This window comes from Coffea arabica, chromosome 4e, assembly GCF_036785885.1.
Source record: "Coffea arabica cultivar ET-39 chromosome 4e, Coffea Arabica ET-39 HiFi, whole genome shotgun sequence".
Taxonomy (NCBI): domain Eukaryota; kingdom Viridiplantae; phylum Streptophyta; class Magnoliopsida; order Gentianales; family Rubiaceae; genus Coffea; species Coffea arabica.
In genome coordinates, this window is record NC_092317.1 from 36,813,141 (window position 1) to 36,885,229 (window position 72,089).

The following is a 72,089-nucleotide window of genomic DNA, read 5'->3' on the forward strand; positions in this document are numbered from 1 at the left end:
GATTGCGGGGTGGAAGAAGAAGCAACTCTCTCCAGGTGGTTGGCTGCTTTTAATTAAACATGTACTATCCTCCATCCCTCTGCATGTAATGGCAATGCATCATGGCATATTTCTTTTGGGGGGAGTCCGAACTCGGTGCCAAATGTCATTGGTGTAGCTGGAATGAGTTATGTTTCCCTACGGTTGAGGACGACCTAGGGCTGAGAAGATTTGAAGACATACAGCGCACCTTTAGCTGCAAATTATGGTGGCGATATTGCAACTCATCCTCACTATGGGCCAATTTTTTGCACTCTAGATACGGGGTCATTAACGATGCTCGGCTCACGACCTCTAGGATTTGGCGACACATGATTTCTGTCCGTGAAACGGTGGACCTTTTTTCCAAGACTTTGGATGTCGAGGGAAGGAAGCAGCTAGTCAGAACCCTCACGCCATCAGGGGCTTTCACCATCTCCTCTGCCTGGAATGAGCTGCGTGCTAAGCGAGCAGGGCTAGGGTCAAGGAGATGTATATGAGACTGTCGAATCCCCTGCAAAGTATCGATATTCATGTGGAAGTTACTCAACCACTACCCGCCTTTTCCTAAGACTTTGAATGCCTTTGGGTTCCAACTTCCTTCTAAATGCCAATCCTATCTAAATGAGGAATCACAAGATCATGTTATGTCCTCCTGCAATTTTGTAACCACGGTGTGGGATTTCTTCTGCTGGGTTCTTTTGATTCCTTCCAACCCTTCACACGGTATTCTCAGTAGATTGCAGCTTTGGTGGTATCATGGCTCGACCACGTCAGCAAAGGGGGAGTTGTGTACGATATTGCCGTCAATCATTTGCTGGGAACTATGGAAGGCTTGCAACACATCAATGTATGAGGGGGTTAGACTTTCGTCCACGCAAGTCTGCTGGAACATACAAACCATGATTATGGGAATCTCTTAGGCTACCCTTTTTGTCCAAATAACCAAGGAAGACGAGACTTTGTTGCAATTTGGATTATTGGCTAAGCTGCACAAAAAGAGACCCAAAATCCCACGCTTGATCTATCGGACCATGCCAGCATATAGTTATGTTAAACTTAATGCGAATGGATCATCCTTGGGGAACCTCGGCTACTTGGGCGCGGGAGGGGTGTTTTGAGACTCGTATGGCAACATCTTGTGTGGATTTGCTTCGTTTCTGGGAACTAGGACCAATATGGAAGCTGAAGCTTTGGCATTGCTTGAGGGTATTTAGTTGTCCCTGGAGCAGGGCTTCCATTTTATGCAAGTAGAGATGGACTCCCAAGCGCTGCTGAATATGGTTGTTGGCAAATGGCAAGCACCTTGGAAGCTATGGCAAACCATCTCACGCATCAAATCTCTAACACATGACAAGCACATCACCTTCACTCATGTATTTAGAGAGGCAAATGTAGTCGCAAATGCTCTTGCAAATCTAGCTAGCTCCTCACACTGTCAAATCAGGTTCTCTGCAATTCAACTCCTGGAACATATCAAAAGTTTAGCTTGCCTGGACAGGATGCAAATGCCATATATAAGTTTGTGCTAGGGTTTCTCTTTTCGTTGTAAGGGAGTAGTACTCCTCATTTATAGCTTTCCACTATGTGTTTTGACAATTAATAAAAATAAATGAGTTTTCTCGAAAAAAATAAGTCATGGAGAATAAAATATATAATGGCATAGGACTCGTAACTTAAATTATTAGTAAATGCTAAATAATTATGAGTTGAGGTTTGGATATTGGTTATCTTAAACAACCTTGCATATATGTGGGTAGGTTTAGGTAATTGCGGTTCTTGAAAATTGAAAACCATACCCTAACCTAATTTTTCAAATAGGTTCAAGTAACTAACCATTTTAAAAATTAAGAGTTGATTAACCTATTTTTCGGTTTGGACCAATTCAATTTTCTTGGTTACCCGTTTTTTCAACTCTTTTTGAACACCCCTAGTCCATATGCATCCATGTGCCAATACATATTTCATGTTGAAGTACACCTAATATCTTTTTTTAAAGCGGGGCCTGCCAGAGAAAAGTAAACAGTATGGAATATTTTGGGCAGATCAATTTTATCTATGCAATCCAAACAGCTTAAAAGCTAAACTCCAAATAAAGACAAATGTTAGCTATCTAAATGCACTTGTTTTACTCATAATTTTGTGTTTGGATAGTGGATTATTTGCACAAATTTATTTGCTTGTATCATAAATATATTTTTTAATCGTCTTTTTTTTTCTCACATACGACACATAAAAAAAATGATAAAAATCGTTCAAAACGTCTCTCTGTGACGCCTCCACTTCTCCCAAGGGCGAATCCAAGGGTATCTGCGGAACGCTTGCCCAACTCTCGCCAAGACTCGAAACAAATCGATTCAAGCTTAACAATATACGACAATTGTAGTAGTCTAATAAGGAAAAGTCAATTCCATAATCGAATATCCAACTCTTGCACCACGAGTTCAAAATACATCAGTTACCCAAATATATACAACAACCAAAATGTCTAGTCGATTACATTTGAAACCCTAATACAAAAGTACATCCAAAGGAGTTCCATCGAGTTTCACTTCATCCATTCCTGTTAAGGAAAACAAATCCACGGGGTGAGCAATTGCTCGTGAGGCCAAGAAAACACACATGCAAGCACGTTGTCCAAGTAACAATCCCAATATTCAAGTAAATTACAATTCGAGCGAGAAAGTAAACAGAAACAATTCAAGGATATAGGAGCTCTCAGGAGCTATTTTTCACTTGTTTCGCTACGGCTCGATTCGATATCCCCTCGTGATAACACTCCGTCATCCGGGTAGGTATTATATCCGTAGAAACTTCACTTATTACTTCCTCCGACCAACATTCCACCCTCTCGGATCCGTAACCAAACATGCACGAAAAAGATGATACTCGCCGAGTATGCCGAACGAGATCTCAAGAGATCAAGTTTTGATTTTTAGAACACGCACGAAAAGGGCAATACTCCACGAGTATGCCGAACAAGATTTCAAAAGATCAAGTTGTGTTTTGTTATTCTCTTGGTTTATTAAACTTCTCGACCAAACCCATGCCGGCTCGAGTTGCAAGATTGGCTAAGAGAATTGGGCGTCCCCATAAGTCGAGGAGGTTCACTCCACCCAACAACACAACGCGCACGACACACATGACATGCACGACACACACGACAACACGACATGCACACGAAAACAAGTATATTTTAGTCGACGAGATTCACTCAAATCGACTTTGAAAACCAAGTTAATGCAAGTAAAGTTCGAGTAAATGAGAGCGAGTGCGATAAAGTACACACTCATCTCATCAAATGATATTCACGTATATAAACAGGTAAATCAAGTAAACATGACAAGTTATGCACTTGACACTCATCAATTCAAAGTAATTCGAGCGAGTAAAAATCTTTAGTTGTCCCCTTCGGGATTCTCTTCAAGACTCACTTGAGTACCTGAAGCAATTAACAAGCATTTTTCACTCATAATCACGCATTAATCAAGAAAGGAGTTACACTCATCTAAACTAGTCAATACCTCAAACCAAGAACCTTAGCCACTCAAAATAAAGGTTCAAAAGTGAGGTTTTATTAACACAAGGAAAACTGATTTCCTTCATGAAATCAAGTTTAAAGTGACCAATCATCATCAAGAAGGAATAACGAGTTCTCAAAATTTCATTTTCTAAGAAATCGGCAAATTTCAGCTTTGCGCGTCAAACTTAGAAAAATCAGATATTGCACTCAATAGGTCCAAAATTGGAAAACTTGGTACCGTTGGAAACTTCTTCCAAAGTACTAAAAGTTCCTAGAATACACTTTTCCATGATTCCAAACGAAAAGTATTCAAAATTTAGCTCAAAGTTACTGTTTTGGGGCACTTGAGACAGGATTAGGTCGGTTTTTGGCCAATTTTGAAAATTCGGCAAAATTCACTTGATTTGAACTAACCTCTGAAATTTGGAACTCTGTTAGGGTTGCAATCCAAGTTTAAGACAAAACAAACGGAACAAGAGTCGGAGTGTTGAGCACCAAGATATGATAGCTCAAGGTTGGTGAAAAACCGAAACTGTTAAACAAAATTCTAGATTTAAACTTCAAACTTTGGGACTTTGGTTAGGTATCGAAACGGACTCAGAATGGTACCAAAATTAGCAGTATTACACTACCATATAAGGGTAACTCCTCTGTAAAATTTCACAGAAAAATACACATGGGAAGTCGGTTAACAAAACCACTAAAGTCCCATGAAGTTCCAAGGCAAATCTGTCTCGGACTTCCGTTTTTCCGTTTTCAAGCATTTGGCCAAGGAAATTTCCTTAAACATGGTTCATTGGTGTAGACAAGGTCTAATAAACATTCTAAGATAGGTTTGGTAGGTGATTAACACCAAGAATCTCGAATTAACGAGTCTCAATCGAGTTTAGTAACAAGTCTGCCCAAAAGGAGGGTTTTCCTTCAAGAAGTCAGTTTCGAAATACGGCCATAAATCACTCAATTCAACTCAGAATTGGCCGTGGTTGGTGGCGTTGGAAACCACATTCATAAATCTACAATTTCTCAGAAGAAACCATTTTCAAAATCTATCCACAACTAGTCTACATTTGAGCCTCAAGTTGTAGTTCATGTTCTGCCTTCCAGGGAACTAACGAAACAGGGCAGCCAAGTTCAAATGGTTGGTACGGATTACTCATATGGAATCAGGACTTATATTTTATACCGTTGGAAAGATGGGAATGTCTGGTTTCCAGTGCCACAAACGGAACTCGATTTTGACATCGGAGTAAGAAGTTATGGCCGAAAGAAAAGGACTGCCTGGGCAATCCGGGAAAATTTTCCAGTTTTGCTAAACCTTTAAAATCACTACAATTGATCAAACAAATCATGTTATTTTTCAATGAAACTTTTTACACCATTCATATAACATGTATAAATCACAAAAAAGTCATTATAACCTCAAAATTTTCGCACCAAAGTGCACGAACATGGCAGGGGTAAAATGGTCACTTTTGTTAATTGCACCTTCCTTGAATTTCTACCAACAATCCAACATTATTCCACTAATTTAAGCACTAAACCAACATTAATAGCATCATCATTCATCAAATTAGTCCATCCAATCCAAGTGGGAGTTCATAGAGCCCACACAACAATTTTTCCAACATAAACAAGCTACCCACATGATTAAATGAACTTATAAGTGTAATAGAACTTCCATAAACCAAGATTTGAAGGCTTGATCATTGCTTACTTGTTTAGATGAACCAAGCAGAAATTTCGATCCAAAGATGCTCAAGAAAAACCGTGGAAAGCAGCCCCTTTTCCTAGCTTGATGCACTCTCCAAGTGATTAACTAAGTGTAGGTGAAATTTGAGGTGAATTGGAGGAAGTTTGATGAAGGAATTTGAAGAGCTTGGAGTTGTTTTTCTTGTCTTGATGGCCGGCTGTCTTAGTGAGGAGAGAGAGAGTGTTTGATCAAAAGTGAGGCTTCCTTGAGAAGCTTTAATGTGTGGCCCAAAATTAAGCAAAAATCAACTCTCTCCCCGCACGCGCACGCGCGCGTTTTGTGCTCGATTCCTCTCAGGTTTGTTGTACTAGTGCACTAAACCTCTAATGCACTTTCATTCATATTATTATTATTCACTCTTAGTAGTCCCAAAATAATGGTCTAAGGTCCCTCAATTAATCGCGTACGCGAAAACGTGTACTTCCGATTTGTGCGCGATAAAGTGGAATTTCTAAGAAATTCTTATAACAATAGTGTAACTAACTAATACTCGAACACTTAAACATGAAAATACTTATTTCAATACTAATGTACAAGTCTTCCAATTTTCCAAACTCATTGTACTCTCAATTCGGTTATTGCTTCCAAACGCGCATTCACTATTCTCACTTAACGAGCTTTCAAAAATTAAATTGTGAAACAAGTCACTTTAAAAATATAACTAAGCTATAGATCCATATAATTAGGTCTAAAAAGGTTAGAAAATAATATTTGGAGCAATTGGCCAAATAAATAATTAAATGAGCTCGAAATAAGAATTTAAATAAGAAAATTTGCGAGTCCTCACACTCTCACATTTTACAAGATGATTTTTTTCGTCCCTTACTTTTAAAAGTATAATTTTACATCCCTTACAAATTCACATTAACCAAATTTGGTCCCTACCTAGGTTTCCGACTAGTTTTTTGCCAAAATCCACCACGTGACTTGCATGTGATCATTTTTTAAGGGCAAAATTGTCAAATCAAATATTTACATAATATGATTCATAGTCCCTCATATTTCACAAAATGAATTTTTTCGTCCCTAATATTTTACAAAATGAATTGTTTTGTTCCTTACATTTCAAAAAATGAATTTTTTCATCTCTCACATTTTTCAAAATGAATTTTTTCATCCCTCATTGATCATGTGTATGAATAGCTTTCTTTCTATAAATCCACGTATATGTCTATTTGATTTTACCTGAACAGTACGAATAACATGTAATTTATCTCTATTGGATTTCATCTAAACATGCTAATCGTAGTTACACATGCTATTCAATAGATATATATATATAGGGGTTTTAACCTAATAATTTTGTTTGAAACCCATGTATATATTTATATGATTTCACCATTTGAACCTATTCAATATTTGTGACCTTTCTCTTTTGGTAATAATTTATTTATTGAGTTGTATAATAAGGTCATCTAATTAATGGGTTCTAACTTGAATTCTATAATTGTGCTAACAAATTTCAATTTAAATCTGAATTTCTACTTGACATTTTTAAGACCAACAATTGAATTACTTGCCTTGTGACTGTTTTAAAATTTGAAAGTGCCAATCACTTATTTCTTTTTGTCATATTTTTCTTTTGTTTATTTTTTCTGTCCAAATTTAATTCGATATAAACACTCGATAATATTTATGATTAAATGTCTTCTTTATTTTCAATTTTTGAGTAAAAGAAAATGAATATAAGTGAAAATCTAACAATTTTTTTAAACCCATGTATACATCTATTTGATTTCACTTGAACAGTACGAATAGTATGTAATATATCTCTATTTGATTTCACATGCTATCCGTACTGTTCAGGTGAAATCAAATAGATATATACATGGATTTAAAAAAAAAATTATTCATACAGATGATCAATAAAAGATGAAAAAATTCATTTTGAAAAATGTGAAGGATGAAAAAATTCATTTTGTAAAATGTAAGGGACGAAAAAATTTATTTTATGAAATGTGAGGGATTATGAATCGAATTATATCAAATTTGATTTAACAATTTTGCCCTTAAAATATGATCACGTGCAAGGCACGTTGTGAATTCCGACCAAAAATTAGTCGGAAATCTAAGTAAGGATCAAATTTGACTAATGCGAATTTGTAAGAGACGTAAAATTATATTTTTAAAAGTGAGGGACGAAAAAAGTTATTTTGCAAAATGTGAGAGACGTTTTGAACTATTTTTAGTGTCTTTTTCAAAAAATTATCTCAAATAATCTACTATCAAAACACATCAACTTCTTCATTAAGAAATTGGCAAGAGTAGGATTGAAAAAGATAAAAAGGTAAAAAATTTCAGACCCTTGACCCTTTTTACCTTTTCTATCCAATTGTAATTATTTGGTGGATTGCTAAATGAGTCTTAGTAAACACTCATTAATATCGGCCATACGTATTATTTTTTTCTAGAAAGTAAAATTGAATTAAGAAAGTATCTAAATGCATAGATAACTAAGAGATATTCAAGGTTTTTTTTTAATAATTAGCCGTTGATATTATACGACGCAATTTATGCACTAATTTTTACGAAGTACAAAATAATGAAACAAATAAAACAACAAATTTGGACATTCAATGAAATTTGTATGTGACATCTATCAATCATAGCTATCTAATTCCAAATTAAACCAAGTTACTATAATTAATGATACCCTACAATTTCAATTGTGAATCTAGACACCCTAATAACTATGAGTTTATATATTAGGTAAGCAAATATGGGTTTATACATTATCTAATTCCAATTTAAACCAAGTTACTATAATTAATCGTACCCTACAATTTAAATTGTGAATCTAGACACCCTAGTAAATATGTTTATATATTAGGTAAGTAAATATGGGATTATAATTTTAGTTGAATACTGAGTAATTATGAGAAACACCAATTAGTAAATTACAGGATCTATCTCTAATGCTTGGTTTGGGAGTTGGAGATTTGGGCAGAAAAGAGAGGAAAAGGAGAGAATACGAAGGAAAAAGAAAGAAAATCGATGAATTTCAATAGACACACAATAAAGCTATAGTGACCAAATTTTTCCCGCCCAAATTGGGTGAGAAATGGAAAGAAATTGTGGGAAGCTCATTAATTTTTTTTCTAATTATAGAACAAAAATTTAATAATTTTTATATTCAAAATCATTCCACTTATTCCAAAAACTCCCGAACAACGCGTAACAATTCTTTCACTTCTCTTCTTTTCCCTCATAACTTATTTCTCTTATTTTCTCATTTGGATTGCTACTTTTAGAAGTTTTTGTTAAAAAAAAAAAAAAATAGGGATAATTTCAGAAACCTCCTTTGAGGTTTTTGATAATTTCATTTGGCTCCCTTGAGGTTTCAATAATTACATAGACCTCCCTTGGTCCAATCAAATGACTAAAATGTCCTCCACTTAATAGTTAATTCATAAAGGGACATTTAAATCCGAAAAATACTTCTTATTATTCTACTTGTCATTTTCTAATCTCAAAAAACAATCTCCATCAATTTTCTAATTTTCATCTCTTCCTCTCTCTTTCATATTCTTTTCTCTTTTTCTCCTACAACCAGTACTCCCTCTTACCAAATATTGCGTTCCATTGTTACCAACCACACCACTATCAGTTTTTTACAATCTCTAAAATTTATTCGTATTTTTTGTCTTCTTGTCTTCTTCTTACTATAAAAATTTTAGACCATTTCTTTTTTTTTCCTAATAGTTTTACTTTTTACAAATGTTAGCCAATTGAAGTTACCAAATTAACAAGGTGCAAATTGTGGATTTTATTGTCAAACTAGGAGAAGATGAAAAAGGTGGCAGTGATATAGGGAAAAAAATGAAATTGAGAGTTGTAAAATAAAGAAGTGACTATTATGTTTGCTAAACAAAAAAGTCTAGCAATTATTCATTGATTCTCTCTTTTGTTTACCTATTGATTGTGGTTTTACCATAAAGGTAGAATTTTGTTTCTATTTCTAAGAGTGTTAGAACAATGATGAATTATAATCTTAGGGACATGGGGGCATTTCTTAGTTTAGTATTGGTAGTGGTGGTAGTGAGTTGTATTAGGCAAGAATTAGAAAGTAATAAATTTTGAGATTAGTTAGAGTCGCTGGATTTTGTTTGTTTTAATGAATATAAGACGTACAAGAAAATAAAGATTAAAACCTTGTTTTGTTTTGTCTTGTTCTTTGAAGAAGGGCATTTTAGAATATTTGTGAAAAATTATAGGCTATTGGGTATATATTGTTATATAAACCTTAAAAACAAGGGAGGTAGGTGTAATTTTTGAAACTTGAGAGGAGTTCTCTGTAATTGTCAAAAACTTCAAGGGATGTTTCTGAAATGATCCCAAAAAAATATTGCAACGATTTAAAAAAGTGATTAAAAAGTGTTCATGAAAAAATAAAAAATTTTCTACATAGTCACGATCCAAAGTTTTCTCACCTCAACTCCCAAACTAGCCTAATCATAAATTACTTGCCAAATTTACCGTTCGAAAAAAGCCCACTTACCCAAATTTCAAATCTACAATTCAAAAACCCGCCTTCTCTCCTTCTTCAATCATTTCTCTCTCTCCATCCTGCACCACCATTAATTACCACCGCACCCCACCGCACCAACACCCCACTCTTCACTTCACTTCACTTCCTCCGACAACTTCCCTGAGCCCTCACCTCTCTATTCTCTCCCTCAATTTCTCATTTATTGGATCATTTTTTTTCTCTATTTGTGTTTCCAATGGTGCAGGTTAGCAACAGGGGTGATGAAGATCAGCAGCAACTTCTCCCAGTCGACGGTGACGGCACATGCATGGCCTGCAAGAAAACGCCGGAGTTGGATCGGACGGTGACTTGTGGGACGTGCAATACGCCGTGGCACGTAGATTGTCTAGTTGAGGGTCCAACTACGTTGGTGGAAATTTTGAGTTTTATCTGCCCTGACTGTTCCGGAGGAGGTCTCACTGGAGCTCCAGCACCGGTGTCTTCATCCAACGGAGACCTTGTCACGAAGATTCGGGCTATCGAGGCAGATGGTTCTTTGACGGAGCGTGAGAAGGCGAAAAAAAGGCAGGCGCTTTTTGCTGGAAAAGGTGTTGATAAAGATGAGCAGAAAAGAAAGGGGAAAGAGAAAATGAATGAGGCTTTGGCTCTTCTTAGTCAGAGCATTAAATGCTCCTTTTGTATGCAGTTGCCTGAAAGGCCTGTCACGGTATAACCTTCACCTTTTATGAATTATTAGTGCACAATATGCTCGGTTTATTTGCAGTTTTTGTATGATTAATTGATCTTAACAGATTGAAAAATGTTTTCTTGGGTCATTTTTTTTGTTGTTCATAATCGAAAGACTAAATTTGTGGTTTTGTTTGTAGGGCTGAAAAGGATTTGTGGTGATCCTATTTATCTGCATTTTTGTTTGGTAATGGATTTTTGTTACGAGAAAGAAAATGTAGAACTGTTTGGTTTCCTTGATTTTAACTTCATTCTTTGTCCAGTGTGAGGGCTTTACTTGGGATTGTCTTAAACTTTTTCTGGTTGATCGGATTGGATACTATTTTCATGTTTCTATGCCTAAAACTTAAAACTAGTACTATAAGTTTATGATGAGGCAAATATTTGTTTCAGGTTTATCATACTTTTTGGGGGACGTTGCCCTTGCAAAATTTCATCTTTTGAAGAACAGGGGAGGATTCATTGGTTTTGATGCTATGTATTTCAGAAGATATTACTCAAACCCATATTGAATTTGATTACCATCATCTCCACAACTCCATACCTGCCCACTACCACTGAATCCACAACTCTACATTATCTGAACTCCTCCAATTATTCATAACTGACCCTATACCATTCTTAGACAATTGCATCACCCATTAAATAAATAGAAGGTCATTCTAAATAAACATCCATTCATACAAATGTATTTCAGTAGATTTTCTATATATTTCTAGCAAAAATAAAAATCAGTTTTCATAGTAAATAATTTCTAGAAATTTAATACTTTAATTTGGTGCACATTTTTCAGGTGTGTAAAATCAATAGTAGAAACAATTTGATGTAGGAAGATGCCTTATTCTTTGGATGGTACTGATAATGACTGACTTGAGTCGTTGCATGGCTACTCATGCTTTATGAACTTGAATTTAAAGGAAAACAGATATATGTAATTGGATGCTGCTAGTTATTAGCTACACGTCTGGAATTTTAGGTCGTTTCAGTGCAATTCATAAATGTTGAACTTTACATAAATGTAAATAGGAAAAAAATTAGAACCATGAAAATAAGGAATTCATTTGGAAGTTTCATGAATAAGGGTCACTGTTGAAACCATTTTAGTCTCCAGAAATTTGATGGATTTGGCAGTAGCATCTAAATACTAATTGCTTTATGACTGATCTTAATGCTTTAATGTTCCAGACACCATGCGGTCACAACTTCTGCCTGAAATGTTTCCAGAAGTGGATTGGCCAAGGTAAACGTACATGTGCAAAATGTCGCTCCAATATTCCTTCTCACATGGCAAGCCAGCCACGTATCAACTCTGCCCTAGTAGCTACCATTAGACGTGCAAGGATGTTGGGAACAACTGCTGTTGGAGCACCTGTGAAGGTTTATCACTCCTTGAAGGCTGAAGATCTACCTGATGAATCATATGTCACTGAACGAGCAAAGTATGGAGGGATCGCGAATGCTAAATGTGGCAGAATTTTTGTTAGTGTTCCTTCAGATCATTTTGGACCCATCTTAGCTGAGAATGATCCCGTGCTGAATCTGGGTGTCTTGGTTGGTCAGTGTTTTGCAAATCGGCATAAATCCAGACAGTGGGGTGTGCATCGGCCTCTTGTTTGTGGAATTTCTGGACAGGCAAATGTTGGTGCTCAGTCAGTGGTCCTTTCGGGAGGTTACGTGGATGATGAGGACCATGGTGAATGGTTCCTCTATACTGGAAGGTTAGGGTTGTTTATTGAATTATATTCCCTGTTAAATATACTCGTATTACCAAACTTAGTTTATGGCTCACCCTCCACATATTTTAGACTTAGATTTAAGTTGTCAGTTGCTGATTAGTTAACAAGCTTATATGTCAGCCCATTCTGTATGATCTGAAAAACCAGACTGTACTACATTAATCTGTCCTCAACTTGGGAGCACTCTGAAGAGTTATCAATAGCCCCCACTTGCTCTTTTCTAGTGTAACTTATATCTAAAAGAGCTTTAAACACTCTAAAGGCCCAAGTGATTGTTTTATTACACTTTGCCATCCTTTAAGGAGGTTCGGTTCTATTTACTCTGACCCATCTGAGGTGGTTGTCACCTGAAATTAACCATTTTCATCCTCCGTGTGTTCTTCATTGACTAAGCACAGATGGAGAAATTTAGTTCCTCATGTTACTTTTCTTTTATTGTTTCACCAATGCACATGCGTAGACTTTTGTTAATTTGCATGCAAATGCTTTATCTTCTTTCAGCTGATATCACTCATTTTTATATGTGAATATGGTAGCGGTGGGAGAGATCTAAGTGGAAACAAGCGAACAAATAAGGACCAATCATTTGATCAGGAGTTCAAAAACTTCAATGAGGCCTTGCGTGTTAGTTGCAAAAAAGGCTATCCAGTTCGTGTGATTAGGTAAACCTGTAGCTAATATCGCTTGTCTTGATTTCGTAGTATGGATATGCTTTTCATTACAATTTTCTTGGTTGCATGGAGCAGAGTTTCTATACTGGTGGCCTTGATATCATTTTAATTGTTGCATTTGATGAACTCTTATCACATCAAAATCTGAAGGTTATTTCCATTGACAGGTGCTTTTAAACTTGCAACTAGAAAATGGGTATTAACAAGTGTACTACACAGATAGACAATAATTTGATGGACTACCTGGGGGCATTTAATGGTTAATTTAGAGCAGTTAGCCTGTATGTGCCTTTACTTGACACACAAATGGAGTTTCCATTCCATTATTACCCGTGACTTTCTTTTTTATGTCTTTAGAGTTCTTACATGAATCTTTCTGGAGTATAATTTCAGTTTTATTTTGCTTATTTGAAGAAACCCTAGATTTTACTCAAGTAAAACAAAATCCTCTGTCGCCTAGGTGGTGCAAGTCCAAGTTTTGTTGTTGACATGGGCATCATTTTAGTCTGTGAAACTGTGAAGCTGTCTCATGATTTTGATAATTCCTAATAGTAAAATTGGAGCGACCTCATGTTTAAAAGCACAACTTGGGTACTCATGCTACTATCTCTTTCATCCCAAAAGTAATACAGAGTTTATCAGACCTTATATGGTCAGTCATGAGCCAGTACATCTGCAATAACTTTTTTTTTTGCTTCTTAACTTTGATTGACAGATCATACAAAGAAAAACGTTCTTCCTATGCCCCAGAGAAAGATTTGCGCTATGATGGGATCTACAGGATAGAAAAATGCTGGAGAAAAGTTGGGCAGCAGGTTCAGACATACAATTGTTTGAATTACTTTTTCTAGACAGTTTGTTTGTTGCTTAATAAGTTCGTATGACTACTGTTTTTTTCCAGGGATTTAAAGTCTGTAGATATTTATTTGTAAGATGTGATAACGAACCTGCACCATGGACAAGGTTTGTGCTGCATTGTGTGTATACCGCTTTATGCATTAACAAAATTACCTGCTTCTGATCCTCTCACATCATGCAGTGATGAGGACGGAGATTGTCCCCGTGCCCTTCCAGATGTTCCTGAGCTACAACAAGCAATTGACATTTTCGAGAGGAGCGAAAGCCCATCATGGGATTATGATGTGAGTGGGGTTTTCTCTCTGTGTTGCACTCTTTCCCATCTGCAATTTTCCATGAAAATTTTTATGGTCCTAGTAATTCAGGTAGCGAGCATTATTTTGAAAACTGCGGGTTGCTTTTCCCAGTTGCTCTCTATGGCTGGTGAAAGAATGCTAAGTACCTAAGTTTTTTCTCGTGTCCATCTAAGTACTTAAGCTATTGAAAGAGTAAAAAAAAAAAAAAAAATCCAAAATGCATTGCTTTTAGCATTTTACAAAAAAAATATCTTATTACTTCGAATAAGCCAATGTTCATAGTTGAATATATGGTAATATAGTTCTTAGCTTAAGAAAAGGCACTATTATCTTATTTATGCAAACCAGAGGTTAAGCCCTTGGGATAGTACCTTTTGACTCAAAGTTTTTCTATTTTCTGCTCAACAGCTTAACCTTAATATATGGCAAATGCACAAAAAGGTAAACCTAAAAGAGAAATTTATACATCAAATCCTGCAAAGCTATCTCATTAAGTGAACTCCATTTTTAGACCTTTCCATTAGACAGCACCGTCATTCGTGGTTAGTTTATACTTTTTATTTTGTCATTCTTTTGCTTTTCCTATTTGGCTTAAAGTTTAACACTTTTGATTACAATTGTCTGAGTTAAACTGTACTAATTTGCCTTTCTCCTGCACTTGTATGTACTTACTCCTATTTTGGTAGCAGGATGGAGAAACTTGCTGGAAGTGGAAAATGCCACCTCCTCCCAGCAAAGAAAAGGTGATTGAAGCAAAACCTGAGGATATAGAGAGGGCACGCAGGGCGTTTAAGAAATCACGACATGATTCCTTAAGAGAAAACCTTCTTAAAGGTTTGTACATTTTCCATTCTGAGTGACAAATCAGACAGAAAAGATTAAAAAAATAATAATAAAAGGTGCATATTGATTCTTCAGTTGTTTCCTTGGAAAAATGGCTCGGTTCTATGGCAGAGTATGCACTTCATTTTGCTAGTTGGTTTTTAAACTACTTTGTTTACAAAAACTGGATGGTGGGCACTGAATATTATTGTAATTTGTTTGGATTTGTTAATTTTCTGCCAAGTCTCTACTAACTCGATGGAAATCATTCTCAAACAGTCCATAAAAAATGCTCAGCTTTTTCATTCTCTGCACTCTTCCATGCTTGAGAACATATTACAAATTCTTTGTGCAGAATTCAGCTGCCTACTGTGCAAGAAGGTGATGAATCTCCCTGTCACGACACCTTGTGCTCATAACTTTTGCAAATCTTGTCTAGAAGACTGTTTTAGTGGCCAAGCATTCATAAGAGAAAGAACATGCAAGGGGGGACGCCAACTTCGTGCACAGAAGAACTGTATGAAATGCCCTGTATGCCCAAGTGACATATCAGAATTTCTTCAGAATATGCAGGTCAGGAAAACAGTACCATATTTTTTTAAAAGCTTGTTTAGGAGCTGCATCCTTGCTGTTGTTTGCATAGTTACTATCCCATTGTGAATTTATACCTACTAACCCAGAACACCATCACCATACCTGGATCATTATGTTTTTCCTGCACATTCACAAGTAGATGCTCCTTCTCTGTATGTTGGTAATTTGCTGAACTATTCTTGCTTCTGACATAGGTTAACAGAGAAGTCATGACTGCAATTGAGGATATTCAAGCTAAGCTTGAGGAGGATGAGAAAACCATGGAGGATTCTGGTGAACATGGAGTTGATGCTGAACAAGAGAGTCCTGGTGATCAGCCAAGTGACACAGAGATTGCATCGTTAAATGCCGAAGATGTAGGAAGCAATGGAAGTGCTTTAAAGAGGAAGAGTGTTGATGGCTGCCTTTCTACTGAGAACAAGAGGCAGAAAGCTGATAATGGGCATGGAATATCCGATGAGACTGAAAATGTCCATGCTGATGCAAATGGTTCACCTTCAAGCCCTCTCCATCTGCGTCCAAATGATGAAATCTTCTCCTAGTGAACTGCTAGAAGAACTAGTTTAATAATTTATACACATTTCTGAATCATGCTAAGACCAATTTTCCTTACTCTTGTCAGGTCTTTGAATGTGCAATTATACTTAGTTATTGCTCTTGAAGAATTGTTTGTAATTTAGGATAAATATGGAACCATTGAAAAAGTAAGCTCAATGTAAGAATCTACATTCATTCAATTTCTGAGCATGCTATACATTTATTGTTAAACTAATTAATGCCAATATTAGTTTTGGCTACTTGGCTTGAAGATGATTAGTCCTTTGACTGAAAAATGATATTTGCTTTGAATTGGTACTTTGCCATATCCATTTGCAATACATCTTTTAATTCCATTTTCAGCCTAAATCTCTGGCCCTATAGCTGAGTCAGTATTTGAAAAGCTCAGTTCATAGACATGGAGAAAGTAGATTGACTAATTGGGGTTAGAAGTTACAGAGATTCGAAGAAGGTAGATCATATGATAATGCTCTTGCTCTGATTGCTTATAGGTACTTTTTTATAATCCTCAAGGATAGTATGCACATCTTTGAACTACTTTTTGCAGGTTAATATTAGTACGATGTGTTAGTTAAGTATTTTTCATGCTTTTATCAAGAAATTCTTGGTAATTACTTTAAGAGACACGACATGACACATTTTTGTTTTTGAAGCTAATTTTTTTGCTTAGCTCCAAGCAGAATTTGTCAGAACCGCCTATTATTGGTACTGGTCTACCTTTGTGAATATCAAGGGCAGTAGTTGGGATCTGGTCTATTAAATGCAAAAGTCAAGAACAGCTGCTTATGGAAGTCAAGGACAGCCTGCTAGCAAAAGTAAAAGTCAAGAACAGCTGCTTATGGAAGTCATGGGCAGCAACTGATTATGAGATCTGATCTGCTAGCAAAAGACAAGAACAGCTGCTTATGGGATCTAGTCTACTAATTGCACTAATCAAGGAGAGCTGATTATGGTCTACTATATTAGATGTATATTAGCATATATGTAATTAATACATTAGGGAGGTAGATATTCTGACGGAGGAGAGAAGGTACAGAGTTTTTCTATTTAAATGGAAAAGATGCACAAAAGAGGCATTCGGTCTTTGATCTAGAAAACTTGTCATGGTATCAGAGCCAGTTATTTGAATTTCTCAGCCTTTCCAAACTTTCTGAGTTGTTATCCTTCTTGGGTTGATTATTTTGATCAATCATTTGGTTTCAAGATATCCTTTTGGGTCAATCATATTGTGGTTGGCAGCTTTTCTTGTAATTCAGATCTTTGTTTTTTTTGAAAGAATGTCTATGGAAAACTCTTTGGGAAAAATACATACGGAATCTTTGTCCATCAAGTTCACTGGAAAAAATTATGCGGCATGCGAATTTCAATTTAGGATGTTTCTAAAAGGCAAAGAGCTTTGGAGTCATATTGACGGGTCTTCTACAGCACCTAGAGATGGAAAGGAAATTAGTCAATGGGAGGCAAAGGATGCTAGAATTATTTCTTGGATTCTAGCATCTATTGAAGCTCATATGGTGAACAATTTACGCTCCTTTAATACAGCAAAGGAGATGTGGGATCATTTGAAGCGTGTATATCATCAAGATAATACAGCAAGAAGATTTCAGCTTGAATTGGAAATTAGTACATGTAGCCAAGGTAATCTCTCTATTGAGCAGTATTATTCTGGATTTCTTAATTTATGGAGTGAATACTCTGGTATAATCTATTCTAAGGTACCAAGCGAAGCCTTAGCCGGTATTCAAGCGGTTCACGAAGATAGTAAGCGTGACCAGTTTCTAATGAAACTGAGGCCTGAATTTGAGGCGATTAGAGCTGGATTGTTAAATAGAAACCCAGTTCCTTCTTTAGACGTATGTCTTGGTGACTTGTTGCGAGAAGAACAGAGAATGGCTACACAAACTATCATAGGTACATCAAAGGAGATATCTGAAGTTGTCAATATTGCCTATGCTGCTCAAGGGAAGAATCGCGGAAAGGGACAAGTACAGTGCTATAGTTGCAAGGAACTTGGGCATATTGCACGCAATTGTGGAAAGAAATTTTGCAATTATTGTAAGCAAACTGGACACATTATCAAGGACTGTCCTACACGCCCTGAGAATCGAAGAGTCCAAGCCTTTCAAGGTGCTGTCCAAGACTCTAACACTGTTGGTTCTACATCCACAGCCACAACACTTACTCCAGAAATGGTTCAACAAATGATTCTTTCAGCATTTTCTACTCTTGGACTTCAAGGTCAAGGTAAAATTGTTTCTACTCCTTGGTTAGTTGATTCTGGAGCATCAAATCATATGACTGGTTCATCTGCATCACTACATAATCTACGGCAATATACTGGTACACAAAATATTCAGATTGCTAACGGCAGTAATCTTCCAATTACAGCCATTGGTGATATTGGACCTTCTTTTCGTCATGTATTTGTCTCTCCAGGGTTGTCTACTAGTTTGATTTCTGTTGGTCAGATGGTGGATAATAACTGTGATGTACGGTTCTCTCGTGATGGTTGTCTTGTGCAGGACCAGGTGTCGGGGAAGGTGATCGCGAAGGGGCCTAAAGTGGGCAGACTATTTCCTTTGCAATTTTCAGTTCCAAGTAGTTTGTCTTTGGCTTCTATGGTTGTTGACAATAAAGTTGAAGTATGGCATCAACGATTGGGTCATCCAAATAATGTCATTTTATCTCATTTAATAAAGCATGATTTTCTGGGGAGCAAGGATCAGTGTTTTAATCATAAATTGTCTTTTGATTGTTCTACTTGTAGACTAGGGAAAAGTAAAATATTACCTTTTCCTAGTCATGGTGGTCATGCTAATACAAGTTTTGAGATCATTCATAGTGATGTTTGGGGTATTACTCCTGTTGTTTCACATGCACAATATAAATATTTTGTGACATTCATTGATGACTATAGTCGTTTCACATGGGTATATTTTTTGCGTACTAAAGCTGAAGTATTTGCTGTTTTTAAGAAATTTGTAGCTTATGTAGAAACACAATTTTCTACTTGCATTAAAGTTTTACGCTCTGACAATGGCGGGGAATATATGTCACATGCCTTTCAAGCATTTTTGCAACAGAGAGGTATTTTATCTCAACGATCATGTCCTTATACCCCTCAACAGAATGGGGTGGCTGAACGTAAGCATCGCCATTTGTTGGATATGGTACGAACCTTACTCTTGCAGTCTTCGGTTCCATCTAAATTTTGGGTGGAAGCTTTATCCACTGCAGTTTATTTAATCAATCGTCTACCTTCTCAACAATTGAATTTTGATTCTCCTTATTATCGTCTTTTTGGTGTACATCCTGATTATGGCAATCTACACACATTCGGATGTGTTTGCTTTGTTCACTTACCTCCTCATGAGCGTCACAAACTTACAGCTCAATCTGTAAAATGTGCTTTCATGGGTTATAGTACAACTCATAAAGGATTTTTGTGTTATGATGCTATTGCTAATCATCTACACATTTCTAGAAATGTGATTTTCTTTGAAAATGAGCACTACTTTCCATACCATGGTTCCTCGTCTGAAGGTGTTGTTCTTCCTAACTTTGATGATATTGCTCCACCAGTTGATCGATTTAAACCTGGGATTGTTTATCAGAGACGACAGGCTTCTTCATCACAACCTCTTCTTGACACTAATCCAGTCCTTGCTCCAACCACTCTTCGAAGGTCCCTACGTCTTAGTCGTCCGCCTGATCGGTATGGTTTTTCTGCCACTATAACTGACACTACAGTTCCTACATCCTATTTACAGGCAGCTAAACAAGCATGTTGGGTGAAAGCTATGAATGAGGAACTTCAAGCTCTTCAGGAGAATCATACTTGGGATCTTGTTCCTTGTCCCGATGGTGTTAAACCCATTGGTTGTAAATGGGTATTTTCTGTTAAATTGAGATCTGATGGCTCACTTGAAAGGTATAAGGCACGATTAGTAGCTCTTGGTAATCGGCAAAAGTATGGAGTACATTATGAGGAGACCTTTGCTCCTGTGGCAAAGATGACAACAGTTAGACTTGTTCTAGCTATTGCTGCTTCTACAGACTGGTCATTGCGACAGATGGATGTAAAGAATGCCTTTTTACATGGCGATCTTCAAGAAGATATTTATATGACTCCACCATCAGGGTTATTTTTTACATCTTCTTCTGATGTTTGTAAGCTAAAACGTTCACTCTATGGCTTAAAACAAGCTCCACGGGCTTGGTTTGATAAGTTCCGTTCTACCCTTATTAGCTTCTCATTTGTTCAGAGCCAGTATGACTCCTCTTTGTTTCTTCGCAAGACTGATAAGGGACTGGTTTTACTTCTGGTTTATGTTGATGATATTGTTATCACAGGAAATGACTCTGCATTAATCTCTCAACTTCAAGAGCATCTTCAACGTTCTTTTCATATGAAAGATTTAGGTCCTCTACAATATTTTTTGGGCCTAGAAGTGCACTCTACCTCAGCTGGTATTTTCTTACATCAACATAAATACATCCAGGAATTAATTGCTTTGGCAGGTCTTCAAGATGGTCGGTCTGTTGATACTCCCTTGGAAATAAATGTTAAATATCGCCGTGATGAGGGTGATTTTCTCTCAGATCCCTCTCTCTATCGGCAATTGGTGGGAAGTCTTAACTATTTAACTATTACTCGGCCTGATATTTCATTTGCTGTTCAACAAGTTAGTCAATTTATGCAGACGCCTAGGCATCTCCATCTAGCTGCTGTTCGTCGCATTATTCGCTATTTACTAGGCACTTCCTCTCGTGGTCTTTTCTTCTCCAAAAATTCTCCTATTCATTTGGTAGCCTATAGCGACGCTGACTGGGCAGGGTGTTCAGATACTAGACGATCAATTACTGGTTGGTGCATGTTTCTTGGAAATTCTCTTATTTCTTGGAAAAGCAAAAAGCAAGATAGGGTGTCTAAATCCTCTACTGAGTCAGAGTATCGTGCTATGTCCTCTGGATGTTCTGAGATCATTTGGCTTCGAGGCCTCTTAGGTGAGCTTGGGTTTCCCCAACTTGCACCTACTCCCCTTCATGCCGATAATACTAGCGCTATTCACATTGCTGCTAATCCTGTATTCCATGAGCGTACAAAACATATTGAAGTTGATTGTCACTCTATCCGTGAAGCATATGATGATCATGTTATTTCTCTTCCTCATATTACCACTGATCTCCAAACTGCTGATATATTTACTAAAGCTCTCTCCCGTCATAGACACAATTTTCTGGTTGACAAATTGATGCTTTTTGATCCACCAGCATCAATTTGAGGGGGGATATCAAGGGCAGTAGTTGGGATCTGGTCTACTAAATGCAAAAGTCAAGAACAGCTGCTTATGGAAGTCAAGGACAGCCTGCTAGCAAAAGTAAAAGTCAAGAACAGCTGCTTATGGAAGTCATGGGCAGCAACTGATTATGAGATCTGATCTGCTAGCAAAAGACAAGAACAGCTGCTTATGGGATCTAGTCTACTAATTGCACTAATGAAGGAGAGCTGATTATGGTCTACTATATTAGATGTATATTAGCATATATGTAATTAATACATTAGGGAGGTAGATATTCTGACGGAGGAGAGAAGGTACAAAGTTTTTCTATTTAAATGGAAAAGATGCACAAAAGAGGCATTCGATCTTTGATCTAGAAAACTTGTCAGTGAACACTTTTCCAGTTCTGGAAGCACTAATACATTTGAAAATAGCTCCATTTAGCTTCAAAAAGGTTCCTTATGTTCTCCTTGTTGCATACATTTGTGCCCCTTTCATTTGATGTCTTTTACAACCTCATTTCTTGTTTGCTCTTAGACGTTATTGATAAACATATAAAGAATGTGGAAAATATTTTAGACTGTTGCACTGAAAATCAACACTAGATTGTGGGAGTTCATTCCTTAAATATTTCAACTTGGTTTAACTTGTTGCAGGGAGCTAGGTCTTTTGCAAATCTAATGTTAATGGCACAGGACTACTGTCAAGTGCTTTGTTAAAGGCTTATTTTCAGGTTCTTGCAGCTTATCTTTTCCTTCATGTATTGTTACATCTTCATGTATGAAGTTCATATTATTAGTTAGAAATTAGAATATATATTCAACTAATAATTTTTCATCCTTTGCTCAGGAGTAAGTTTTTCCCGCTCATTTTTTCTGTATCAAATAGGTCAATGACCTATTAACAGTAATTTAGTATCTTCTCTTTGACAATGGTAGCTTTCAACTTGAGCGGTTCATGATGCGGGGGCTTGTCGCGTTGGACAGGAACTGGAGCAATAGAGGGGAGTGTAGTTGTTCTGGCAGAGCGCAATGGCTAGGAGTGGCGCCAAAAGTGCCTTCTGGCTTACTAGGACGGGATGTTGCATTCAAAGGCCATGATGAGGTTGATTGAGTGGACTGGAATTAAGAATTGGATAGTCTATTGCGACTGTAAAGCATACATGGTGTAAATGAACAGAATCTTGTTATATAACTGAGTATAGGAATTGTACAGTGGAATCCATTGATAATCTACTGATGCACTTTTTGAGCTTTATTAGGGCTGCATAAAACCCACAACATCAACATGCAATTGAAGCCATACTATATTATTGCGAGAGAAAACCTTTGGTGGAGTAGGGGAAGGTTTGTGAGGAAGTGGGCTGTGGTGGCTGATATATGGTGAGGAATATAAATGCCCCAGTATCCAATGAAAGAGGTTAAATTTTATTTTATATGTGAAGTAAGATAATTGGAAAGACAATTATGGGCTGTGGTGGCTGATATATAGCAAGGAATATAAATGCCCCAGGATCTGATGAAAGAGGTTAAATTTATTTTATCTATGAAGTAAGACTAACCAAAGGACAATTATACACTTTCCCATTTTCAAGGGCTTATTTGATAGTATTAGATACCAGAAATGAATTGTTAGTTAGATTTGCATATCAAGTATATAATATGGAGCATTGTTGATACATTTCCCTGTACATAAGAGTATTGCATATGATGCCCTGTGGAAAGACCTTTAGATACCATCTTTTTACTGCATCAAAAGTTGATGTTTGGTTGATTGAAAGTAGCTTGAAACTATTCATTAGGGTAATATTTTTCATTTTGTCACTTTACTTAATTAAATTCTTTGGTTTTCTTTGCTTGATATGGAGAGAGGTATGAGGTCTCATATATAATAATCATGCTATACATGAACAGACGTACTTTGGAAGTTTTGTATGGAAAACTTTATAGGTACTTGTCCCTGACTAATAACACGTGCCTCAGTGTTCCTTGAGAAGCAGCTCAGATTGTCAGAAGAATGGGTTAAACAATGACCAAGGCAGAAGCAAAGCAAATATTGATGTGGCAGAGAACTCATTGTAGCAAGACACCCTGCAGGTTGATATTCTGTTGATTCTGTTTTTCGTTATTTGCTGCTTTTGCATTTTAGCTTGAGTTTCTCCTCTTTCCACCTGCGGAAACATGATTTTTTTTTTCCCAGGTAAGAAATGCAACGAATGGGAGCTTCTATCTTTAGTCAAAGGTTCTCAAAGCCGAAAATTGTTAGAAATCTCGAGCAGATGAAGTGCAGAGGCCAAGTTTAAACAGTCATCTTTTTTAATTTTTTTTTTTGTTCATTTAAACAGTCATCTTGCTTTTGGGGAGCACGTACTGGTGCAATCTTTCAGCTGGAGATCTTGCTCATATTTGGTTATTATCTAGAGATTCTAGGGTTCATCTTTGTTATACATGCTGTAATCTTCACACCCCAGCTCTGGTTTCCTAACTGACTTTATCTGTTTAAGTTCAATATTTATTTCAAAGAATGAAACTGGTATTTGCATCCTGCACTCATCATGTGCTACCAGAACTTTAGTCTTTTAGTACATATTGAGCAAATACTCTCAACGTATATGTCCAGGCATTAACTATTTTGGTGCCTCAACCTAGGGCCATCATGTAGATATTGTGCCCCAGACTGTATATGTACATCAGTTGGCAGTCCCCATTTGCGTTATTGATTTGTTGTCAGCTAGTTCTTGACTTGTTTCCTTATTTCCAGAGAACATACTTACTTTGAAGCAAAAGAGGATGATCCCAAAACTTGCCAAGTGAATTTTACGGATGAAGTTGGGAATCTAATTTTCACTCGGTCATGAAGGACCCATGTTGAGATTGGAGCTCAGAAGGCACCTTCAAGGTATTCCAAAGACCTGTCCAATTGGCTATGGAAACAATTTTTTCGTGGAACAGCCTCGAGAAATCTAAATCAATCAGCGATTGATTTCTATACTGATTTTTAGTCTCCCGAAATTTGATTAATTTGGGAGTAGCATGTCAATTTATTAACTGATGTATAATTTACCTTAATGTTTCAATAATCTAGACAACATGCAGCCTCAACCTTGTTTAAATGTTTCCAGAAGTGTATTGGGCAAGGAAAACGTATTTCTGCAAAATATGGCTCAAATATTCCTTCTCACATGGCAAGCCAGCTACGTATCAACTCCGCCCTAAAAGTTACCATTAGACTTGTAAGAATGGTGGGAATAAGTGCTATTGGAGCGCCTATAAAGGTCTATCAATCTTTGAAGGCCGAAGATCTACCTGATGAGTCATATGTCACTGATCAAGCAAAGAAGGGTGGAAATGCTAATGCTAAATATGGAAAGTTTTTCATCAGCGTTCCTTCAGATCATTTGGGACCCATCTTAGCTGAGAATGATCCGGTGCTGAGTTTAGGTGTATTGGTTAGTCAGTGCTATACAAATCGGCATAATCCATGCAGTGGCAACAACCTGTATTCCAATAAGTAGTGCTTATTTCTGGACAACCTGTTGTTAACCTGTTGTTTGTGGAATTTCTGGACAGGCAAATGTGGTGCTCAATAAGTAGTGCTTTCAGGAGGTTATGTGGATGATAAGGACCACGGAGATAGGAGAATGGCTCTTGTACACTAGAAGATTGGGTTTGTATTGACTTATAATCCTTATTATATAGGCCTCATATTGCCAGAGTTCATTTATGGCTTGCCCTCGATATATTTTAGAGTTAAATCTTAAGCTGTTACTTCTTAGTGGCTTACTAAGCTTAACAAGCTAACAAGCTTATACATTACCCATTCCATACGGTCTGGTTAACCAGACTATATTCCATCCTTAGGTCCTCAAGTTTGGTGGCTCTCTGAATCGGTTAGTTATCTGTAGCTCCCAGTCTACTCTCTTCTAGTATAACTCAAAAACAAAAGTTACACTCTGATGTTCTTTACTTCGGATAAAGTATTGTCTCTAAGATCTGAAACCTTACAACTCGGTAAAGGCCCAAGTCATTGTTTTATTGTCCTTCAGCATGCTTAAAGGAGATCCATTTATTCACTCTTTGACCTGTTTTAAGCAAATTGTTACCAGAAATCAACTATTCTCATCCACCATGTGTTTTGCATACCCGAAGTATTGATCATGTTGTGGTAGAGATTGACTTGTACATTCTTTGTGAAAGATTGAATGGGGATAGTATTGTTCCGAGGAAAATTAATGTTGAGGTTAAACTAATTAGACAGATACTACAAGTCAACAAACTTTCTTTTATCCTCATGTTTACGGAGAAGCAAATCAGCTTTCGAGAATTTTTTGGACAATGAAGGTTGTACTTCAATGTGTAACCTTTATTTTATCCTCATGTTTTTGATCATGTAACCTTGCCCATATTAGCTAAGGGATCGTCTAGATTAAATAGGATTAATAGTTTCTCAATTAGCGTTAAAAGTTGACGTAATTATCAGAGGCAAGGTTTTATGCCCCCTCTTTGTTATTAATTCTCAATTAATAAATAAATAGGGGTTCATGCCAAAATCCCACCACTTAAGGTGGTTTTGATTAAAAATTTTAAAAAAATTTCATTAGCCATTCTTCTTCATTTTGGCTAAGAACCATTCTTCATGTTACTTTTCTCCTACTGTTTCTCCAATCCATATGCGCAAAACTCTTATTAAGGTGGATGCAAATAATTCTTTTATCTCACAATGCTTCATTTTTATATGTGAATATGGTAGGAGAGGGAGTACGAACAAAAAGGACCGATCATTTGATCAAAGATTTAAAAAACTTCAATGGGGCCTTTGTGTGTTAGTTGCAAGAAAGGCAATCCAGTTTGTGTGATTATGTAGAAACCGGAGCAATGTCACTTGGCTTAATTCCTAGTGTGGATATGCTCTTCATCACAGATATCATTTTTTTTTTCAGAAACGATCGAAATTTTATTTCTTATACTCCCTCCGTCCCATTTTGATAGTCCTGATTTTTTTTTTCACACAGTTTAATAAAAAGTAGTTAACTTTGTTGGAACAATCAATTTAGGTAACTATTTTCCTAAAATACCCTCACATTAATTAGAATATAACTTTATGGGAACTTGAATTGATGGTAAAAAAAGAATCAACTCTCATTAAATGGGGTAGGTTTATAGTAACAACAACTTACATTGAATAAAGGTGTTTTAGGAAAATTAAAATACAACTACATTTTTTAATTGGAAAGTGGACTACAATTTGGGACAGACGAAAAAGGAAAACAGAACTATCAAAGTGGAACGGAGGGAGTAATAAGGAAGTAACACTACATTGTATGAGCAAGGGCTCAAACTTAGACTTTACAAAAGTGGACTAGGCCACCGAGGAACTTTGAGTTCCTCATCAAAGTATATGCATAGCTAATCTACTCAGTTTTGCACTGAGTCTATTCATTGCAACAGGCAAGCTATCAAATGAGCATTTCCTAAACATTGAGCAAAGATCTTTTATATCCTCCAGGTGAGTTGCCAGCCTGAGGTTGCTAGAAGCTTGATACCTTATCATATTTAGGACCCGAGTGCATGGCGTTTGGATCTTGATATACTGCCACCCTTTCTCCTTTAGCTTACAGAGTGCCAGTTTGATGGCCATAAAATTGTCCAGCACTACTGATCCAGTGCTTCTCTCCTTCAGTATCCAAGCTGCACATTTCTGGCGCAAGTTGTTTTCTGCTGTTCATCACAAATATCGTGGACATACAAAAACAGTTTCTGTTTTGGTTGCCTTAATTGCATTTTTGGCACATGCTGTTAATTTTTACACTTAATGAACTGTCATCAAATCTAACTGCAAATCTCAATATCTAAAGGTTAGCAGTTCGTTTTTGTTTAACTACTAGAAGATGGGTATCAACAAGTATAATATACACTGAGGAGAATAACTGATTGACTACTTTGTGACCATAAACAATCAACTTTAGTACAGTTAGCTTGTATGCATCTTTGACTGCCACACCAATGATGGAGATTCATTTCCATTGGTACCAGTGACCTATTTTGTGTTGAGGTCTTCTATGAACCTTGCTTGAGTACAATTCCAGTTTTGTTTTCCTGAATTCAAGAATTTGTAGTTTGTACTCAAAAACCTGTGTCCCGTCAGTGGAGCTTAAGTCCATGGTTTGTTGTTGAAATGGACACCATTGTGGTCTGTGGAGTAATGAAGGGGTCTCTTGATTGCAATTCCCAACATTTCATTTGAGCCATCTTGTGTTCAAATGAAAAACTTGGCTCATTGTGATATGATCTCCTTCAATCCCAAAAGTAATACTAGAGTTTATTTGAGCTTGTAGTCAATCATCAGGCAAAATGTCTGTGCAACTGTGTCTGCTTGCTCCCTAACTCTGATTGACAGGTCACATCAATAAAAACCTTCTTGTATGCCCCTGAGAAAAATTTGTGCTATGATGGGATTTACTGGATAAATAAATGCTGGAAAAAAATTGGGCAGCAGGTCTAGACATCCGATAGTTCATTTTAGATATTCCGGAAAAATATATTGATGTTGCTCAGTAAGTTTGTGTTACTAGTGTTTATTCTCCTGGGATTTCAAGCCAGCAGATAGTTTCCGAAGATTGCTTCTAAGAATGGCGAAGTTCACAAGCTATCGAAAGAGGAATTAAGAAAACTGTCCCAAAAAGCATTTCGTCAAGTATTTTGCACCAACACCTCTCCCCTGGCCTCCCAAGAATATACATACATACATATATATATATATATATATTATGTGTGTGTGTACACTAATAAAATGCACGTGCTTCACATGTGTATGAAATGAATAATGTTGCTTAAATATATGATATTAGACTTAATCAAAATTATTGTCATTGTATGCAAGAAAAATCAAATGTCAAAGAATCTATTGATGTTTAAAGTTGAATTGGTCCTATGTTATAGTTCTTAGAGCAAATCAAAAAAGAAAAGAATTCAGTGTCAAGTGCAAAACCATGGCTCCAGCTTTATAAAGAGATGCAGTTGATTAAGTTGAAAAATATATATTACACCATCAAATTTTAAATTCTACGCAAAAAGATTGAACAAAATTCTACAAACTCTTATATGACTAATAACAAAATTGGTAAAAATAGTGAAGAGTTGTATGGTGTATAAGCTTTATAGACTTTCTTTTTTCATCCATTCTTTAGTTTTTTTGTTTACTTTAGTGTGCAACACATGAAGTGATTTCCTTCTCAAAATTAACAAAAAGGTTGTTTCTTTTTTCTGAGAATACTTAATATAACATTATAAGATAACTTTTTTTTTTTTTTACATTATGAGTTTTTACTTTGTGTCGTAACCGAAAACTGTTGTCTTTGTGTTAAAATATATAACTAAAACAAACTCATGTTACTTACAGATTTCAATATTATTTAGCTATAACTTTTATTGCAATATGAACACAGTTCAATACAATTTATGAAATATAGGTACAAAATCTTAAGAGTTACAACCATGATTCTTATTATCTAAATAAAGTTGTTGAAAAGGACTCAAAAAGATAAAACAATAAGATATCTAATATAACATAAGCCCAACAGTAAACCTTAAATTTATTATTTCATTTTTAATTGTCATATTGAGATAGTTAGCATGAAAGAATTTGTGTTTTAAGAACTCGTTTATTCTTTAATTTTTTATTTCAGTTCCATAAAGACAACACTACTAATTCTTTTTTTGCCTTTTTATACTTATCAACTATTTACTTTAGTATTTTCTCTCTTTTATGGCCAATAATTGTTGAAGATAATGTCTTGGATATATACATTTTCAATCATATTGCATAATTTTTCATATTTTAGTTACCATGACTCTCCATTTTAAAATATTTTTTATTAATTAACGGTTGGTTTAACCCTCACTTTAAAGAAATCCATATTCCTTATACATATTTGACTAGTTTGGCATACACTATACATACTGAAGATTTAAAATTATTGGCTTTACTTATTATAGAAGATATTAATAAAATTGTATTAACTATACAATTAAAAGCATTTATTTAGACTCATAGATATTTTACTTTGACTCTTTAGAAATCCTATTTTTTTTCCATTTACATTTTGAGTATGTATGTTTTTACATTTTCTTTAAATTTTAGTTGGGAAGAAGTTCAAATCCTTTCTACTTTTTATTTTTGTGATACAAAATATGAAAAACGTCTGATAGAAAATTGTTTTTACACAGCTAATTTTATTTGTCCATGTAGCCCTTTTTTCTGAATAGTTTCTTATTGATATTTGTAGTTTTACTAGTTTATTTCCTGTATTTTGTTCAACTATTTGGTCATTATATAATTTATCAAAACTTTTTTGAATAAATTTATTATTTACTACTAAAAGTTATCATATATTATTTTATTACCTTCAAATCACATTCCCAACAATGTACTCAAATATTCACATATTTAATAAAATCACATAATTCTTTCATTAATATATCATTAAAATATCTTACAACTTTTCATTCTTTCATTAATATATTATTAAAATATCTCACAAATTTTAATCAAAGTAGAGATTCTTCCTTTCTATTTTTTCTATATAGTTTTATTACTTTCTTTTATAAAATTTTGCTTCAAAGAGAAATGCCTGACAAAAAAATAACATACTACATCAACCAAAATGCCAAACTAACTAAACTAAAAAAATGGCAAATTGTATTGATTAATCACCCAAAAGATTGATAAAGAAAATCTAACTCGGTTAAATTTGAATAATAGTGAGAGTGTGAGAGAGAGAAGCCAATTTGCAAGTTAAGTCAATTCTGTTACTATTTTCAACCAAGAAAGTCACTTTTGGTTCTTAGAAAATAGAGATTTATTTACCAACTAAAACGAAGTCTTGAGTCATTCCTGCATGTCTTATGGATAAGACTTTTAGCCACTCATTTTCACTTTTTTACTATATATACAAATTATGATCACAAAATTGATAAGCCAACTGAATGTTTAGAGATACTAGTTCTATACTCCAATATTGTGTCCCACGATAAAAATGATGAGAGGTTGACCTTAATATTTGACTAAAATTATGTATCCTCATCTGTAACCAATCAACTTTATGGAGTTTAACGGGTTAATTGTGAGGACCGTAAATTTCCCTTATTTTATTTTCTCTCATGCATTTTCGTCATTATATCCTATTATATTGCTTTTCCCGAGACTTTTATAAGTAAATATAGTTTTTAAATTATTTTTCTAGTATAAGTTAGTTCATGAGATATTAGAAGGGTATATGGGACGTGGGACCCGCTAGTGGCGTTAAGTGCGATAAATTCGACCAATTAAGTTACGTTTTGTGTACCGGGATTAATTTACTAGGTGTTAAGAGATAATTAGAGGTTACTTAGATGGTTTAATCTTGGAGAGACAAAAGGATAAGCTTTAAGCCAAAAGGTGACAAGTGTCACCATTCAATTCACTCTTGGACTTTGACCTTGTTTACTTTACCTTTACTTTATCTTTCTTAAAGACTAAAATTGTCCAAAAATCATCACCATACTCCAACCCCTTGGCCGAGAGCTCTTGGAGAGAAAAGAAAAAGAAAACCTCCAACTAGTTCAAGCTATTTCTTGCTCAAATCTTGTGATCAAACCCTAGAATCTCAAATTCACTCCGTAGAAATCCTTTGTTAGGTGGTAATGACTAAGTTGGTGGAGTGGTTTGGAAAGAGGAGGTGCTAAGTTGCTTGTTTTCTTGAGGTTACAAGGTGAGTTGTTAAGAACTTTTCCCTTTAGCTTTGATAATGTTCAATTGGTGGCTTTGGTGGCTTAATATGATGACATATGGTGTGATTATGGTTTGTTTATGGTTGGAAGTGAAGTTATGATGGATTTTGATTTATTATTGTTATTTTTCTATTTTGTATGATAATAATGGTTTGGTCATGGATTGAGGGCTTATTATAGTGTAATCTGGAGCTAATATATGTTGGATATGATTGGTTGCGGAAAATTTCTGGTTTGGTGCGGAAATTCCAGTTTAGGGTTTCAATTTTCCCTGTTCTGTCCGGTTTTATTTGAGCATGTTAGAGGCTGAATCAGTCTTAGGTTAAAACATCAAAGTTGTAGGAAATGATGTTTTATAGTTGCCTGTAAAATTTCAGCCCAATCCAACCTCCGTAGCCTGTGAAAAGACAGAATTACCCCCTACTTCCCTGTTTCTGTCAAAAATGATAATCAGCCTCTGTAAGTGGTTAGTTTGACCAGGAATATTACTGAATTGATTGTCAATGTCTTCTAAAGAATTATAGCCTTGTATCTTAGATTTCAAATGGCTTTGGAATTACCTGAATCGGAGTTGTGTGTGCTGAGATATGCTTGAATGAATCAGGACTGCTAGTTGAATTGCACAGTGAACTTCGAACTGAAAAATCTGGGGTTTTTTGGGTAAATTTGACCTAGTTAGGGTGAGAACTGGACTAAGTAGTGTTCATCAAAGTTATAGCCCTATGTCTTAGCTTCGAAACGGTATAACTTTCACTTCAATCCAATAAGCGTGGTTTCGGTTATGTCTGATACGCTAAGTAGCGGTGAATCTGCCTTTTTGGTTTCCTAGCTTAAAGCTCATTTCCGGTCATTTTCCTAGCTAAATCTTGTATTTAAATGCTTTGAGCCTATTGAACGGCTGTTGTGATGAATTTATATTGTGTATGACTTTGGGATTGATTGACGAAAATAATGAAGCCATAAGTGGCTGGGAAAATAGGTAAATACAGAGGGCATGCTGCCCAAAATTTTAGGGCTACGCGATTCCTTCAATTGAGTTGATCTTATTAAAAATGAAGGGTTTTGAGGGTCGTTTGTAACCGTAGGACCAACTGTTTTCTTTTTACTCAAAAGTAATATTTTTATTCTTCTGTACTAGTACTTAACTTGGAAAGGCGTACGACATGTAGTCGAGCCTCATTTATGCATTCCATTTACTGGGTTTGTAGATGTGCGAACTATAATTGTTTTATCTTTATTATTTTAGGGTTTATTGGCGATTAAAGCCACTTTGGGTAAAAACTTTTGAAGTATCTGTACTGGAACCGGTGAGTGTATCACTTCCCTCATTTGCTGCTTAACTTGGTTTCTGCCCTTGAAATCTGCGATTTAAATGACTGCACTATCTGTTTATTCTGTTTGAGACGAGGGTGTACTTTATCACACTCGTTCTCTTGTCTGTCCATATGCCTATTTACTGTGTATAATCTGTTAACTGTATCTGAGTCTGTTCGGACGTCGTTTGGAGGCTGGTATCCAACGACCTTTCTGTGGCCACTGAGCTCGACACCTGTGGCTAGTTACTCAAGTCGGGCCGGCAAGGGCCTGGTCGATTAGATAACGAACCACGGTAGTCTGTTCTGGAAATCTTTGGGTATTGAGACTCTTGATTCCGGTATACTCGAGTATTACCATTACTGTTCCTGTTCGGCGTTCGGGCCCGGTAGGGGTATGTTTGGTGGACGAATATTGGTGTAAAGTGGGGTCTACGGATATGTTGGCTCTATTTACGTTGACGGAGAGTCAATGGGTTCGGATCAAGTACTGCAAATGGGAATCTAGCTCCTGAGAGCCACCTGTATCCTTTCCCTTTGAATAATTGTGTCTAATTGCTTTCCTTTATATCTGGTATATGTATCTGATTGGTTAAACGTGAAAAGTCATGATTTTACCCCTATATGTTTGGTACCTCATTGAGCGTAAGATCACCCCTTTCTGTTACCTTTATTTTCCTTACAGGAGACAAACTTGGAAATCACGGTTTTGGAAGAAAAGGGTCAAGCTAGTATACATGTCATGTTGTTAAGCTCCTTTGAAAATGAAGCCCTAATTGTATTTTGTGTAGTATGAATACCTTGGATTGCACTGTATGTTAAGACTCCAATGTAAATATTTGTGTAAATGTTTAACTTTGTCTATTAAATGTATTCTATTGAAACTAATTTTTTTGGTTTGGTAAGCATGTTCTCACCTTAGGAGTTTCCGATTGTTCATTTTTTTTGGGTCCTATCACGCGTACTATATTGGGTTTGTGTGAATCGACTCCGTAGTCCTGACGAGAACCGGGTAGGCGGTCCGCCGAACCCTTTGGTTCGCCTTAGGGGGAGGTGGTGTGAGGACTCATATTTTAATTATTGCAAAATATTCTTAAATTGGTCATTTAAAAGTATTTTTGCATGTGAATTACTCAAGTTTTCCCAAATTTCATGAATTTCTCGAAAATGAGTCTAAACAATTGATTCTTTAAACAATTATTATTATAATGACCAAATTTATTCGAGTTGAATTATTTATGGTGCTTTTGATTGTTATATATACTTGTCGCATTTGCATCTTTGACTTTTAATAAATTTTATTATTGTTGGTTCTTAGATAAGTATGTAAAAATAAATTTAAAGTTGCAAATAAGTTAATTGTGCAAAATATTGGGTTATTTGAATTTTTGCCAAGTTAAGTTAATATTTCTTGACGTAGAGTGTGTTATTGCTTTAATATTAATTCCCTGAATTTCAATAGCTAATTTTAAGTATTATTAATGTTAGGTGTTAACGGGAACCTAGAATTAAGACGAAATCGTTTTAGGTCAAAACTCTTTATAATTACACTTAGGACGTTGAATCTCGATAATTTAATTTTTGCGAGACTAGTATGCTAGTAGAGTATCAAATTTCATTTGGGGTGAAATCTGGGAGTTAGTTTACGAATGAGAGCTTAAGTGGAAGGGCGAACAAGTTGTTAAAAGACCAAATTGGCCCTCCACCATCTCGGATTTACCATGCAACCACCAAAGCCTTATTGGCCAACTCTAAACACAAACATTTTCATCTCTGCCGGATTGCATTTCATTCTCCACCCACACACTCCACTATATCATTTACAATTTATCACAACACATCACTTCTATTATTCCCTGCTGCCGTGAGTTGAGAGTAGAGAGCAAGTGAGGAAGAACCGAGCCTTTTGTTTTCTGTCCTTTCTGTCCGTAAACTAGAGAGGGAAGAGAGAGACTTGCGGTTCATTCTTCCTTCCATCCGTAAGCTAGTGAAGAGGCTGAGGCTAAATTTCCTCCATTCTAGTCGTAAGCTTGAGCAAGGGAAAGAGAGAGCTGACGGACTGCATTTCTGGTCTGGCCGAGAAGAAAGAAAAAGTTGCAGCCGTTAGCCGTGTGAGTTGAGCTCCAAGCTGAGGTAATTTCTGGACCTAGACTAGTTGTTTAGAGGTAGGTGATGTTGTTTATAAGCATGCATGTGATGGTTGTGCAGCTGGATGATGAATTAAGTCACACGAAAATCTGATGGTGCAAGAATTGAAGTTGCCGAGAACTTGAGCTGGAAATTTGCAGTTTTAGTTGGCCAATTTGTGATAATCTGAGCCTAGATGTGTATTTAACTAATTAAAAACAGGATGATCAAGCTTTGCATGAGGTTAATTAACCTTGATTAAGCAAGAAAATTAAAGGAATACAAAATCTGGTTGCATGCATGTTAACCGAGAGAATTTGGATGAATTTCTGGCTAGATGGTGACTTTTGATGACATTCGTACCTGATTTTGGATTCAATCTAATAGATAGCTCGTTATTTGTTGTTGCATGTGAACTTTATGGCCAGAAATTCGGTTGTATGGCTGGAAATTTTTATTGGAAGTTGTTTGACTGCTAAACCAATTTTCCAGCTTAGCCGATGGAGTTATTTTGGGAGTTGTATGGATATTTTGGTATGAAATTTGCTGGAAAGTGTTTGATTCTCACTTGGTTGTGTGTTTAGCTAATTAAACACTGGATGATTAAGCCCTGCATGAGTTGATTTAGCTGTGTGTAAGTCAGAAAATTGAAGGAAAATAAAATCTGCTTACATGCAAGCTAACCAAGTAGGATCGAATAAATTTCTGGTTGGGTGGTATCTTGTGATGTTGTTTGAACTTAATTTTGGATCAACACTGATAAATAGCTAACCATTTTGATCATGCATGAAGCTGATGTGAGTTGTGGATTAAAAAAAAAAAGAGAGAAAAGAAATCTGGAATTTGCGGCCGAGAGAGAGAGAAGGCTGTAACTTTCTTGTTAATTTCGAAAACTCCATGGTAATTGGCTCTAATCCTAAGTAAGACGTCTTATAACATCTTGTTCTAGTTTTCATGGTTATTTTATTGATTTTAACACTTGAAAAGCTGGTGAATTGGAGCATGAACTGAAGCAATTATTGAAGGAAAATATTTTTCCAGCATGGCCGAGAGAAAGGAGTTGAGCACTTGACTAGTTTTCCTTCGAATTTTAGCTAAGATTCTTGTATTGGATGTTTAAGACTAGTTTGTGGCTTACTAATCACCTTTTGCATGTTGAGTTGAAATAAAACTTGAAGAAAATTATGGACAAAGCTCTATAATTAAACTGTTATATTGCTGGATATTGTTCAAGGTTGCTGGCCGATTTGGTTGGGACTTTTGGTGAGTTGATTTGCTGGATTTGTGTATTATTTACTTTAGCTTGGTTTGGACAGATTATAAGCTATACGTTTAGTGTTTCTAGCAAGTAAAAGTTGGAGATCTAATGGACATCTTGGATTGAAATTTGCTGGAATTTTCTTGACGACCAAAACAAGAAAAGAAAATCTGAATTTTAGAATTATTTGGGGGTCAAGTTGGCTGTGGTTTTTCTTCTTGTTTTGGATTGAAATCCTGGTTGAATTGTGATTGAAAGTAATTGTTTGATGTCAAGAGCTAATGATTGATGAAGCTCTTGGCCATTTGAGTAATTTTTGCGAAAGTTTAATTTTTGGTGAATTTATTCAAGTGGTTGGCTGAAACGTATTTGGAAGGTCCATGGGTTGTGATTTGGGTTTGTTTTGATACCTTGGACTTTCTTTATTGAATTTTGTTTGGAACTGAATTTGTTGAGACCTAGGGCTAATGATTGATGAAGCCCTAGTGAAATTGATGTTTGAATTGTGTTTTGGCTATTTTGGCAACCGGAAATACGATGTGCAAATGATTTGAAATCGTGAAATCCGTTTTGGTCTGTTGAATTTGAGTACTTTTAAATCAAGCTTTGTGGAATTATTTTATCTTACTATCAAGTCATAGAGATTGAGAATAGCACGTTAATATTAAAATTTAAATGACAGGACTTTTAAAACCTTGCTAACTAGTTAATTCTTTTCTTTGCTTAAACTAGTTTTATTACTTTTAGGAAATAATCGTATTAACTTCTAAATTTTAAGTTTTTCATAAAAATTATTCCTGGTTAGTTGTTTTGAGGAAAAATTGTTAAAAACATGAGATTTTAATAATTTTTTTTAAAAAAGAAAAGGCTTAGAAAACTTGTTCGGCAAGAAAACTTGTTTGAATTAAATTGATTTTAGTTACCCTCTGGAAAGAAAAGTATCTTTAAAGAGATCATACGAAATATTTTATTTGCCTTAATCAAGCATCTAGGTAATTTGTGATTGTGATTAATCTCAGGTGATTCAGAGGACACCGAGAAGCTCTTTTAATTTCCTGCTTTTGCTCTTGCTTTGCTCCGGATTACGGTGAGGGATTCCAAACTGTTTTGCACAAAATTGCTTCTCGAACTTTTATAACCACTGTTTGTATAATTGCTTATATATATATATATATATATATATATATATATACGTGATGTGACTTGATGAGTGCTTCTTTCATGCCTAAGTGGTCAAATACTTGATGAATCTTGTTCACTTGAATGAAAAGTACTTATTTCTAGGCGAGTGTGTACTTATCGCACTCGACCTAACTGTTGCTGTATCGCTTAACTGTTCAATATTTCATTGTTTATATGTTATTTGCGTATGCTGTAGGCCATGTGTACTTTATCACATTGGTTGAACAAGGCCTTTTCGCCTTCGTTATCACCTATTCGAGCCAGAAGCGGACTCGGTCGGATAGGTTGATAACCCTGGGCACTGTATTTTGGTATACTCGAGTATTACCACTGGAGGGATAAGGTGATGGCCAGTCAACCGAAGGAGTTACCGGTGGGAGTTATAAGGACGGAAAGTGGACCAAGTACTGTATCCTTTTGTGTTTGTTTTTTTTATTAATACTGTTATTGCTCTCCTAGTTGACATTTCTCGGGTAAGACTCCTCATGAGCATTAATCTCTGAGACGAAGAAATCCTTGTAATGTTCTTCTAGTCGGACGAGCCACTGTTTGTTTGACTGAAATTCGTGAAAATATATTTATATGGTCATTCATTCCAAATGTACGTTAGTGATTTTTAAATGATTTATGAGTTGTACTCATAATAAAGTTGCCAACAAAAGTATTACTTCTACATGTGTTTCCAAAGTAACACTTACGCACTGGTTTATAAATACTTGATTTTCCCTTTTGAAACCTCATTGAGCTTTAGCTCACCCCCAAAAACATTTAGTTCTATGCAGGGCTCGAGAAGGATAGTTACTCAAGCACAAGGATTTGGAGTATCGTGGATGATCCTTTATCTGGGTTGTGATTGATTTTCTTTGTGGAATGTAATGGTTATTTTGAAAGATTTGTGAACTTTATGGTATGATGTACTTGTGGTTGAAGTGAATGTAAATCTCATGATATTTTGAGGATTATACTTTTGTAAGAATGATTTGAATTGCGAACATAAGGATTGTACTTAAGTTATTAGTATGAAAATTTAGATGAAGTATTGGACTTGTACTTTGGTATGTTGGACTGGTGGATATATTATACTCCGTTTGAGCTTTTAAGAACCATCGATTATATTCATGCTTGAGTTTTGTAGTGAGTCCCGGCGAGAGCTGGGCAGGCGGCCCGCCAAACCCTTTGGTTCGTCTTAGGGGGAAGTGGGGTCGTCACAGGTGGGGCCGTCACATTAATACCACTTTGTCCCCCCAAACTTTGGACGATTACCCACTTCAGTCCCTAAACTTCAAAATAGGACACTTAAGTCCCTAAACTTATAAGGGAAAATGATCGGTTTCATCCTTCACATTTCACAAAAATTTTCTTTTCGTCCCTCACTTTTAAAATGAAACAATTTCGTCATTGACATTTAAAAACTAAGGTAAAATACATAAAACCCCCCTGTGGTTAAGGAAATTGACACGCAATTTCCTCATTGTTTAAAAACTCCCACATAACCTCCTTGTGCTTTGGACTAATTTGGAAAATGGACGGAAATCATCCAAATTGACGGCGTTTGAGATGCACTCGTGTATTAAGGGAGCTTCAATTTAGTATTTTGCAGTGTTTTGTCATTTTCTTTTTTTTTGTTTATTTTCCTTCTCTATTTCTTCCCTACTCGCAACCAAACTGGTCAATAACACCAAAATGGTCAACGACACTGGTGAACACCAATCATCATCAGTACCGCCACTGATCACCAGTAGCTCCACCATCACCAACAATCACCAGCAACTCTACCACCAATCATCACTGTGAGAACCCTGAAAATATATTCAAATATCATTTCGTATTTCACTTGCATTTTTAATTCATTAGTAATTTTAGCATTACTTTCACTTGGTTGCAGATAAGCATTTAAAAACACTTTTCATGTGTGAACTAATATAATTTTTCTAAGTTATGAAATTTCTTGGTTTGCTTAAACATATTATTACATTTGGATTTGGAATAATTTATCACCTTAACATAAAACGTTAGAACGTTTAATCGCCACTACGCTAGATCAACGTTACTTGAGCTGATTAATCTTACTACCTTAGAATAAATTATTTAAAGTCCAATAATTAATTCTACTTAGTGAATAACGTTAAAAATATAAAGCCGACAAATTTTAGATAAGAATAATACAAAGTATACTAATTACGCGTGGGACGTAAATGTTTCGAGAATAGAAGCCTCGCAAGATTAGTACATCATTAGGAATTTAAATTATGTTTGGAACAATTTTTGGAGTTAAATTGCAATTAGGACTCTAAGTGGTCATTAGTAGGACAACGTGAAATGTCCAAATTACCCTCTACAATATCACACAATTACCATGCAAACCCAAACTAATATCCGGACATCATAATAACCCACCTCCCATTCGGCCAACCCGCAGCTTCACCATTCCTACACTTAATCACTTCCGACACTCAACCACCCTCAAAACCGCAGCACCACTCCACAATTCCATTTCATATCCTCTGCACACTTCCTACCCCAGATAACACTCTACCCTCACTTTGTTATCATCGCCAAAGATAGAGAGGGAGAGGCCGAGCTGCAATATCTTCCATTTCTGTTCGTGAGCTAGAGGAAGGAAAGGGGAGAGCTAGTGGAAGTCGTAGGAGCTGCTGATCATCATCATCTTCGTCAACTTCAGACCAACATCCACCAGCTGCAACCAAAATCTGCTGCGTGCGTGAGAGCCGAGAGGGAGGAAAATTTTTCAAACTTTCTGTCCGAGAACTTAGCTTGCTGTGAGGTGATTTCTGAGCTTCATTTAAACTGATTAGAGATTGATTAAGCTGTGCATTTGACGTTTGAGCAAGGATAAGTTAGAAAATTTTAATGGAATAAAAACTTGGCCACATTCAAGCCACCTGGGATGATCGATCAAACTCTGGAAATTTTTGGGTGAAAGATGTTGTTAATTGAACTCGAGAAACTAAAAAATGTTAACCAGTGGCTAAGCTTATGCATGTTGAACTTGAGCATCTAAATCCACGTATAATCCAAGGAAAATCCGGAAAAACTAAGATCAAAGCTGCTGGAAATCTGGATTATGCGAACTGCCGAGAGTTGATTTTGTAATTTTAATTAACTGGAGTAATCTGAGCATACTGTGGTGACTAACTAACTGAATCTTGGATGATTATTATGATCAGGGCCATGCATGATAATTTATATCATTGGATGATGAACTAAGGAGCTTAGAAAATTCTGTTTTGAATGAATATGATTCTGCCGAGAGAATGGTTTGGAAATGCAACTGTAATTCTATTTTTCCGTGACAATTTGAGCATTCAAGTGTAATTAGCCGGGTGAAAGCTTGATGATTAATATGGTTAGAGTCTTGCATGATAGCTTTATACATTCGGATGATGTATTAAGAAGCTTAGGAAAATTCTGTTTTGATGAAGAAAATTTCTGCCGTGACTGGTTAAAGAAATGATTTGCTTAATTTGCCTAATTTTGACAAGCTGTGGCTATAATCCTAACTATCCAAGTGAAGATAAAATGCTTAAGGGCCTGCATGTTGAGTTACACGATTGGACAAGGAAACTAGGAACTTGGAAAATTCTGGTTTTGTGAATTGGAATTCTTGTGAACTGAAAATTTCCGAAATCTTGAATTTTGAAATATAATTTTCAATCTGTCTTATGGTGATGATTTGAGTTGATAAAGGCGAATAGCCAGTTAACAACATGTTAATTAAAGCTTGCATGAGGTCAAGTAGCTCGGCTAACCAAGAGAATAAAATGGAAGCAGAAAATTAGTTCATGAATGATCATCCGAGACTAGTTGTTATAATTTCTGGATTTGTGTTAGATGTGTGTAATTGTAGTTTGAATTTGGAAACCTTTACTAGCTAACTACGTGTTTGCATGTCCTAATAGAGTACCAAAAATTCTGTTTTAACCAAAGAAAATTCTGTTTAGAACCATTGTTATTGCTGGAATTTCTTTGTGAAACGCTGTGAACTTGAACTTGGAATTTTTTTAAGTGGTTCCTGGAATTTTTTTCCTTGGGATGTTAGGATCTCGAAATGCATGACAAAATGTACATGTAATCTGTGAAAGCTATTTGGCAATGAGTCATTCGATATTTTGAAAGATTTAACCAAAAACATGGATATACAACTGCTGGAAATTTTCCTTGTGATCGCCAAAGTTTGAGTTAAAAATTCCAGCTTGATTGTGAAACTTTCTTTGAATTTATAATGGTTGAAATTGTCTAGAAAATGTGGTGCTAAAATTCTACTAGAGTCGTATGGATGGTTAGACTAAAAGCCTTGTGGTTTTAAAAAGAGAAAAAGGAGCTTTTCCACATGTGATCAAGAGCTTCCAGATTTTCGGAACTTCTGACCAGTCTAGGCAAAATGCATATATCTTGGTGTAGGAAAATCCGATTGAGGTGCCGTCAGTGGCATATGAAAATAGACTCATGGGCCTTTGTTCTGTAGAAATTTTATATTTTTCCGCCATGTATACTGCTATTCGTGACTCCTCAAAGTAGACTGCCTGGTATGAATGTCTGATTTCCTTGTGAAACTAAAGTTGGATTTGGACTGAGATTTTAGCTTACTTGTGGTTTAAATTCTTGGCTAAATTGTGGTTGGGAGTGATTGATGTTGTCCAGGGCTAATGATTGATGAAGCCCTTGGCCATTGAAATGATTTTATAAAGTATTATTGAATGATGGAAGTTAATTGCTGGAATGTCTTGGGGCTTTACTTTTATTTCTATTTGCTTATGATGGGTTTGCTGAAACCAAGTGCTAATGATTGATGAAGCCTTGGTTGATCACTTTATTTTATTCAGAAATGCACTTGTTGAAATCTAGGGCTAATGATTGACGAAGCTCTAGTAATTTGCTATGTGAATATTTGTCATATTTTGATCCATAATATGACTTCAAAACGGAGTCGGAGCTGTGGAAGTCGTTTCGACCTTGCGAACTCGAGTAGCTGCGATCAAAATTTATCAAAAATATTTTCCAGCTAGTATTAAATTATAAAAACTTCATATCTAGGGTTTTGCCTAAAACTTTCCAACTCGATAAATTCCTTTAGCTCAAATTAGCCTTGATAGCTATAGTAAATAAGTTAAATAGTTTTTGGAAATTCTAAGTATTATTTTAATTCTTTTCTTTCCTTAAGCTTTGCACTTGGATTGTTAACTATAGGAAAAGTTCCAAAATACGAGCTTTACCAATTTTAGTGAAAAGCTTGGGAGACTTGCTCGGCAAGAAACCCTATTGTAGGAAAAATAGTTTCTAAGGATAATTTTTGCAAAAGCCGTAACTTTAGAGAAATGTTCAAAGTAACTTTCTAACATTATTGTTTAGAGATTTGTCAACTTATTTTAAGAAAAGGATACTAGTTACCCTTCTCTAAGGATAAAAATAAGGAACATTTCTACTACTTTTGTCAAGCTTCAATCTAAATAGATTTTTGAAATCTCTTGAGAAAGTAAACTAGTATTATATTAAATAAATTCTTATACGAATAAGTTTAAAAACTGAATGGAAACTTATAGTTCAAAATCTGGTTTTTAGGATATCGCGAGGACGCGGAATTCGATTCCCAACCTGATATCTGAACTCCACTCTTGGTGAGTGTCCCTGCCTGTTCTTTTTCTACTTGGATTAAGTGCTTTCTTGACTCGATATGTGATAAATTGCAAAATGAGTTTTTGATCCATCGAAGTGAGCAGTGTGTACTTTATCGCACTAGCCGTTCGAGTGGTGACTTGCGTGAATCATTTTTCTCGTGAATCCTTGAATCTAAAAGTAGTTACGTCGTTGGGTGAATCCCTCGGCACTTCAATCGAACTACAAAAACGTCGTTGGGTGAATCCCTCGACAAATTATTTACGGGTATATCTCGAGTATACTGCGTCCTTAGTCGACGTTCGGGCCCGGGACAGGGGTATGAATGGTGACGGGTTAGGATTAAAATGAGTGGATCTACATGGATTATAGGTAGTGAGAGTTGACGGAGGGTCAACTACGATAAATGGTGATCAAGCGAGGAAAATGGCTCCTGAGAGCCCCTGTATCCTACCTTGTGCTGTTACACGCTTTCTTAATTGTTTAACTTGTTTAAGTTATTACTCGCTGTTTGAATTACGTGACTGCATGTTTTGGGGCACCACTGAGCTTTAGCTCACCCCATGTTTATTTGTTTTCCTTACAGGATGGGAGGTTTGAAAGTACTTGAGCCGCTTATATTTCCTATGGTTGTACTTGAACTATTTGAATGTAATTTTCGGTCTGTAATGATTTCTAAGCTAAGCATTGTACTTTTCATTTTGGATTGCCACTTGAAGCTGGAAAAGTGTAATCTCTAATTCTAATACTCAATTTGTATGTTTGTATTAGTATAGTATATCCTTATCTTTTGCGAGCGTCGCTGGAAGTATTTAAGAACCGTCGATTGGCTAAGTTATATACTGATATCTCTGAAGTTAATGTGGTGGTAGAAATCGTTTTGTTTCAGAAGAATCCTTTTGTAATAGCTTAGGTTAATCATCGGAAGGTTTTGGGTTTGAATGCTTGCGTGAGTCCTGGCGAGAGTTGGGTAGACGGCCCGCCAACCCTTTGGTTCGCCTTAGGGGGAAGTGGGGTCGCCACAATCACTCCGCCGTGGTATTCCCTCCGCCGTGGGAATCTCAGGGCCAACCACTGGCAGGAGGTCGCTGACTATGTCGCTTCTAGATGCCCTATCGGCAACGCCAAAACGGTCGTTCAGTGTAGGCACAAGATAGAGAAGCTGAGGAAACATTACCGTGCCGAGATCCAACGTGCCGCCCCCTACGGCGGATCTAAGAACCACAGGTATTGCTCCGCCTGGGTCCACTTTAAATGCATGGACGCCATGTAAAAAGGTCCCAATTCCTCCGCTGTGGCGGAAGCCGATGAGGATGAAGAAGATCAGGAAGATTCACATGTTAAGCCCATTGGAGATATATATAACACCAATAGCTTGAATCATACGGGAAGTTATATCAGTAATAATAGTAGCAACCGGAGTAGTTTTCATAGGGGTATGGTGAACGGAGGCACTGGGTTTCGAGTAGGATCCCGGGAAGGGGGATTTGATGAAGTGGATTTGATGAAGTGGGTGGGCAAAACCCTAACCCTAACCCTAACGCTGGTGTAAATTATGGGTCTACTAAAGCTTTGAGAGATGGGTTTAGCGGGAGAAGTGATATCGGGAAAAGGGTTGTCGGAGGTGATGTGAAAAGGGGAGACCCGTTAGCAGAAATGGTGTCGGCCATACGGGTTCTGGGAGATGGGTTCATGAGGATGGAGAGGATGAAGATGGACATGACAAGGGAAGTGGAGGAAATGAGGATGGAGATGGAGATGGAGATGAAGAGGACTGAAATGATTCTTGAGTCGCAACAGAGGAAAACAAAAGCCCAGAACGTTCTGGCATTTCCTTGAAGAAGATGATATATTTTATAAAATTTCAAATGAGCCCCTTAGTTCTACCTTTGTTTCAAATGAAGCAAGAAAGTTTTTAAAACTTTAATTGAGCCTTGAGCTGAACTTCGATTCAGTTTGTAAATAGGGTTAATATAGGAAATTTACATCTTTTCGTCAATTTGGATGATTTCCGTCCATTTTCCAAATTAGTCCAAAGCACAAGGAGGTTATGTGGGAGTTTTTAAACAATGAGGAAGTTTCGTGTCAATTTCCTTAACCACAGGGGGGTTTTATGTATTTTACCCTAAAAACTAAAATTATTACATCCCTGAACCCAAATTTCAATCTGAATCAAACCATCAATCAACCTGATTACAAATTTTGGGGGTGTAATTGGTAGATCACTTGGTTAACTCAACTTGATATTCATGTAAAATTTAATGAACCTAAAAAGAAAAAAAAATATAATATAAAAAAGAAAGATTGATCTTTTCTACATTATCATTGTATATACTGACGGTTTTATGTACCGCCATATCATTTTAATTTAAATTTAAACACCAAATTTTATATTTATGATACATATCTAGATTCGCAAGCGGATATACTAACGGTGCATGAAAAGATTTATAAAAAAAAAACTCTACTATTCCAAGACAAAGAATGGCCTTTTATGTTATAATTTTTATTTTTTTGGTTTAATAAATGCCATGTGAATACGATGAAGTTGACCGAATGATCTATTTTCAAAATTTATTACTGGGTTATTGGATGGTTTGATTCAGATTGAAAATTAGGTTCAGGGATGTAATAGCTTTAATTTTTAAATGTCAAGGACGAATTTGCTTCATTTTAAAAGTGAGGGACGAAAAGAATATTTTTACGAAATGTGAGGGATGAAACATGTCATTTTCCCAACTTATAAATACCTCCCACTTAAGAAAAATTGTTAACAAATCCTGAATGCCGTTGGTGGTCGAAGTGTCCCATTTTATAAGGGTTTAGGGATTTAAGTGTCCTATTTTATAAATTTAGGGACTTAAGTGGGATGTATTTATAAGTTTAGGGACTTAAGTGTCCCATTTTGAAGTTTAGGGACTGAAGTGGGTAATCGTCCAAAGTTTGGAGGGACAAAGTGGAATTAACCCGGAGTTTAACATATCTATGCCACATTTTCAAATGGCAACTTTAAGAATCTTTACTATTAGAAAAGCAAATGTCTAAACTAATCCATTTTCTTGTGGCTATGTCATTTTAGTCTTGAGACAACCAAATCATTTAACATTTTAAACTTTTCACTTATAAATTATACTAATTGTCATAAAGATTACATGTTCGTGTTTTTTTTTAATATGAAAAATAAGCATTTGACTCTAAATGTAACTTAGATTTACATTCTCACCATCGCCATGGTTTTTTTCCTTTCCTTCTATTGCTTAAAAAAATTAGAAAGGATTAAAATTGAGAATTTACCAAGAAACAAATAGCATAAAAATATATCCTTATACTATATAAGAACGAGTTTAGACAAAGACGGTTTTTGGATTTCAACCGCAAAGGTGGGGCTATTTTGGGAATATGAGAGTGTTTGAAGTGCAATTGGACCATTGAATACAAGTCATTATAGCTTTAATTTCTCTATAATTACTTAAATAACCTTTCAGACATTTATTGTGACGCCTCCACCTCTCCCTAGAGCGAACCCTAGGGTATCAGCGGGACGCTTGCTCAATTCTCATCAGGACTCACACACTCATTCTAGCTTAATAGAGAACCACAAGTCAACCATAGACTTAGGATTAAAGGAAAACTTCAAATATACAAACCAAATTCTTCTAAGGCCACCATTTACAATTACAATCCAAAAACCCAAGTATAGCAAAATTTACACTTCAAATGTCTCCAATATCATACAAGAGATTTACTAGCTTGAACCAAAAATCGCTAGTCTAGATTCTCCAACTTCCACTTCCAAAACCTGTTAAGAAATAACAACTTAGGATGACCTAACGCTCAGTGAGACCAAAAAAATCAAGCAAGCAAGCAAGTAGTACAAATTATATCAAATATCACACTTAAAAGTGACTTAATATGAAATTTCACTTAAGAAATAAAACACAAGTAGAAAGGATACTGGAGCTCTCAGGAGCTATTCCCACGTCTCGACCGGTTCAAACCATCTTTGGTTGACCCTCCGTCAACTCAAGTAGCATCACGTCCGTAGAGCTCCACTTACTTCCTCCATCCACCATAACACCCTCTTGGATCTGGAACCAAACAAGCACGAGGTGGCAATATTTATTTGAGTATGCTAAGCGAGATCTCAAAAGATCAATCTATATAATTTTTCCAAGGTTCACCAAATTTCTCGACCAAGCCCGAGTTACGAGGTTAGCCAATGGGTTGGGGCGTCCCCACAAATATAATTGGTCATTGAGACAACGCTCCAATCGACTTAGAATTGATCATAGCACTGAGTCGGGATGAGAGACATCTCCCACCCGAATAGGGTGTGGTACATGCTGCCGCTCATTGCTCACAAGTTAAAAGCATATTCGAGTACAAGTGCAAGTCATACAAATTCATATTTCAAGTAGCAAGTGACGTGCGCAGGGTATACATATCAATTTTGCCTCATTCTAATCAAGTTTTACATTTATAAACTCCAAAATACCCCACACGCGATTTATCGCAAGTATACGAATCGTGAGCGAGTATAGGGTATTAAGGGTCGATCCCACAAGGAAGATTGCAATTACCGGTATTACTAAAGCTTCTCTATTATTTAGACTATCAATGAATGATAAGAAATTTAACCTACTGCACTTATACAAGAAATTAACAAATAAAAGCTCCTTAGGTTGTGGTATCCCTAACTACTCATGCAAGTGTTATATTTGGATCATTGAGTACTACATCTAGGCTAATTATGGTGTAATTTCCTTATGCATTTGAATCCTACTTTCGTAGTGAATCAATTATACTTATAACTAATCCATACCTATTCTCATGGTTATGAAATTAGCTACAAGTTCATTTCTTCAGTGAAATTACATGAAATGAATCACTAAAAACCACATAGGTGCACCTCTACTTTCGTGAGTGTACTCCCTATGTTTAGCACTTCTTGAACTAATGTTAAATCTCAATTTTCATTGCAGAAATAACACCTTAGATAATCAGAATTAATGGTACCAGATTAATCATGATTTCAAGAGCCAAAGTGCTAAATAACTTGCTCAAATACTAGCAATCAAATAGCCAAATAATAAACACTAACAATCATAGGAAGTTCAACCAAACCCAAGGTATAAACTTTAAAAACACATATTAAATATAAAATTCAGAACTTGTATATTAGCTAAACTTGGAATCAAATACAAAAGATAAAGAGTTGGAAAGGAATGTAACCCATGTCACTTGAGCTCATCACCTTGCCTTCTTCATCTCCATTTTCATCCTAATCTAGATAATGTACAAGAGTGGATGAACTAACTAGCTAAACTATACTACACTAATCTAATACTAAGAGAATGGAAAAACTACATTTCTGCACTTCCAAGCTTCTCCCGTATCCTCCCGTATCCTCTGCATGTCCTGGTTGCTCCCTATATAAACTGCTCCAAAAGCTCCTTTTCCATTGGTCCAAACTTGCTGCATTTGATTTCCAAATCTGAAATTGTTAAGATAGTCAATAGCCATTGTTTTTGACTTGAAAATATGCCAACTTTCTTGCCCTTTTGTCTTCTAAAGCATGTGCACCGAATTCTCTTGCAGATTGTAGCTGGAAAGTAGTCAGAACACAAGAGAATTGACTGAGCAAAATTGCAGAATTGCGGCCAGAAAACGCGCCTACACAAAACGCGGTTACAAGTCACGTTTTGTGTACTCGCGTATTCACTTTGTCCTTACTTCAGCTGCGATTTTATCTATCATAAAGGCTGAACTGGATTTTTTGTAAAACACCAAAGTTGTAGCCCTTTGAGTTAGCTTTCCAATGCTTCAAGAATCATCCAAATCTGAGCTTTGTAGCCTGAGATATGATCGAAATACTAAACACTGGTCAGAGCTCTGTTTTCCACTTTGGACAGCTGAGTTGAATTTCGGTATTTCAACTTTTGGACTATGAAAACGGCTGAACTGGACTTTGATGTCTTCATACCAAATGTAGATATATCTCTTAGCTTCAAAATGGTACCAAGATCACCTTGATCCGATCTGTGTAGCTCCAGATATAGTCAAAATACCAAAACGTGTCAGAGTTGTCAAAACCTGACTTTTCTTGATTCAAATTGCATTTTTCCTTTTTACACTTCATATTTTATTTTCACCACTTTAATCCATCTTCAATCATCCAAATATCTTCTCAATGCACTTCATTTGATGATTGAATCATTAAACCTACAAAATATGAAGTTTTTACCATAAAAATCCATAAAATGCAATGTTTAGCCATTTTAACATAAAATGTAGTTTTTTACCAAAACCTTAGTTATTTTAGTTATAATACTAAATAATCAAACCAAAATTAACTAATAAAACACACTAAAAATACGTAAAATAAACTCTTATCAAATACCCCCACACTTGAACCATTGCTTGTCCTCAAGCAATAAGAAATACAAACCAACAATGATTTGAAAATAAACATATGTAGCATTTCAACTTCATTTCCTCAAAACAAAGTAAATAACCATTATGCAATTATTCAATTAAGTTCAAGTACTCATAATATCAAGTAAAGGAGAGCCAATTATACCGTCATTATAACAAATTTAAATCAATTTTTCATCCTTACCCAATCTTACAAGTAAGTAACTCATATGGTCAATAAAATGCTTCCTAAACTCATGATAATCTTTTTATTCTACTTAAACAGATATTTATTCATATAATGTAGCTAAATATTACTTAAGTTGTGAAAGTGTCTTTTGACGCGAGAATCGACATTTTTAGATGAAGATCACCGGTTACTCAACACTTCACATACTCAAGTTGCTTTGCATACTCTTAATTCAAGTACCGTTTTACGCGAAAGTCGACATTTGTAGATGAAGACTCCCGGTTACTAAGTACGAGAATCATTGGAGTAGAATAAATCTTTTTTTCTTTTTTTTTTTCTTTTTTTTTTCTTTCCACTTTTTTTTTCTTTTTACAGCATAGATAATAATAAATTCCTCAAAAGAATAATCATGAGAAAAGTATTGCACTTATTGACCATATTTATCACTTAACTTATAAAATCCAATAAAGAAAAGAAATTTCATCAAATATGCAAAAAAATATAGGTATAATTTTCTCCACTTTACACGATATACTTTCCTACAAATGCAAAAATTATAATCACATAATAGTCATTTCCAAGTTAAATGAGAAAAGAAGTTTCCAAATCACATATATTTATCTCAAATGTAGGAGAAATTTGAACTACTAATGGTATGGAACTTGTTACCCCTTGGATAAAATTGAAAAAATATGAAACTTTTTGGGGCAAGTTTGCAATTTTGGACAAGATTTTAGAAAAATTTTGAATTTTAACACAAGTCCAATATTTGCAACTAATAATTCAATCACATACAATATATATAATCTCAATTCTCCCCCCACACTTAACATACACATTGTCCTCAATGTGTAAAAAGGAAAATCAAGATAAAGAAAGTAATACTCCCCTATGATGTGATTGAATATGAAGCTTCAAAATCCATTGTCCGTTTATCTCCAACGCTTCATGAGTTCCATTGGATAACCATTAGTGATGTAAACCTAAAAATGGAAAATGAGAAACAAAAGTGAAAACAAAGGTTTAATAAACAAAATGATGATCCGTAACTTCAATCCTTTGTTTTCGTGATGTACCTAAAAAAAATACACAATAAGCAACTCAAGGTACAAGAAAATATATGAGGAAAAGAAGAAAAAGAGAATCAAGGAAGCTGCATTTTTTTTTTTTTTTAAAAAAAAAAAAAGGGTGCTCAGAAAACGCGACTCATCAAAACGCGCCATCAAGCCGCGTTTTATGAAGTCGCGTTTCTTCACATATCTTGCAGAATCGAAAACGCGACTACGTGAGAAAACGCGACTTTAAGTCGCGTATTTGAAGGCGCGTTTTTGGTTTCTGAACAGGCTGTAAAACGCGACTTTGTAGAAAACGCGACTTCCTGTCGCGTTTTGAAGGCGCGTTTTCTTCATTATAGGCACAGAATTGAAAACGCGATTCAATGAAAACGCGATTCAGAGGCGCGTTTTCTTGAGAAACGCGTTTTCTGCTGCGAATTTTAGCAGAAATTCAACTTTTGCAAAATTACAAAAGGTACCCTAATTACTCAAAATGCATCATAGATCATTTGTTTGCTAAAATATTCAATGCATGCACATGTAAAATGATCAAAACATGCATTTTAACCCCTTGTAACGAATCAAAAACAACAATTACTCAAATTAAGGGGTTGAGTTCCTTGATCAAATTTCGCTTTTTTCACCTCATTTGGTCACTTTTGCTTCCATTTCCAATACCTACAAATGAAAAATAACAAAATAACTCAAACATATACTTTAAACATAAAATCACCCCAAAATAACATAAACTTAAACAAACATTGGGTTGCCTCCCAATAAGCGCTTCTTTAAAGTCAATAGCTTGACTATTTCACCTCATTTTTCAAGGAGGCTTAGTTAACGAATAATCCACCATTTTTGGTCGTGGTGGATCATTAAATGGTGACTTTATAGCAAAAGTCACATGATCTAATGATAGGAGAAATGAAATTGACTTACCTATCCCAAGTGTTTCATAAATATTACCTTGAATATGCACCACTTGAGAACTTACCAACGGGAATGCCATGAGAGTATCTTGGGCAGCAATACCCTTAGAACCTACACTTTCAATGCACTCCTCAAGAGGGGTGAAAAATGAGTCATTAAAACTCACCTCTTGAGGTTCAAAGTTAGTTCCAAAGATATTATCATGTGAAATAGACATTTGCTCATTGAAACACAATTGAGATTCATCATTTTCATCAAAATGCAATCCATTTTCACATACAACATTCCTACCATTCATGCTAGGATCATTTTGCAATTTATTAGAAGAAATAACCTCACACAATGCATTCAATTGCTCATTTATTCTGCCAAAGTGAGAAGTTAATTCATCTATTCTTTCCTCAATCCTATCAAAACGGTCAGAAGTCAGATTAGCTAATTTTTCTAAAGCTAACTCCCAAGATGGTTTAAAATCATTAGCTACTCTTTCTATTGCTAACTCCCAAGATGGTTTTGATTCATATTGGACACATTCAGGTTGGTAATCGTAAAAATATGAAGAATTACTATAAGTACATTGATTATCCCAACCATAAGCAGGAGAATTGATCCAATTAGCACTATATTGATCAAAACAGGGATTGTAATGCTCTAATTCATAATAATAATCCACATTTTGTGCTTGCATACATGTATTAGTAGCATGATAACCTCCACACAAGTCACAAATCACATGATAAGAATTAAAAGTATTAACATTCCTCCCTTGCTCAATTTCATGCATAATTGTGTCCATCATAACATCAAATTTTGCCTTTAAGCACCTTAAACCATCTTCAAAAGACATACCTTCAGTAATTTCTTGGTTACCTCTGTTGAAGGAGCTTTGCACTAGGTAACCATCCATTGCCAATCTTTCATTTCTCAAGCTTTGTCCTCCAAATTGATCTATCCTCCTCATCACCTAAAATTGCTTTTAAACAACTTAAGAGCAAAATTAGTAAGAAGAATAGGTGATAAAATGCATACACACAGAAAATACTAAAATGACAGAAAATAACATTCACACAATAACTAATAAAATGTCTAAACTAATAAAGTTACTCTTCACACCGATATTGCCAAATCTTCCCCGTCAACGGCGCCAAAAACTTGACGTGCGCAGGGTATACATATCAATTTTGCCTCATTCTAATCAAGTTTTACATTTATAAACTCCTAAATACCCCACACGCGATTTATCGCAAGTATACGAATCGTGAGCGAGTATAGGGTATTAAGGGTCGATCCCACAAGGAAGATTGCAATTACCGGTATTACTAAAGCTTCTCTATTATTTAGACTATCAATGAATGATAAGAAATTTAACCTACTGCACTTATACAAGAAATTAACAAATAAAAGCTCCTTAGGTTGTGGTATCCCTAACTACTCATGCAAGTGTTATATTTGGATCATTGAGTACTACATCTAGGCTAATTATGGTGTAATTTCCTTATGCATTTGAATCCTACTTTCGTAGTGAATCAATTATACTTATAACTAATCCATACCTATTCTCATGGTTATGAAATTAGCTACAAGTTCATTTCTTCAGTGAAATTACATGAAATGAATCACTAAAAACCACATAGGTGCACCTATACTTTCGTGAGTGTACTCCCTATGTTTAGCACTTCTTGAACTAATGTTAAATCTCAATTTTCATTGCAGAAATAACACCTTAGATAATCAGAATTAATGGTACCAGATTAATCATGATTTCAAGAGCCAAAGTGCTAAATAACTTGCTCAAATACTAGCAATCAAATAGCCAAATAATAAACACTAACAATCATAGGAAGTTCAACCAAACCCAAGGTATAAACTTTAAAAACACATATTAAATATAAAATCCAGAACTTGTATATTAGCTAAACTTGGAATCAAATACAAAAGATAAAGAGTTGGAAAGGAATGTAACCCATGTCACTTGAGCTCATCACCTTGCCTTCTTCATCTCCATTTTCATCCTAATCTAGATAATGTACAAGAGTGGATGAACTAACTAGCTAAACTATACTACACTAATCTAATACTAAGAGAATGGAAAAACTACATTTCTGCACTTCCAAGCTTCTCCCGTATCCTCCCGTATCCTCTGCATGTCCTGGTTGCTCCCTATATAAACTGCTCCAAAAGCTCCTTTTCCATTGGTCCAAACTTGCTGCATTTGATTTCCAAATCTGAAATTGTTAAGATAGTCAATAGCCATTGTTTTTGACTTGAAAATATGCCAACTTTCTTGCCCTTTTGTCTTCTAAAGCATGTGCACCGAATTCTCTTGCAGATTGTAGCTGGAAAGTAGTCAGAACACAAGAGAATTGACTGAGCAAAATTGCAGAATTGCGGCCAGAAAACGCGCCTACACAAAACGCGGTTACAAGTCACGTTTTGTGTACTCGCGTATTCACTTTGTCCTTACTTCAGCTGCGATTTTCTCTATCATAAAGGCTGAACTGGATTTTTTGTAAAACACCAAAGTTGTAGCCCTTTGAGTTAGCTTTCCAATGCTTCAAGAATCATCCAAATCTGAGCTTTGTAGCCTGAGATATGATCGAAATACTAAACACTGGTCAGAGCTCTGTTTTCCACTTTGGACAGCTGAGTTGAATTTCGGTATTTCAACTTTTGGACTATGAAAACGGCTGAACTGGACTTTGATGTCTTCATACCAAATGTAGATATATCTCTTAGCTTCAAAATGGTACCAAGATCACCTTGATCCGATCTGTGTAGCTCCAGATATAGTCAAAATACCAAAACGTGTCAGAGTTGTCAAAACCTGACTTTTCTTGATTCAAATTGCATTTTTCCTTTTTACACTTCATATTTTATTTTCACCACTTTAATCCATCTTCAATCATCCAAATATCTTCTCAATGCACTTCATTTGATGATTGAATCATTAAACCTACAAAATATGAAGTTTTTACCATAAAAATCCATAAAATGCAATGTTTAGCCATTTTAACATAAAATGTAGTTTTTTACCAAAACCTTAGTTATTTTAGTTATAATACTAAATAATCAAACCAAAATTAACTAATAAAACACACTAAAAATACGTAAAATAAACTCTTATCAAATACCCCCACACTTGAACCATTGCTTGTCCTCAAGCAATAAGAAATACAAACCAACAATGATTTGAAAATAAACATATGTAGCATTTCAACTTCATTTCCTCAAAACAAAGTAAATAACCATTATGCAATTATTCAATTAAGTTCAAGTACTCATAATATCAAGTAAAGGAGAGCCAATTATACCGTCATTATAACAAATTTAAATCAATTTTTCATCCTTACCCAATCTTACAAGTAAGTAACTCATATGGTCAATAAAATGCTTCCTAAACTCATGATAATCTTTTTATTCTACTTAAACAGATATTTATTCATATAATGTAGCTAAATATTACTTAAGTTGTGAAAGTGTCTTTTGACGCGAGAATCGACATTTTTAGATGAAGATCACCGGTTACTCAACACTTCACATACTCAAGTTGCTTTGCATACTCTTAATTCAAGTACCGTTTTACGCGAAAGTCGACATTTGTAGATGAAGACTCCCGGTTACTAAGTACGAGAATCATTGGAGTAGAATAAATCTTTTTTTCTTTTTTTTTTCTTTTTTTTTTCTTTCCACTTTTTTTTTCTTTTTACAGCATAGATAATAATAAATTCCTCAAAAGAATAATCATGAGAAAAGTATTGCACTTATTGACCATATTTATCACTTAACTTATAAAATCCAATAAAGAAAAGAAATTTCATCAAATATGCAAAAAAATATAGGTATAATTTTCTCCACTTTACACGATATACTTTCCTACAAATGCAAAAATTATAATCACATAATAGTCATTTCCAAGTTAAATGAGAAAAGAAGTTTCCAAATCACATATATTTATCTCAAATGTAGGAGAAATTTGAACTACTAATGGTATGGAACTTGTTACCCCTTGGATAAAATTGAAAAAATATGAAACTTTTTGGGGCAAGTTTGCAATTTTGGACAAGATTTTAGAAAAATTTTGAATTTTAACACAAGTCCAATATTTGCAACTAATAATTCAATCACATACAATATATATAATCTCAATTCTCCCCCCACACTTAACATACACATTGTCCTCAATGTGTAAAAAGGAAAATCAAGATAAAGAAAGTAATACTCCCCTATGATGTGATTGAATATGAAGCTTCAAAATCCATTGTCCGTTTATCTCCAACGCTTCATGAGTTCCATTGGATAACCATTAGTGATGTAAACCTAAAAATGGAAAATGAGAAACAAAAGTGAAAACAAAGGTTTAATAAACAAAATGATGATCCGTAACTTCAATCCTTTGTTTTCGTGATGTACCTAAAAAAAATACACAATAAGCAACTCAAGGTACAAGAAAATATATGAGGAAAAGAAGAAAAAGAGAATCAAGGAAGCTGCATTTTTTTTTTTTTTTTAAAAAAAAAAAAAGGGTGCTCAGAAAACGCGACTCATCAAAACGCGCCATCAAGCCGCGTTTTATGAAGTCGCGTTTCTTCACATATCTTGCAGAATCGAAAACGCGACTACGTGAGAAAACGCGACTTTAAGTCGCGTATTTGAAGGCGCGTTTTTGGTTTCTGAACAGGCTGTAAAACGCGACTTTGTAGAAAACGCGACTTCCTGTCGCGTTTTGAAGGCGCGTTTTCTTCATTATAGGCACAGAATTGAAAACGCGATTCAATGAAAACGCGATTCAGAGGCGCGTTTTCTTGAGAAACGCGTTTTCTGCTGCGAATTTTAGCAGAAATTCAACTTTTGCAAAATTACAAAAGGTACCCTAATTACTCAAAATGCATCATAGATCATTTGTTTGCTAAAATATTCAATGCATGCACATGTAAAATGATCAAAACATGCATTTTAACCCCTTGTAACGAATCAAAAACAACAATTACTCAAATTAAGGGGTTGAGTTCCTTGATCAAATTTCGCTTTTTTCACCTCATTTGGTCACTTTTGCTTCCATTTCCAATACCTACAAATGAAAAATAACAAAATAACTCAAACATATACTTTAAACATAAAATCACCCCAAAATAACATAAACTTAAACAAACATTGGGTTGCCTCCCAATAAGCGCTTCTTTAAAGTCAATAGCTTGACTATTTCACCTCATTTTTCAAGGAGGCTTAGTTAACGAATAATCCACCATTTTTGGTCGTGGTGGATCATTAAATGGTGACTTTATAGCAAAAGTCACATGATCTAATGATAGGAGAAATGAAATTGACTTACCTATCCCAAGTGTTTCATAAATATTACCTTGAATATGCACCACTTGAGAACTTACCAACGGGAATGCCATGAGAGTATCTTGGGCAGCAATACCCTTAGAACCTACACTTTCAATGCACTCCTCAAGAGGGGTGAAAAATGAGTCATTAAAACTCACCTCTTGAGGTTCAAAGTTAGTTCCAAAGATATTATCATGTGAAATAGACATTTGCTCATTGAAACACAATTGAGATTCATCATTTTCATCAAAATGCAATCCATTTTCACATACAACATTCCTACCATTCATGCTAGGATCATTTTGCAATTTATTAGAAGAAATAACCTCACACAATGCATTCAATTGCTCATTTATTCTGCCAAAGTGAGAAGTTAATTCATCTATTCTTTCCTCAATCCTATCAAAACGGTCAGAAGTCAGATTAGCTAATTTTTCTAAAGCTAACTCCCAAGATGGTTTAAAATCATTAGCTACTCTTTCTATTGCTAACTCCCAAGATGGTTTTGATTCATATTGGACACATTCAGGTTGGTAATCGTAAAAATATGAAGAATTACTATAAGTACATTGATTATCCCAACCATAAGCAGGAGAATTGATCCAATTAGCACTATATTGATCAAAACAGGGATTGTAATGCTCTAATTCATAATAATAATCCACATTTTGTGCTTGCATACATGTATTAGTAGCATGATAACCTCCACACAAGTCACAAATCACATGATAAGAATTAAAAGTATTAACATTCCTCCCTTGCTCAATTTCATGCATAATTGTGTCCATCATAACATCAAATTTTGCCTTTAAGCACCTTAAACCATCTTCAAAAGACATACCTTCAGTAATTTCTTGGTTACCTCTGTTGAAGGAGCTTTGCACTAGGTAACCATCCATTGCCAATCTTTCATTTCTCAAGCTTTGTCCTCCAAATTGATCTATCCTCCTCATCACCTAAAATTGCTTTTAAACAACTTAAGAGCAAAATTAGTAAGAAGAATAGGTGATAAAATGCATACACACAGAAAATACTAAAATGACAGAAAATAACATTCACACAATAACTAATAAAATGTCTAAACTAATAAAGTTACTCTTCACACCGATATTGCCAAATCTTCCCCGGCAACGGCGCCAAAAACTTGACGTGCGCAGGGTATACATATCAATTTTGCCTCATTCTAATCAAGTTTTACATTTATAAACTCCTAAATACCCCACACGCGATTTATCGCAAGTATACGAATCGTGAGCGAGTATAGGGTATTAAGGGTCGATCCCACAAGGAAGATTGCAATTACCGGTATTACTAAAGCTTCTCTATTATTTAGACTATCAATGAATGATAAGAAATTTAACCTACTGCACTTATACAAGAAATTAACAAATAAAAGCTCCTTAGGTTGTGGTATCCCTAACTACTCATGCAAGTGTTATATTTGGATCATTGAGTACTACATCTAGGCTAATTATGGTGTAATTTCCTTATGCATTTGAATCCTACTTTCGTAGTGAATCAATTATACTTATAACTAATCCATACCTATTCTCATGGTTATGAAATTAGCTACAAGTTCATTTCTTCAGTGAAATTACATGAAATGAATCACTAAAAACCACATAGGTGCACCTCTACTTTCGTGAGTGTACTCCCTATGTTTAGCACTTCTTGAACTAATGTTAAATCTCAATTTTCATTGCAGAAATAACACCTTAGATAATCAGAATTAATGGTACCAGATTAATCATGATTTCAAGAGCCAAAGTGCTAAATAACTTGCTCAAATACTAGCAATCAAATAGCCAAATAATAAACACTAACAATCATAGGAAGTTCAACCAAACCCAAGGTATAAACTTTAAAAACACATATTAAATATAAAATCCAGAACTTGTATATTAGCTAAACTTGGAATCAAATACAAAAGATAAAGAGTTGGAAAGGAATGTAACCCATGTCACTTGAGCTCATCACCTTGCCTTCTTCATCTCCATTTTCATCCTAATCTAGATAATGTACAAGAGTGGATGAACTAACTAGCTAAACTATACTACACTAATCTAATACTAAGAGAATGGAAAAACTACATTTCTGCACTTCCAAGCTTCTCCCGTATCCTCCCGTATCCTCTGCATGTCCTGGTTGCTCCCTATATAAACTGCTCCAAAAGCTCCTTTTCCATTGGTCCAAACTTGCTGCATTTGATTTCCAAATCTGAAATTGTTAAGATAGTCAATAGCCATTGTTTTTGACTTGAAAATATGCCAACTTTCTTGCCCTTTTGTCTTCTAAAGCATGTGCACCGAATTCTCTTGCAGATTGTAGCTGGAAAGTAGTCAGAACACAAGAGAATTGACTGAGCAAAATTGCAGAATTGCGGCCAGAAAACGCGCCTACACAAAACGCGGTTACAAGTCACGTTTTGTGTACTCGCGTATTCACTTTGTCCTTACTTCAGCTGCGATTTTCTCTATCATAAAGGCTGAACTGGATTTTTTGTAAAACACCAAAGTTGTAGCCCTTTGAGTTAGCTTTCCAATGCTTCAAGAATCATCCAAATCTGAGCTTTGTAGCCTGAGATATGATCGAAATACTAAACACTGGTCAGAGCTCTGTTTTCCACTTTGGACAGCTGAGTTGAATTTCGGTATTTCAACTTTTGGACTATGAAAACGGCTGAACTGGACTTTGATGTCTTCATACCAAATGTAGATATATCTCTTAGCTTCAAAATGGTACCAAGATCACCTTGATCCGATCTGTGTAGCTCCAGATATAGTCAAAATACCAAAACATGTTAGAGTTGTCAAAACCTGACTTTTCTTGATTCAAATTGCATTTTTCCTTTTTACACTTCATATTTTATTTTCACCACTTTAATCCATCTTCAATCATCCAAATATCTTCTCAATGCACTTCATTTGATGATTGAATCATTAAACCTACAAAATATGAAGTTTTTACCATAAAAATCCATAAAATGCAATGTTTAGCCATTTTAACATAAAATGTAGTTTTTTACCAAAACCTTAGTTATTTTAGTTATAATACTAAATAATCAAACCAAAATTAACTAATAAAACACACTAAAAATACGTAAAATAAACTCTTATCAGCAAGCATTCAAGAGGGAGAGGACGAGGGTGATAAAGTACACCTTCGCCTCGGCAAGTTCACAAGATTCACATAGCACTTGTACAAATATTATTTCAATCATAGCAACATGAAGCATGCACTTGACACTCACCAAAAGTCATGGGAAAAGCAAGAGCAAAAGCAAGAGATCAGAAGACCTCCTCGGTGTCCACGTGACCACCTGAGACATGCATAATCACGGTTACCTAGGTACTCGACCAAGGCTAATAAGAAAAATATCCTCTTGCTACCCACACTCACAACCACAAGTTCAAGTCGAGTTAAAAGGGACTTTCTCGCTTAATCACTGAAATAACACTAAAGGGGGACTTAAAAGTTGTTTTCAAGTCAAGTCGTGGCAAGAAATTTCGATTTCAAAAGATAAGTACCACACTTAAATTTTTTGGCACGAAAATTGAGGAAAGAAAAAAAATGGTTTTCATATCTTAAAACTTCTAATCTATGCCCAAATTTTAAAATATAAAGGAGCGTTCACGTTTTCTAAACTTATGGAGTCAAAATCCATCAAAACGCTACTTATTTTCATAGTAAATATTGAAGTTAAAAGTTCCAAACTTCAAATATAAAGCTAGTGAAGTTCCTTAAGAATTACTCTACTTAAAATGCTCCATTTAGGGTTCATTTGTATTGAAACCGAGGGCACAAGACTAGGACGTGAAATCCATTTTTCAAGTATGAAATGAGGTGCAGATAATCAAGAAAGTTTGGCTTGAAACCTAGAAAATGTTTTCCAATCACTTTGGATTTTTTTGTCACTTTATAAGAAAAATTCAGTTTTGGCAACATTCTTTGTAAAATCATAACTTGAGTTTCATAAGTCAAAAATTTGCAAATCTTATACCATTGGAAAATAGATTCAATGAACTAAAATTCTCTAGAAGACACTGCTATCTGATTCAAATCAGAAATTAGTCAAATTTTTAGTTCCAAATCTCTCCTTCAGTAAAAACAGGTCAAAACAGTCTTGAATTTCAGTGAATTTTGAAAATTTTTCAAAATTCATAGGAATCGAACTAGCTCCTGAAATTTATACCACTGGAAGAACTACAAGTCTAGTTTCAAATGCAATAAATAGAACCCAATTTAGATTTTCTACACCAAGATACAACAGTTTTTCGAAAGCTGATTTTTGAAACCTGATTCATGAAATTCCAGCTTTAGAACACCCGACACAGTTTCTAAATCAGGTTATAACTTAGGCTACACAAGTCAAAAATTATCGTGGTTTATGGCATTGAAAACTAGATTCAAAATGTTAAAAATCACTAGAAGAAACTGTCTTCAAATTCATTTCGTAAGGGGAGTGAAAATGAGTTACAAACTGCTGCTGTGCTTGACTCTCGGTTAAAACAGTAAGGGAAAACAACCAATTTTGCCGGTTCACTGTGGCTCATAGAAAATGAACCAGCAGGTGTATTTTATACCGTTAGAAATCCCTCGGAGTCTAGTTTCACATGCCGCAAACGGTACTTGATTTTGACTTCTGTACAAAAAATTATATGCTGTTTAGTGCACACTGGTTGGCTGCCCTGATCAGAAATTTCCAGGTTTGTTTTCCTCCCTTTAACTTAACTTTAACTCATTCAAATGAAGTGATTTTTGGAAGATAATTTTCACACACATAACCCAACATGTAGCAAGCATTTTTGCATCAATATAAACACAAATTTTGAAATTAAAACAAGAGAAACAAACCAGCAAAAATCGGACAGCCTTGCTTCTTCTTTCTCTTCAAATTTTCCTCTCCAACTTTCACACCAAAACCAAGCTAGAAATCACCAAAACAACAACCAAACAAACAAGAAATCCTCAAGGCCACTACTTAATAATCTTCCTTAAGGCATCTACCTAATGTCAAGGTTCATAGAACCCATCAACAACAAGTTTATCTAGCTAAAACTAACTAAAATATGAAAGAAAAATGGGAGCTTTGAGAGGTTACCTTCCTCCAATGGTAGTAAGCAAAACTTCATGAAATCAAGCTCTAAACCACCAATAATCTTTCTTCCTCCAAGTCTCCTACTAAGCTTGAGGATGATCCAAGAGTATGAGCAAAGTTGAAGCAAGTTTTAGTGAGCAAAATGAAGACGATGAAGATGAAATTTTTTGGCTAAATGGAGGAGGAAGTTTCGGCCAAGGGAGGGAGAAGAGAGAGGGTTTTTGTGTGATTTTTGTGAAGTGGTTTGGATGAAAGAAAGATGGGACATAAAGCTAACTTTTGATGCAAAAGTCAATATTTGAATAGTTGCCCATTGGTGCTCTTAATTGAGCTTAATTCAGCTCACTCACATCTAATCCCTCAATTAACTTTTCTTAGTCTACAATTGATCATCCTTAATTCTCCAAGACCACTGCACTCTCCGCCTGAATATTGTCTTGAAAAACGTGTTTTCTCAAATTTTCACTAATCGAGAGATAGAAAAATTAAGTTTAAGGGCAAACGTTTTAAAATATAAAATGAGGCAATGTACCATGCAAATGCAATTAAAATGAATGTAATAAATTAATTGGAGTAAATGAATAAATAATTAAATAAATAAATAAACCAGTTAAAGAAAATTTCGGGTCCTCACATTTATGGCTAGGTGCAGGTTTGGTAGGTGACAATGTTTGGTACCAAGTTGAGTATCAAGTACAACTGAATTAAGCTTGTGTTTTGATAGAATTACTTAAAATCCCTTTTAATCATTTATTATACTAACATCCAAGCCTTCCAATTTCCTGAAGCCTTTCTCATCCATTAAGGAATTAATTGGATGTTTACATAATTGGATTTTAATTACAATTAATTGACCTAATTATTAGCTGAACAATCATTATCATATTTATGCCCCATGTTCAGCCGATTGCCCTAAACAACCATCACCATAGTTATGCCTCCATGTTTAGCGATACCTTGTCTTCTTTTCCGTTTTACCCCTTTGGTTTTATTATGGCTATTAGATATTTGGTGGAAGGCGTAGTTTTTCCTTTAAATTGAGGTGAGTTCTTTGGGTTTGTCTTCTTCAGATGTAGTTTTTTTTTTGATGATTGGTTTATTCAAGAACTCCATATAGTTTGCTTTTTGATACTTCTAATTCCAAAAACTGACTAATTGTATTGTTTTCTGGTTCTTGTATTTGTGGAATAGGTTGAAATTGGTATCAAAACTTGGTTTTGTTGCATATATCTTGAATAAGGTTAGCAATTTTATCATCTTCTCCTCCTCGGCTAAGCTATTATCTCTTTGTTCAAGTCCAATAACCTTATTTCTTATGAACTTTCTCCTATTATTCTTGACTGCAGGGAGTTGTTGACTACATTCCAGTAGCTATGTTTTTACCATAACTACCGCGAAGCAAACAAATGTGCAAACATGCTAGCGAACTGGGGAAGAAGCAGCAATGCAGACTCCACCTTTTTTGAATCCTGTCTAGATTTTGTCATTCCCTTACTTTTGCAAGACTTAAAAAGTGGCACCGCCCCACAGATGACTGTACTTGAACTATTACTCTGTAGACTTTGATTTTGTTTTAATGCATCTTTATTTTACCCCAAAAAAAAAGACTTTTTTGGTATGCCGTGATTCACCACCTACATGTGCCGTCACATACTATATATCACTCAAACTAAATCATGTAGAAGCATGATATATTTTGACAGTTCTCGAACGAAGGGACTCTGAATTTCAAGAATTCCTGGTGTCTTGCTGCTACCAAGTAGCTAGGAATCCAAATTCCCAAGTTAAAAAAAAAGGAAGAAAAAGGAATGATTTGGTAGTTACCATGAAGAAGCCCCAATCTTGATATCTTTTTCCAAGGTCTCAGATAGCTTGAAGACGCTAATCAGTATTGTTGGAACTAAGGTATGAAAAATCGATGATAGGGATTGAAACTTAAGGGTCTGAGGCAATAGGCTTATGGGTGTGGGTGATGTAGTAAGCATAGCAAGAAAGGATGGAGTCGAGGCCTAGTGATTCTAACAGTAGTTTAATGGTTGAACAAAATTATTATGGCATTTTATATTATGGATAAAGTATGGTTCAAGTACTTATTTTTTCATGTAATATGATTTGCAATTCAGCTTGCATTTATTTTAATTGGGAATTTTATAATTGTAAAATTTATTAACTTAGAATTTTATACTTCATTGAAACTAAAATAGAAAATTAATCATGCTACATAGTACTAAGATGTCATTTGCACTCTATTTACTTTCCATGTTATAATCTCATTCTTGTATTATGCTATTTATATAGTTCCAAATTCCCGGTGTCTTGCTGCTACCAAGTAGCTAGGAATCCAAATTCCCAAGTGAAAAAAGAAGAAGAAAAAGGAATGATTTGGTAGTTACCATGAAGAAGCCCCAATCTTGACATCTTTTTCCAAGGTCTCAGATAGCTTGAAGACGCTAATTAGTATTGTTGAAACTAAGATATAAAAAATCGATGATAGGGATTGAAACTTGAGGGTCTGAGGCAATAGGCTTATGGGTGTGGGTGTTGTAGTAAGCATAGCAAGAGGGATGGAGTCGAGGCTTGGTGATTCTACCAGTAGTTTAATGGTTGAACAGAATTATTATGGCATTTTATATTATGGATAAGGTATAGTTCAAGTACTTATTTTTTCATGTAATATGATTTGGAATTTAGCTTGCGTTTATTTTAATTGGGAATTTTATGATTGTAAAATTTATTAACTTAGAATTTTATACTTCATTGAAACTAAAAAAGAAAATTAATCATGCTACATAGTATTAAGATGTCATTTGCACTCTATTTACTTTCCATGTTATGATCTCGTTCTTGTATTCTGCTATTTATATAGTTCCAAATACAAAAGATTTTCTTTTTATGCTATCTAAAAGAATTTGGAGTGGAACTTGATGAGTTTAAATGCTTGACCTACAACACCATTTTGATTACATTGTATTAATTCATTTACTCATAATTGTGTACTGTACAATGATAAATAATGTTTCTTGATTTGATTGAAGCAACTATTATTCATAGTTCAAACGAGTCAATTAAGTAGAGTTGCTATATTGGATACTCATACAAGTAAACATTGGAAAATATCATTAAGCAGTTTCTACCTATAGCTTGCAATTCGAATTCATATGAGCAATTTCTTCTAATTTTAGTTACCATTTTCTACAATTTCAAATTTAGAAAATATTATTTGCACCAATTTTTTATAATCAAGGTAGTTTCAAATCAGATCTTTAACAATTATGCAGATTTGAACTTATTTATGAGATTATGAAGAAATGCCCCTAGCAAAAAACACCAAATCTGAATAGTTTCTACAAAACTTTGAAGAAGACCACTTAAGTTTCTTATCTATCTATCATTTTTGGGCAATATTATCTCTATAAGAAACATGTAATTAAGTCATATTATGCCTACCAAATTATATAAATAGTTAGTTTAGAATAAAATTATTTTAGATTAGATTGGATGCAATGTGATTGATGGATAAACTTGACTTGATAATTCAAATTGAGCTTAAGTTGAGGGAGAAATCAGAAGCATTGTTTGAGGGATCTTTCACGAACATATATAGATTCGGGAGATGAGGGGTCCAATTGATATTTTAAAATGTTTTATCATCTTGGATAAGTTTTAGAAGAGACTTTTGGATACTTTTCAATTGCACTTCAAACATTCTAACATTTCCAAACTACCCTTATCTTTGCGGTCGAAATTCAAACATAACCTTTGATCACAACTGATTCTGATATAGTATAAGGATAAGGATGTTTCATTGCACATTATTTTATTTACTCATTATGTAACTTTGATTTTTCTGTTAAAATCATATGATAAAATCATTATACTTCAGTTCCTATACTACAAAATATTAAACAATAACTATTAATTATCTTCAATCACAAGCACCAAATTCCAGTGTGTTGCGCGGGCTCTCCCTCCCTAGTTTTGAAATATAAATAACTTGTAATCTAATCATCAGTGCATAAATTTTAAATTGGTCCGTGTTTAATGTTAAGAGAAGATTCATAAAGCAAAAAATGAAGAAAGATTGGTCTAGTTTTTATTTTTATTTTTCATAACTAAAGATCCTATTTATCATGAAAAGCGTCCTAAATATAGAGTAATCAACAAAGTTCAAAACCAATTGATATTTAGAGAGGTTTATTTACCAAATTTAGGAAGTTTTCTCCCTTTTTTTTGTATTTACAAGAAAAACCAATTAGAATGGTAAACGTAAGAATAGTAGACACCATACACAACATTTACTTTTAGTCATGATAAGTAATAACAGAATCAAAAGCTGTGATTTAAAAGGTTTGATAAAACTATAGACTTAAAAGTTGTATACTTAAAAGGGATTTTCTTACACTCTATAAAATGTTTGATGGACAAAGTCTATTTTTAATATTTTAAGAGTATATAAAATGATTTCTAAAATATCAGTTTTTCTTTTTTTTCTATCTAAAAAAAATCTATTCTACCATGATATGTGATATATAGTTGAACTGATACTAAGAAATGGCTTCCTAGTGTTTGAAGGTAATTGTTTTATTGAATTTAATAATAATCTCAACATACAAATAGGAACATGATTAGTTAACTTGAGAAAGGAAAAATGATGTAAAGACAACTTGCTAATGAACATTTTTAACTAAATTGATTGATATAAAGTATAGCAAGCATATATGTAAGAATACCAAGTATCGAAATTTATAATATTTTCTTTAAATACCATCATACCAAGAATGGACATTTTTCTCAACTATTTCAGCAAAATCAATAGAGATCCAGTCTAAAATTAGATTACCTAAAATGATCACAATTCAAATATGGGCAACAGATGAGGCATAGAGGCTCAACACTTATAAACCAAGACAATTAACTTCTTTGCCTAATAATTACTTATAACTTGAAAGAAATTATAGAATTGAAAAAAATACCAAGTACCTAAAATCAGTTTAGCTGTTGATAGAATAAGACTGAACTCTTGCATCTGAATTGATAAGTATACATCTAAAGGATGGGCAAGTGTTCCAATAATTGAAATTGCATAGACATGGTATTTCTTTGACTACTAAAAAAAAAAGGAAATTTGGAGCAACTTAACTTTCAAGTCTAAAAACTATAGAGAGTTTTTGTTCAAAATTTTAGAAGTCAAGTACAATAAAGTCAATAAAAAGAGCCTAAGATATTCATCATGATAAAAAGGAACAACAGCAATAACGCAACTAAAAAATACTACTTAATCAAGACCAAGAAATCCTCATCAAGTTTTCTACAAAGTTAAATAGTTAAGAACTTTTAAAGTTAGTATGGTTCTGATTCAAAATAATATAAATATTTCTAACATGTTCATGCAATAATGGTTCAGAGTAATTTTAGCCCTCTTTTTTAGTTTGCTATTGAACCTTTTTAACTTAAGATTATTATGATGAGAAGGAACAATAGCAACAATATAATTACAAAAATCCAATTGAAAATAACATGAATATTCCTAACATGTTCATGTAGAAATTGTTCAGATCAATTTTAGTCCTTTTTAACTTTTCTGTTTACACCTTCTGAAATTGTTCATGCAATAGCTCCCTATTGTCCAAGAATTATAGTTTTCCAAAAATTCTATTAAAAATTATGGAGGCATATTGTGAGGACACGAATTTTATTTATTTATTATTTATTTTATTTTACTGGCTTATTTATTTATTTGCTCCAATTAATATATTTCATTCATTTTAATTGCATCCACATGGTACATTGCCTCATTTTATATTTTTAACATGTTTTCTCTTGAAGTTAATTTTTCGATCGCTTGATTAGTGAAAATTAGTGAATACACGTTTTTCAAGGCAATATTTGGTCTGAGAGTGCAGTGGTCTTGGAGAATTAAGGATGATCAATTGTAGACTAAAAAAAATTAAGTGAGAGATTAGAAGTGAGTGAGATGAATTGAGTTCAACTAGGAGCACAAATGGACCACTATTCACTTGTTGACTTTTGCACCAAAAGTAGCTTTATGTCACATCTTCCTTTTCATCAAATCACTCACACAAAAATCACTCAAAACCTCTCTCTTCTCCCTCTCTCTTGGCCGGCCACTTCTTTCTCCCATTTAGCCAAAATTTTCAGTTTCATCTTCTTCATTTTGCTCCCAAAAACTTACTCCAACCTAGCCTATTCTCTTGGATCATTCTCAAGCTTAGTAGGAGACTTGAAGGAGGAAAGGTGGTTTAGAGCTTGATTCCTTGTGGTTTTGCTTACTACTCTTGGAGGAAAGGTAACTTTCAAAGCTCTCATTTTTCTTCCATCTTATGGTTAGTTTTAGTTAGTTTTTAACTAGTTAAGCTTGGGTTGTTGATGGGTTCCATGAACCTTGACTTTAGGTAGATGTCTTAAGGAAGATTCTTAGGTAGTGGCCTTGATGATTTCTTGTTTGGTTGGTTGTTGTTTTAGTGATTTATAGTTTGGTTATGGTATGAAGATTTGGAATAAAAATTTGAAGAGAAAGTGGTGCAAGAACTGTCCGATTTTTGCTGGTTCATTTCCTTTATTTTAATTTCAAATTTTGTGGTTATATTGATGCCAAAATGCTTGCTACATGTTGGGTTACATGTGTGTAAATTATCTTTCAAAAAGCATTTCATTTGGATGAGTTAAAGTTGGGTTAAAGGGAGGAAATCAAACCTGGAAATTTCTGATCAGTATGGCTGACCAGTGTGCATTCAACAGAATATAATTTTTTGTACAGGAGTCGAAATCAGGTGCCGTTTGTGGCATATGAAATTAGACTCTGAGGGATAACGGTATAAAATGTACCTACTAGTTTGTTTTCTATGAGCCGCAGTGAACCGGCAAAGTTGGCTGTTTTTCCTCACTATTTTAACCGAGAAACAAGCACAGCAGCAGTTGTAGCTCATTTTCACTCATCTTACAAAATGAATTTGAAGACTGTTTCTTCTAGTGATTTTTAGAATTTTGAATTTAGTTTTCAACGCCATAAACCACGCTAATTTTGGACTTGTGTAGCCTTAGTTATGACCTGATTTACAAACTGTGTCGGGTGTTCTAAAGCTGGAATTTCGTGAACCAGGTTTCAAAAACCAGCTTTCATAAAACTGTTGTATCTTGGTGTAGAAAAATCCAAATTGAGTTCCATTTATTGCATTTAAAACTAGACTTGGAGTTCTTTCAGTGGTATAAATTTCAAGGGCATGTTCATTTCCTGTGAATTTTGTCCAATTTTCAAAGTTCACTGAAATTCAAGACTGTTTTGCTCTGTTCTTACTGAAACAGTGATTTGGAGCTAAGATTTGACTGATTTCGGATTTGAATCTGGAAAAGTGTCTTCTAGAGAGTTTTAGTTCATTGAGTTTATTTTCCAATGGTATAAGATTTGCAAATTTTGGACTTATGAAACTCAAGTTATGATTTTTCAAAGAAGGTTGCCAAAACTAAATTTTTCCTTGTAAAGTGACAAAACTCCAAAGACACTTGGAAACATTTTCTAGGTTTCAAGCCTAAATTTCTTGGTTATTTGCACCTCATTTCATATTTGGGAAATAGATTCACCCTCTAGTCTTATGCCCTTGGTTTCCATGAAAATAAACCATAAATTGGAGCGTTTAATTAGAGTAACTCTTGAGGAACTTCACTAGTTTTATATTCGAAACTTGGAACTTCTAACTTCAACATTTACTATGAAAATAAGTAGTGTTTTGATGGATTTTGACTCCATAAGTTTAGAAAATGTGAACTCTCCTTTATATTATAAAACTTGGGTATAGGATTAGAAGTTTTAAGATATGAAAACCATTTTTCCTTTCCCCGATTCTCGTGCCAAAATTAAGTATGGTACTCCCTTTTTGGAATCAAGATTTCTTGCCATGACTTGACTTGAAAACGACTTTTGAGTTTACCTTGAGTGTTATTTCAATGATTAAGAGAGAAAGTTTCTTTTAACTCGACTTGATCTTGTGGCTTTGAGTGTGGGTAGCAAGAGGATTTGTTTTTCTCTTATTAGCCCTGGTTGAATACCTAGATAATCGTGATTGTACATGTCTCAGGTAGTCACGTGGACGCCAAGGAGCTTGTCAGATCTCTTGCTTTTGCTCTTGACTTTTGGTGAGTGTCAAGTGCATGTTTCATGTGCTATGATTGAAATGGTATTTGTACAAGTGCTATGTGAAATTTTAATGATTTGTGAACTTGCTGAGGCGAGGGTGCACTTTTATCGCCCTTGTCCTCTCCTTCTTGAATACTCACTACTTGTATATGAATTTGCGTGACTTGCACTTGTACTCGAACATGCTTGTAACTCGTGAGTACGAGTAGCAGCATGTACCACACCCTATTCGGGTGAGAGGTGCCTCTCATACCGACTCAGTATTATGACCAATTTTAAATCGATTGGAGCGTTGTCTCATTTACCACTCGTGCTTATGGGACGCCCAAAACCCAATGGCTAGCCATTCAACTCAAGCCAGCAAGGGCTTGGTTGAGGAGTTTGGTGAACCTTGGGCTCGTGTACTTGACTTGTTTGGATATACTCAAGTAATATCACATCTTGTTTGATTTGCAGGCCCAGTAGGGGGTGTAATGGTGGACGGAAATTTGGTGAAAAGTGGGATTCTACGGACTTGTTACTTGCTCGGTTGACGGAATGTCAACACATGGAAATTATGGATCAAGATTATCAGTGAAGCAGTGTGGATTTAGCTCCTGAGAGCTCCTGTATCCTTTTATGTGTGTTTGACTTCCTATTTGCGCACTTAAATGAAATTTCATGTCAATTTGTTTTTAAGTGTGATATTTGATTTAATTTGTGCTACTTGCTTGTTTGCTTAATTTTCTTGGCCTCACTGAGCGTTAGCTCATCCATTTAAGTTTGTTTTCCTTAATAGGTTTTGGAAATGGAAGTTGGGAAGTTCTAGACTAGCTGTTTGGTTGAAACTAGTGAATCTTTTGGATGATATTGGAGACATTGGAAGAGTAAACTTTATTATATTTGGGTTTTGGATTGTAATTGTAAATAATAGCCCTAGAAGAATTTGGATTATATATTTGAAGTATTCCTTTAATTCTAAGTCTATGGTTGACTTATGGATTTCTTTTAAATTAGAATGAGTGCATGAGTCCTGACGAGAGTTGGGCAGGCGCCTCGCTGATACCCTAAGGTTCGCCCTAGGGAGAGGTGGGGGCGTCACACATATTCCCTTAAAAAATTAGAAAATCAATACACATTATTGATATGAAGTTCAAATTTGAATATAACACCTCAGAATAGTGAGTTAGTCTTTTGTAGTTCCTACTTGTTTTGAGGTGTTTATTGCTATTTACTTTGCTTAAAAGTTGGAAAGATGTGTAATCATTCGAAAAGGAAAACATGCCCTAAAATCAAAAATAAAATTTATGGGTTGTTGATGGTTGTTTCATTGTGGTAATAATTGAAACTTAAAAACTATTCTCAACTTTTATAGGATTAAATCATACCTACCTGATCATTAGTGTTTTAATTTATTGGCAATTGAACAGATCAAACAATAAGAATGTAGTTCAAATCAAATAGGAGTTATCTTATGTTATATTGAAATACGATTAGGATTTAGGAGTTTGGAAATTTAGATTAGATGGATTAAGTATGGGTATTTTACTTAGAATCCTCAATATTGGTTATATTTGATCGTTTAGAATCTGTTTTGCTAACATTGTTGAATTATTTATAATTGCATACAATATTTGCAATCCATCAATTTAAGAAAATAATGATGAACGTAAATAAAAGGGACTTACCTTAAAGAATGTAATAAGAATTTATTCAAAATAACATTTGTTGCCCTTCACTTACTGAATGCATCTACTAACTTGCTCCCTTTCCAACTAGATTTTTTATTTTTTAACTTCTTTTTGCTTCTTCCTGACTTATAAAAGTCTTGTTTCCTAGTGTTCATTTGAAAAGTCAAGGAAATCATGCTCTTGCAAATTTTGGAATATTCTCTTTTCTTCTCGCTGGTTGCTTCATTTTCTTCGTCAGGTGCATGCTCTAATTAAAAAGTTTTAACTTTGAAGCACTTAAGAGATAAAAACCGATTATTGCACAGTCATATATATTATGAGGCACTTAGACTTCTAGTTTGAAACCAATTCAACAAAAAAAACTAATAAGAAAGCAATTGTATTGTAGTAGGAGATATTGTGTCATATTGAAACCAAATCATATTGGAGTTTGCTAGATTAGACTAGATAGATGGATTACATAAGTAAGGGTATATTAGGCATTACATAAAAAAGTAAGAAACACCACTATATTGTATAGTAATATATATAGTAATACACACACACATGTCAGTGTGGAATATTTTTTCCTTTTTGGATCTATCTAATTCGTCTATGATTGAAAAAACTAATACAAATCATACAAGTACAAAACGGGTATTTCAATAG

At 35.0% G+C, this 72,089-nt stretch overlaps 1 protein-coding gene and 1 pseudogene across 1 annotated transcript; both read left to right on the plus strand.

The window, feature by feature from the left end:
• Positions 1–9,854: 9,854 nt before the first annotated feature.
• LOC113741712 (E3 ubiquitin-protein ligase ORTHRUS 2) lies at positions 9,855–16,220 on the plus strand. Its single transcript, XM_027269307.2, has 9 exons — positions 9,855–10,486; positions 11,692–12,224; positions 12,779–12,904; positions 13,629–13,728; positions 13,815–13,876; positions 13,953–14,055; positions 14,757–14,901; positions 15,245–15,462; positions 15,678–16,220. The coding sequence occupies exons 1-9, from the start codon at positions 10,016–10,018 to the stop codon at positions 16,023–16,025; spliced, it is 2,106 nt and encodes a 701-aa protein (XP_027125108.1). The 5' UTR covers positions 9,855–10,015; the 3' UTR covers positions 16,026–16,220.
• A 26,971-nt stretch (positions 16,221–43,191) lies between these two features.
• LOC113740959 (uncharacterized) lies at positions 43,192–44,443 on the plus strand (annotated as a pseudogene).
• The last annotated feature ends 27,646 nt before the right edge of the window (positions 44,444–72,089 follow it).

Bases quoted from the DNA above. Each gene is read 5' to 3' on its own strand.
- LOC113741712 (XM_027269307.2), top strand. From the start codon at position 10,016: ATGGTGCAGGTTAGCAACAGGGGTGATGAAGATCAGCAGCAACTTCTC. The intron at 13,877-13,952 runs GTTTGTGCTGCA...CACATCATGCAG, and splicing joins GAACCTGCACCATGGACAAG to TGATGAGGACGGAGATTGTC. The intron at 15,463-15,677 runs GTCAGGAAAACA...CTTCTGACATAG, and splicing joins AATTTCTTCAGAATATGCAG to GTTAACAGAGAAGTCATGAC.